This window comes from Protopterus annectens, chromosome 11.part0 (genome assembly GCF_019279795.1).
Source record: "Protopterus annectens isolate FY-2018-M chromosome 11.part0, PAN1.0, whole genome shotgun sequence".
NCBI lineage: Eukaryota > Metazoa > Chordata > Ceratodontiformes > Protopteridae > Protopterus > Protopterus annectens.
Genome location: NC_056745.1, coordinates 1,288,229,507 through 1,288,301,595, shown reverse-complemented (window position 1 = coordinate 1,288,301,595; position 72,089 = coordinate 1,288,229,507).

The window sequence follows — 72,089 nt, the reverse complement described above, 5'->3', positions numbered from 1 at the left end:
ATCAGGACTAATTCAGGAATACTCAGTGATGATCAGGGATGCATTTCGATGTTACTACTATTAATGTTCATAGGTTCATAGGCGGTTACTAGGTCTCAGTGACCTCACAGATGTCAGCATCTTCCAAGGTGAGTAGTGCTTCCAGGGAATTCAGTTTTCTGTTGAGGCTCCTAGCATTAAGTAGCATAACCATGAGTTTGTCTTGAATGGATTTCTTTATATCAGGATTTTTTTTCTTTTGACATTGCCTAAGAAAGGCACTATAGGCCAGACAAGCATCTTTGCCAGTATCTGAAAGCCTAGAGGAAATAGGTGAAGACTGGCAAAGCAACATGGTCTGTCAACCATGTTTTTCCAGGCTGACTAATACAGCATCCCCTTGGATTGATACCAGAAGCTAAGCCAATTGTAGAAGTAAATCATTTTTTCTCTGAATTGTGGTGTCATCCTGGGTGAAGGTAAAATGCTACTTAGTGCTAGGGACATACTTGCCTGGGACACATAATCTGAGAGTTCAGCCATGTCTGTATTCATATAATTCAGAGAAGTATGTCTCAAGCCTTTCACTCCAACATGTATTATGACAGAGTCATAATGGTAATTGTTGTTGAGTGACTTGATTGCATGTGTGATTTGATGGATCCTTGCACCTGATAGGCAGCTAACTGTGACTTTCTCCTTGTCCATCCTGGTGAGTGGGACATCTGTGTGTCTCTCTGTGGAATCACCTGTGACCAGTACATTAGGTTTTGAGGCGCTTTGCCTTAGGGCCTTATTTGCTGAGAAACCTGTATGTGTGTTGCTGTGTGAAGTGGGGTCTGTTCATATTCCAGTATGTGTGATCTGCTTGTGCCTGGGAAGTTTCTGGTATTGTTGGAAGGCTCTTAGTGAGTACCTCCACATAGGTGGGTCTGTGTGACTAAACCTTGTCTTGTGTGAGAGGAAAAAAATGTGTGCTGACAATCTGTTTGATGTCTTGTTTATTGTTACATGAAAGGATTGATTCCAGCTTCATGGTATAGTTACATCTCTCACAAACTGTATTTGTTTACTTTAGCAGCAAGTGATTGTCAGTATACATGAGGCAATTACTACATTGCCTTAGGATGCCCATGTCAATCAGGCTAGCTGGTGAAATGTTGAGAAACTGACTGTCCATTGTAATAGGTTACACCATAATTGCTAGTTGGGAAGTTGTCAAGTTGGATTCACTCATAGGCTCATAGGTGTGTACTAGACTATCGGCCCTGGAGCCTATGTTAGACTAGCCCAAAAAGATTTCCTGGCATCTTGCTGCCAGACATTAGTTCCCAGTGCCCCTATCAAGCAAGGCCACTGAAGTGATCCCCGGGGTGAATTTTCTATTGCCCATCCACTCATCAAGATTTCTCTTGAAGAGGGCTAATGAGGTGCTCTGTTTGATGTGAATGAGAAGTCTGTTCCAGAGCATGGGTAGTCTCTGGGTTAGGAACCTGTCCCTCCAGCATGTTCTGTTTATTGTGGTAATGAGGTTGAGGTCCCTGGAGCATGTGGCACAGAGGGATTGGGATTTCTTCAGATGTAGCATATCTAACAGCTCTGGGTCAGACATGGCTTTGTAGGTCAAGCAGAGATCGCCTCTAAGTAGGTGATATGAGACAGAGTATAGCTGGAGCATTTTGAGTCTGTCCATGCAGGTCATGTGTTTAAGGCCCAGGATCCTCTTAGCAAGGTATTTTTGTGGCCTTTCCAGTTTTTGTAGGTGTCTAATGAGGTACATGACAAATGGGGTGTTGTATTCTACAACAGGTCTGATGAGGGACAAGTAGAGAGGGACTATGACCTCTTTCTTCCTGGATGAAACACCCTTTGTAATGAGATGTGCCACATAGAATGACTTTCTGACCACACTAGAAATGTGGTTGTCAAAGGAGAGGTTGCTGTCAACCTGTGTCCCCAGATCTTTTATCACAACTTCAGTGTTTAGTGGACTACCGTCAATGTGGTAGTTCATGAGCATCGAGTTTTTCCCAAAGGGAATGATGATGCATTTCTTGGCATTGAGCTTAAGGCCATGGTTCTGGGACCAGTCATTGGTCACAGTGAGGCCTTTTTGAAGAATGTCTACCTCAGTTGGAGAGACAATAATGGTTTCCAGTTTGCAGTCATCTGTGAACTTGGTCAATCTAAGTCCCTTTATATTGGCTTGAACTTCAGAGAAATAGATGCCAAATAGAAGAGGACCCAGGACTGATCCTTGTGGGACTCCACTTGTAACTAGTCGGTAATAAGATTTGGAATCCGCTACTTTCACAGTGTGGGTTCCATCAGTGAACCTGTTTGCAACCCACCTTGTGACACAGGAGTTTATGCCTAGTTTAGTGAGTCTATTTATGACTCCTGAGTGAGGGGTGGCGTCAAAGGCCTTGGCAAGATCAAGGTAGGCTGTGTGAACTTCCTTGCCTTCATCCACAGCTCTGGTGACAGACTCGAAGTCTATCAGGTTGAGCAGGCATGATCTACCTTCACAAAACCAAACTGAGTGGGGTCCAGAGTTTGGAAATTCCCTATGTCCCTATTTATAAGGTCCATGATGATGCGCTCCATAGCCTTACATATCAGACTAGTCAGGCTAATGCAGAAGTAGTTCCCAGGGTCTGTAGTCGCTCCCCCTTTGTGGAGTGGGATGACCGTAGTGGTGCGCCATTCAGTAGGAACAAAGCCTGAAGTGAGGCTATGATTGAACAGAGCAGTCAGATGTGATGCCAGTTCACTTTGTAATTCATGTAGAACTCAGCCAGGGATATTATCATGTCCCATGGAAGATGTATTCTTGGCTTTCGACAGTGCAGTTTTAACCTGTGCATCAGTGATATTAGGAACTTGGCATTCCTCTGGTATTGTGATAGGCCCTTTAGGGCATGAAATGGGGGTAATGTCTGCAATGAACCTATCAGTAAGTATATTGGCAATATCAGCTGGCTCTGTATATGTGTTGCCATTGTGCTGTAGCTCAGAGCAGATCTGAGTACTGCCATGTAGGTTCTTGACATAACTATAAAATGCCTTATGGTTGTCTTTAGTATCAGCTACAATTTTGTTTTCATAGCCAGCTTTAGAGGATTTGATGAGATATCTAAGTTTTTTTGCTGAGGCTAACAAGGGAGTTTTTCCAGTCTTAGGACTTCACCTTTCTCTGCAGCAGTTTCTTCCTTTTGTTGTAGAGTTTGTTTATGGTAGGGGACCACCAGATTGGCTTCTAGCTTAGCTTTTGTTCTAGGTCTAATTTGACTAACTAAACAAGGTGGCTTATTCTGTTGAGGATTAGGGGTGAAGGAGTGGTGATGCTGCTCAGTGCTCGGCTGAGATGCCTGCAGTGCAGCAGTGTGCAGCTGAGTTGCCTGAAGTACAGCAGGGAAGTTTGGGAGTGTTCAACTGAAAAATGTCAAGGGAAACATAGTTTCTAGGAGTTTGCTGCTGTAAAGGGCACTGCTAACCCATGTTGTGCTATGAGCAGCTACACACAAACATGAGGCTTATATACAAGTGAAATTAAACAGTTTTAAATTAGTCTACCAATAGGAAATCACACAATGATCCTTCCTACAGCAATCCCAAGCTCAGAGAGGGCTTTATCCACAGTCCTCTGCCACAAGCATGCAGGGGACCCCGTACTTAATGTAAACTGGCTGGATCTGAGTTCAAGTATATAAAAACAGGCTTTATTAAAAATGTCAAGATCTAGTCTATGCTATCTAAGCAATATTACAATGCAAATAAGTGCAGATAATGAAGTAGGCACAGACAGAAAAAACAGTCAAAAAGGCACTAATTAATGTGGTAAAACAGTTAAATGAAGTAGATCAGCATATTTCTGCCACAAGGGTGCAGAAAAACACTTTCTTAATGTACAGTAGCTGGTTCGGAGCCCAAGTGTAACAAGACCACACAAACTACCTACAGCAGTCCTACAACTAGCAGATACAATGTAATACAATGCAATTAACTACATGAAGTAGCAGCAGACAGTACATTTTTTTTGAAATTGCTGAAGTACAGTCACAGTGTATAAGAAAAGTGCAAAAAAAAAAATACACAGTGCCCTTTTGTTTGTTTCCCTGTCTCAGACAGACTAGGCAAACAAGTCCCACGTCCAGATGAACAATCCTAGTCCTTCCAGTGCAAAAGTACCATAAAGGAATGTGCTGAGTGAAATGTTACCACAAACAAATTTAGGAGATATGAAATGCTACCACAAACAGACTTAAAGACACATATACAGCAGTGTACTTTAAACAGCTTATAAAAGTATGAATATTCAATAAAAGTGCTTTGTTTTGTATAAATAAGCTAAGAGCCACAGAATTTATAAAGGCACTAAAAACAAGAAAAGCTGATTAATAAGCCCTTCTGGCAATAAAACTACATGCAGAAATATCAAGTGTTTCCCCAACCTAAACAGACAAGACTATCTCCTAGTGCACTAGATGGAACATCCACTGACCTTTTGTTGTAAAAAAAAAAGTGCTTGCTAGAGTCTAAAAATGCACTATTTTATCTAACAGCTGCACATATAATGAATTCAGATCAAGTAAATCAGTAGAACAGACGATGAGAGGCAAAATGCACTTTTTCAATACAAACAAAAGGAAATACAAATAAATAATTCAATACATCAACAGCAGTGTAGAAAGGGAGGAGCTTATTAAGTACAGTATAGGTGGGCAGCTTAAATATTTCCAGGTTTATAAAGCACATCAACAAAGGGGATGGTGGGTGGAAACAAGCAGAGAATCCCCAGCAGCACTTCAGTTTCTGCAACCTTGAAATCTTTTCAGCAAAAGGCAAAGGGCCAGAAATTGTGTATTTAAGTATCACTCAAGAGACAAAAAACAATGAAAAATCATGTGAAATGTGCAGCCTAGATAATTTAAGTCTATCTCCCACTTAGAACAAAAACACCAGGCCAAACAGATTTCTTAAAATAGAAAATAAAATGGAGACGGTAAAACAAAAAGCAGCTCTCGCACAGACAAAAAAATATAGGTTTAATTCCTCAGGCAGCAGGGATTCTGCATGTGATACCATGACAGACTACAGGAAAATGAAATAGTGTATTTTTGCTGAAGTTAAGGTGGTCTGTACCTCGACTTATTGTCACCATTTATGGAGTGCAATTCATCACCTTTCTCCAAGTACTATTAGGAGTGCGAGAGACAGAGCTACACTTTGTGTCACAATCAGGGACATCCCCGAATATTAGGGGCATTTGGGAGGTTTGATTTGGAATGTCACAATACATTCTAGTTAGACATTACCTGCTTCTGACCTAACCTACATTTCAATGTATGACATACCGGTGATGAATATGAAGTCCTGTGTATTTGTGTAAGTGCAGCCACGTATTCTATTGTAATGTCTGAGACTCTGAGCTATAAAATATTACTGCTGAGTTGTATTGCTGTGACAAGTGTGCTGACATGCAGTCAGGCTTGCATGTTTTTGTTTACAAATGTATAGCACATAGTGCACATTAGACTGCAGTTTACCCGTCTTATAAACTGGGAACCCCGATCCTTGCCTTTACTCTTTCTCTGCACAGGCATACCTTTGAGTTGTTTAACTGCAGTTACTCCAGGAAATTAGAGCCAAGATAGATTAGCTAGGTAGGTAGGTGTCAGGGTCCTAGTGTGTACATAGTTGTGAGTCACAGGTTTGAATTTCTTGTCTTCCAATTTGTGTTCAGTACTCTTACACAGTGTAAATTACTGAGTGCACCACAGCAATAAATGAATAGGTAGAATCTGAAATAGTATTCCATGTCAAGGCTAGAGAACATGTGTTGCTCACTGATATGTTATACATACCTATCATCATATATTGACCTTAAACAATCAGTCTGTAGCATTCATATGTTCTTTGTACCTTTTGCAGGGGAGGATCAGGACGGAAATTGGGTCCTGTGGAAGAACAGTGGAGGGAGAGAGGAATGTGTTAGATATTTTCATCTTATCTTACGTATAATAGATCACATCATTGTTAGAGGAGTGGTTTGACTTCTAAGTTCAATGCATGCTAATATTAGAGAAAGACTACCCATCATGCATCTGCAAGATAGCTGCAATAGTCATACATTTCCTGTTCTTCTCAGTATATATTTAATTAAAAAATGTACATCTGAGTTAGGAGCACAGTGTTTTTGCTGAGGATAACAACATAGATAACAGACAGTTCCGTGTAACTGTTACAGTGCTGTTGATCATAACATTTCATATATACATTATTTGTTCTGTTGCTGCTATTTGCATCGTAGGCAGTGCTCACTGACTTTCTGTTGTGTATAGTCTGTCCTGTCACATACTGAATGGGTGTCTGTTGTCTCAGCATTTGGACTGAAGTTGGCAGACTTTGTCTGGCATGTACTTCTGTTTAACATTGCTAGCACTTCCGTCTACAAGACTGGTAAAGCTGTCGAAGTTATGCATTTATGCCTGCCTAATCAGCATTACAGTATTTGCATTTTTCAGGCATAGTTTTAAGGATCTCTACAAATGGATGTAGTGCAGTGATACATCAGCTGAAGAACAGTCATGTATGTATGACACCACTAAGGGTTTATATGCCAAATGCTATCACTGTGATTATGACTGTCCAGTTGTTCTAAGGTGTTGTATTGCATTCCAACTATCTGATGTTGAGTCAGACAGTGGCCACGTTACATTGATAATCGAATTTGCATATATATTTTATGTTTCCTATTGATCACACAGATTGTTCTTCTTACTATATTTTCATAATACACATATGTTATTTAAGGGCATGACTTATTGCTTGCACAGACACCTGGGTTACAGTTGTGAGTGATTCACATATTGACACTTTGGCATAAATGTGCAAGGCACACATTCAATATTGGGTACACGGAAGTAGTGATATCTTTTCAGATAGTCTGCTTGACAGTATAGTGCGGCATACATCAAGTGTTATTTGTTACCAGCCATAGCTGTTATGTTGTCAATCTCACTGTGGTCTTACAGTGTAACATTTGTTTTGGAATGTAAACATGTCACTATTATATTCCACAGTTTCAATGCATGCTTGTCTTGATATGTTAAGATATATATTTGTGCTGGCTGTACATGTTTGTTTGTTTGTCTTGTGTAATGATGGCTGATTCCTAATTGGTCAGGTACTGGCAGGATTTTCTCAGATAAACTGTGTATGGCATAAGTAACCTACTGACATTCTGTGATGGCTATAGTGCCCCAGACATGGGCATCTATTGATATATGTATATGTTGATAATAGGACATTGGGAATGTGTCATGTGTATGACTGCCCACCTGCTAGCCTCACTTATTTTTATTATACACATTATGCATACTCCATATAGGCCATATCATCTGAGAAAAAGGCTGCAATGACACCTGTAATACATTGTGATATACCTCTTGTCTCACATGTACGGATAATGATAATGCCATACTAAATACAGTCTGTAAAGTTATTAATATTCACATCAGTTTTTGTTTGAATGCCACGGTTTGCACAGGAAAGTGCAGACTATTGTATGAGTTGTTCTCCTTGTTATGCTCTTAAGTTTGTGACTTACATCCATGCGGTGGTAGAGCTGCATATGCACATACCTTACTATATTGTGTCATACTGAAGATTTTCCACTTATGGATTGTGTCACACAAGGTATGTCATATACTATTAAAGTTGCTGGAATACATATTATGTAATTTCTGTCTTTGTATGTATGGGCCTATTCTCACTCCCCCAAAAAAAAGAACAAAAAGAAAAAAAAACACACCCACAATTACCTCCATACCATCATGCACCCACTTCAAAACTTTACTAAAAGTGCACGTAAAAACATGCTGGCTATGCCCTTGCAACACCCACTCTAATATCATCCACCCCATCCAACCACTACCTTTCTTTCCACTCCACTAACTACCTTGATTATAGCAAGCTCAGATGCTCATAAGTCTAGTACTTATACAGCAGGAACTTCTTATTGTAACATTTGTTAATGTCTGTTATGTACTTCACAGATAAAGATTCTAGTTGTCTACTGATGTACTATGTTCTTCATCTGTAAATATGTTGTAAGTAATTGCTATGTTAAATTGTTAATCGCTATGTAATCCAATGTAACTACTGTCTGTTTATTTTAACTGTGGAGCTTTTCTCCCCTGGCCTCTGCTGAAAATGGACCTATGTCCATTTGGACACTCCTGGTTAACAAATGTAAATAAAGAAATAAAGAAATAAAATAAATAAAAATACCCATGCCCCTCTGACTGTCTCTGAGATTCTCCTATTTCAACAGATCTCTTGTGTGTCCAATTTATTGAGCCGTACCCCACGTCTACTTTTCTATCACCCTATTTCCTCGAGTGTGTGTGTTACTTATGTTCCCTACACATGTCTCACATTCATTGTTAGCTATATAAGCCCTGGTGAAGTCACTGTGATTGCCTTTTACATTTATTATTTTTTTTTTATTAGGGATTTTATAGACGCCATCAGATTCTGTATTTTCTGGTAAATATATTTTATTAGAGACATCCATAGTTGTTTGTGGTCCTAATGGACAGATTGCTGTATATATGAATGTATTTAAATGCTCTGCAGCTTAACTGGGCTTGTATAATTTCTATAGAAGTACTTTGCTACTGCACATCATGATTTATGATACACTTTTCATGAATTACATATTTGCTGTAACTGCTATACAGTGTGACTGTAGTGTTGGGCAATTCTGTTTTGTACCAAGATACACTAGGTTAACTGAGGCATATTTGCATATTAAAGACTTATCTGCAACTTTTCCTCAGTTATCATTGAAATGTGCCAGATGTCACAAACATTATTGAATCTGGCCCAATATGTCTGTATAAAGTGAGGAACTGAATGCAGAATTAATTTTCATTTGAAAACAACTGGAAATTGGAAATACACCAAAAAGAGCACAGTATTAAATTTACAACAAGTAGTCTAAATGTACTTCAGAATTTTTTTGAAGCAGGATACTTTATATTAAGGAAATCTTTGAATTGCACCTTCATTCTTGGTAACATTTTTATACTTTTTTCCTAATGCCAACTACATAAAAATGATCTGTAGCTGATTTCAAGGAATGCTGTGCCTGAAACTATTACTGTGTGATAAAATGTCAGTGCATGTAGGCAGACAAGTCATCTATAGCTGTAGAATTCAATCAAAATGGGTATTATGTGTGCAGCAATTACACCATCAGTTTCCAGGCGGAATAATTTCAAATGCTGTAACTGCTGACATTTAGTGACAGTTGGTACTGTGTGCAGGGCACCTGAGAGTTAAGGATCTAGCTTGCTAGAATGATGGGCAAATTTGCAAAGATAAATGACAGTTGTAGCTGACATCAGTGCTTCTACTCGCTCTAAATGATTTCATTTTGGTTTCATGGAGAAAAAGTGAAGAAATACCTCAGTTCATAACACAGAAATAGTAAATGTGAACATGAGTTACATGAAAAAGTGCTGCTGATAACCACATGATTTTATGCAGTGCTTCATATAGCTACTTCAGTGTTCTGCATATAGCAAAATCAGCTAGGGAGAAGCTTTAAACGCTTTGTGAATGAAGAAATGCCACCATTCAGATCAAATTATTTTATATATGGCATCTAATGATGCTTCAAAAAACAATAGAGAGTTTTTCTTGTTGGAAGAGACATGTCAGAGAAAATTACTGATACTACAAAGCTAAAACTATTTAAAAAGTAGTAAAAGCACATTTAGTGAAAGACAGTAACTGCATCTACTTTGATCACCCTGACTAAAATGAGTACAACAATCTAACCTTTCCCATTCCTCTCCCTGATACACAATTAGCTTGTGAGTAATTTTAAAACACTGCAGATAGGTATATGCCTCCGATCTCTTCCTTTCCAGTTCGTGCGTGTTCATCATGATGCTTTCATTGCTGTTACGCATTTTAGTTTTAATAGAAGCGATGAGTTGCAACTTGTGTAAGACATAACTGCTTACAGAGATGTTATCTCTCATAGTACCCTTTAGGGTGCTATCCATCTGTCTACTTAGCTATGTAGGTCCCAACAAATATGTAATATTGCTTACATATGGTCAAAGGCCATAAACTTCCAGCGGAGTGCACCAAGTTCCATGGAAAAATTATGGTTAACCAAATAATATGCCAACATGCCACAGTGTATGGAGAATAACTCAGCACAACGCAGACATAACCAGCAGTGTCAGCGCAACCTCAAGCAGTCACTTCAAACCTGTATGCCAAGAAAAGTTGTTCATAAACTAATATATATATATATGTGTGTGTGTGTGTGTGTGTGTGTGTGTGTGTGTGTGTGTGTGCATTACCATTTCACATTTACAAAAACTATACTAACTGAAAGGAACTTAAGGTAATAAGTAAAATGTACTAAAAGAATGGAAATGAGTGTTAATCTGTCTAAAAAGTGACAAATATCTGCAAACAATTACAGATATTGTCATAATTCATAGAAAAACATTCATAAGTACACCCAGCACAATTTGCAGAATTCAACATAATCAACAAAATTTCTAATAAAAATTTAATTAAGTGAGGTGAAGAACAATGACAGCTACTTTGCTGTAGGTAACAGTAGCTAACAATGGGTGTGCGGCACATGTGGGGAAAACAAGTGATGCCTACACCCAAGGAAGTAGGGTGCTAGAAAAGAAGATGTGACGGAAGGGTGAAGAAGAATAGGAAGGTCAGAGTGTGAGGCAGGGGGCATGGGAATTTTTTTTTTTTTTGAGAATACAATGAATGGAAAAAAAAACAAAAAGAGGAACAGGGCAAACACACAGTATAAATATATAACAAACATGATAAGACATGACAGACAGAGGTTGGAAATACACATAAAGAAGAGGGAAGATGCAGAGACTGCACAAATACAGACTATACAATACATGTGATGGAAATTGACAAAAATGGTTGGTAAGCATTCAACATGGTGCAAAACAAAAATAAATACTAATGCCCAAATTATTGCTGAGTTAGAGAACACTTTAGTTATTGCAATACACAGTGGATATCAAATACAATCATCCAGTAGGCTTTCAGCAGTGTAAGCATAAACCAAGCAACAGCAGGGATGAGCAAGTACAGGCAAGTAAATGCAGAAGAAAACAAGGGGAGGGCAGAGCAGAGTCTCCAACACTGCATGTAAAAGGTAAACAACCAAGCACAGTGCTACAGCAAAGAATGACCATGGCTGTGTAATACTCAAATAAGGGTTCACAACACGAATGCAGGTGATATGGGATCCATATGTCAAAGACATATGCCATGTCAGAGGTAACACAGACATTTTGTTAGATATACAATGTATATTTGTGATGGAATAACATGATCTAATCAGAAAGAAGTTTCATCACACATATTCACAACAATGGCATGGAATATAATGTAAATGGTGATATATATATATGACTTCCTCCCAGCTGAAATAATCATCCTTAACTGCCATCTGAATCCCCACAAAAAACTTGCAATTGCCTCTATCTACCTTCCTCCTGGTAACAATCTGCCCATTCTTGAAAACATCCTATCCTGGTTCTCCCACAACATACCATATGAGATACTTATCCTTGGTGATGTCAACATTGATTGGTCCAAACTCACAACTGACTCCCCCCAACTCAGTATCCACCTACACGGCTTCCACCAACTTATTACATTTCCCAATTGCTTCCATAAAAATTCCTCTTCCAGCTCCATCATAGACTGGATCCTTACCAATTCCCCCCATCAATACCACAATCCCACCACTTTACCTGACTCCCTCAGTGATCATCTCCCTACCACCATCTGAAGACACTACTCCCATATTCCTTAACCCCACCTTATCGAAGACTGTAGAAAACTATCGACTTTCAATTCATCCCAATTTAACTCCATTCTCCACAACATAGATTGGTCCATTCTAAAACACCTCCCCCTAAACGATGCTGTAAGCACTTTCAATAGCATCTTCATGAATACTCTAATCTCCTTAGCTCCCTCTAGGAAGATCAGAGTAAAATCAAACCATGCTACCTGGCTCTCCAAAGAGACTAGGTCCCTTATGAAACAAAGAGATAGTGCTTGGAAAACCTGGACTAAAACTAAACAACCACCTTTTCTTCAAAAATACAGACAACTGAGGAACACTGCATAAAAACATACAACTAATGACAAAAAGTTATACTATAGCTCTGCTCAGCTTAACAACAAATCCAGTCCTCAAAAATTTTGGTCAGCTCTCAACAACATCCTCTATCCTGGAAAGCCCTCTAATCCCTCCCCATACCCTAACTTTTCCTCTCAGGAAACAGCTACCCTCCTGAATAAACACTTTACCTCTTCCATCCAAAATCTGGTAACCTCTAAGCCAAACTCTACTTCGACACCCACCTCTCCAAGTCCCACTAACACAACTTTGTTTTCTTTTGAGCCAGTTCCCATTACTTACATTAAATCTCTACTACGGAAGCTAAAACCTTGCTGTCCTTCCACTGACAATCTATCTCCTACATTCCACAAACTTGCTGCTGACTCAATTGCCTATCCTGTATCTATACTAATTAATCAATCTATTCTGGAATCAACTGTTCCCACCCTTTGGAAAGCTTTCTTCACTATCCCTTTTCATAAAGGTGGAAACTCCACTGATCCATCAAACTACCGACCCATTACCATTCTGTCCCCCTTCTCCAAGATATTAGAAAAATGTATTCACTAACAGCTTCTCAATCACCTCCTCACACACCACTTACTTACCCCTACCCAACATGGATTTCTTCCTCACCACAGCACCACCACTGCCCTCCTCTCCTTCACTCATATCATTGCAGAGGCCCTAGACAACAATAAACTCACTTCCTGTCTCTTCCTAGATCTCTCCAAAGCCTTCGATACTGTCTCTCATCCTCTACTACTATCCAAACTCACAAATTTCCACCTATCCACCTTCGCACTTGCCTGGTTTAATAGTTACCTATCTGGCAGGGAACAATCTGTCAAATGGCTCTCATCCTCCTCACCTTTCCTTCCCATCTCCACTGGTGTTCCCCAAGGCTCCATCTTGGTACCCCTTTTGTTTAACATCTTCACCAATGATCTTTACACCTCATGCAAAGAATCCTCCCTTATTCAGTATGCCGACAACTCCACACTTATATCTATCTCAAATAACATTCCTGAACTACATTCCCTGACCTAACAGGCCCTACTATCCACTGAACAATGGCTCTCTCACAACCTATTAATCCTAAATCCCAAAAAGACCAAACTCCTACTTTTCCTTCCCCGTTCTCTTTCTCATCACAAAACCTCCATTTTTATTACATCTTCTAACAATACAAATATCCAACCTGACACCCACACAAAACTCCTAGGGGTCATTATCGATGACGAACTCAAGTTCAACCTACACATACTCCAATGTATAAAAAAAAACAAACCAGAAACTAGGTCTGCTATATCGGAACAAAAATTCCTATCCCCTGAATCTAGACTTACCCTGGGCCAGGCACTCCTCCTCCCCACCCTCTTATATGCCGCCACAGTTCTTATCAATATCCAGGCCTCCACTCTAAGCAAACTGCAACAGACTTACCATAAAATAGCCAGATACAGATACAACTCACACCACTGCATTTCTTTAAACTCTCTTCAATGGCTTGATCTTCCCCAGTTTCTGCTATCTTATCAATTTCATATGCTACACTCTATTCTTTATAAACCCTCCTTCTGTCCATCTCTATGTTCCTTAGTCTCCATCTACATCCCATCCCGGACCCTCCGTACTTCTAACCAACAATTACTTGATATCTACCACCCCAAAAGGTCAGTAGGCAAACTACTCTACAAACACTCTCTTGCCCATGCTTGGAACAAACTTCCCCTTGACTTACGTTCAATCTCCCACACCTCACACCTTAAAAATGAACTAAAAGCTTATTTTCTCAATTCCAGAACTTGCCCTTGCCATGACCCTACCTAGTCTTCCTTCCCTTTATGTACCCTCAAAAGGACCATACTTAGTACCTCATTACACCTCTCTGTCCAATGTGTCTACTATGCATTTGCACAATTTTATACAAACAAAAAATGTTCATTGTTGACCTATTGAACTATATCAATGTAAAATTGTTACTTAGCTTCTTTTTAATGTAACTTTAACGTTATGCATGTATCCCAACATATGTGAATCGTTTTGCTATAACTGCTATTATATCAATATTGTTTAAAATTGTACTTGTTTTAAAATGTATTACTGGAGCTTTTCTCCTCGTGTCTCCACTGAAAATGGGCCACAAGCCCACTTGGACAAACCCAGTTAACAAATGTCAATAAATAAATAAAATAAATAAGTAATGACAGTTAAGGAATGCCGGTTTGTGCATAGGCAGGAAGCATACAAATCTCTGGGTAATGCTCAACACAAAAGTACAACGTGAACAATGATAGAGTCAAATCATTTGTCACCACCTTGTGTGCATGTGCCTTGCATGTATATAATACCTAACATGGTGACACAAGGCAATATTGTACCAGTGCACCTACATGACAGTGATAATAACATAGAAGAAGGTAAACATACACATAACATATGACATGTATATGTGCAACATGTATGCCAAAGCTATAAGTGGGATCTGAGATGGACAACACAGGCCCTTAGCAATGAGAAAAGAATACCAGCAAGAGAAGGTAGGTACAGAATAAAGCAGGACAACCCATTCTAAAGAGAAACATTGCACCTGAATGTGTCCACAATGCAGGGTGGACTGCATGTCTTTGTAAGGTACATATCATTAAATGGTGAACATATGTCACACAGGCATAGAGGATTGATGATGGCTATGAATGTGTCTGTGTACAAATGACCCAAGCATAGTAATGTGAAACATTTAAACAGCAAGACACATAGGTACATAACATAAGTACGTCTGAGCATCACACACATATATGTACTGCCACACAAACAAAATACAACAGGTGCCACAATCTCAGATCTTCATATAAATAGCACCATACATGTGTAGGACTAAGCAAAGGACAGTCCTGTGAACAAAAGTGCAGTACAGAAAAATGGAATAAGTTTGTGCAACCAATCACATATTATAACAATGGTTGTGTGTCTATCATAATATTGATTGTTATACACATGTACAGCCATGTAAATCAGTGAATATGTACTACAAATGCATGCACACTGACTTGAATGCAAATCTGTGCATACATGTCATAATATAACCTAATAAGACCAGCTATTTACAAATGCAAGATATGGACATAGAAGGGAGTCATGAAGTATGCTAAGGAAAGTTACTTTGTATATTCACTAATGGACCATTGAATGTCAATGCAGTATGTGAAGGATGCATGCTCATATTTACCAGTAATGTCATAAAACATGACACAATATTTCCCAGTACATGCCACACACAAGGTCATTGTTCCAGTGTGACAGCATGATACAACAATGTTATATAAGTCACATAAATAAGGATCTGTTATGCTGTTGAACAGACATAAAACAGCAACAAACAATGCAGAAATGGGTTCAATGCATACACATGGATAACATGCAAATAAACACACTGCACTCACCTCACTGTGTTATGTGAGAACAATTGGAACTATGTAGTGTGTGAGTTGCTGTGATCTCACTGAATATATACCAAAACAACACAAGCAGAGTAATTGTGCTTCACATGCATTATGCTAACTGCATACAGGACCATAGTATACTGGACATAAAAATATGATGCTGTACTTCATGCAAAGGAGTACACACTCTCACACACACACACACACACACACACACACACACACACACACACACACACACACACACACACACACACACACACTCACACACACACACACTTAAGGAGTAGCACCCTTACCCATAGGGACCAATGTATTCAGTAACCACAGCATGATCATGTAAATAATAATGGTTACCACCTGTGTAATTAGGCAATGTATGTCATACTGCAACAGAAACATAACACTACATATGACATGATATGTGCAGTGTACATAATGAAGTTCAGAAAAGCATGACAGCAATATGCAATGTCTTACATCTGTATTATGCTTATATATGTACTTGCACAGTTAAAATGTTTCACTGTTACTACCTATGTTTGTAATTATGATTATATTTGTGATAGCCATCCTATGTATCTGCAGAGTTAAATCAATATAATGATGACCATATTTACACTACGTTAGACTTCAGACACAACAGAAAAGCATGAGTGGGAGTGCCACAAGATTGACAATAAATGGCATGTCATTTTGCATGTAACAAACCATCACAGTGCATTCATACAGCCTTGCAAGAAATGGGGACTTCAAGTATATGTAGTAAATGTCTACCAACATCATTAATAAAACAGGTTAGGCACACCATAATATTCACTAGGAACCATTACCTGATACACAAATTTGTTGTCAAACAGTAATAACAATACAAGTAGCTTAGATATAAAACATTCAAGACAGCATTAAAAGAACAGTTAAACACAGATGTCTGTCATTTAGGTTTTAAGAACAAAAATAGCATAAATGGAAGTTATCGAAAAATCCTGTTAACTCCTAAGACAACATTTTAAGTCCCTGGAACAGGTAGCCTTATTAAATAGGTTCATAGATCAGTTCTAAGTTAATTGCCCTTTTTGAGCCATTTTAAGCCTAGCCAATTCCCCCATGTGTGAATCAAACCTTGCAACTTGTATGTGTAAGGTAAAACCTTTAGCCAGTATGCCAACCTCCCACCATATTGAGCTTGAATTTATGTATTGTCATTCACAATAATTCAAAAAATGTTACACATACCTTGAAAGTGCATCATGGGTAGTCTGACATAAACATCAGCATGCCTAAAGGTCAAAAGAATATGCATTTAAACCTATGTTTAAAATATGTTAGGAGTATTTATGGACAAATAAAGGTGGACAGCAATAACACATACCCCCCTCTCTCCACTACTTCTAAAGCCTGTGCATATGCTCAATGTGCAACTTACAATTTTGAGAATGGTCTTCATCACCTAAAACAGGAAAACAGGATGTAGTACAGCAGCAGAAGGATTGTTTAAGGTCATATACAGTAAACTCTTAGTTAACTGGAACTCAAGTAACTAGAACTCTCAAGCAAACAGCAAAAAAAAAAAAAAAAAAAAATCGAAGAAATACAGTACAATTTTCATGTGTTGCACTTTCTGCTTTCTCCCACAGAAACATACCTTATGTTTTTAGAGTTTTAGAATTTTAAAAAGGAAGATAGGAATAAATCCCCTCTCTCCCCAACCTAAGAACAAGTCAAACCAAACAAATAATATAGGGTACAGTATTAGTCAGGCCTATTTTTAATAGTAACTCTCAAGCAACCAGAAACTACAGTTACCTGGCATGTACCAGTCCCCATGGGTGTCGGTTAACCGAGAGTTTACCGTATAATGATTGCCATGTACAGTAAACTCTCCGTTAACCAGAACTCAAGCAACCAGAACTCTCAAGCACCCAGAAAAAAATATCGAAGAAAAGAAGTATAATTTTCATGTGTTGCACTCCCACCCCCACCCCACAGAAACATACCTTATGTTTTTAGAGTTTTAGAGTTTTAAAAAGGAAGATAGAAATAAATTCCCTTTCTCCCTAACCTAAGAACAAGTCAAACCAAATAAATGGCATAGTGTAAAGTATTAGTCAAGCCTATTTTTAATAGTAACTCTCAAGCAACCAGAAACTACAGTTATCTGGCATCCACCAATCTCCATGGGTGTCATTTAACTGAGAGTTTACTGTGCAACAATGAAACAGTAAAAAAAGTGAATATTACATGTCATATAGTCTTGACAGAGAACACAGTTTTATACTATATACATTCAGACATTGCTGTGTCATTCCCTGTACTGCATATATATCAGAATTACTGCAAATAAATGGAAGAACCAAGGTTCAAACCTATACCTATCAGCAATGTTTACATTATAAAAATGAAACTTGTTTACATAGCTAATCCATCCAAGCTACACTTGTGTGCACTGGTAAAAGTTAAAAAATTCACCTATATGAATATGCATAGCAGAATTACACACAATAAAATGTAAAGTTTTCTTTGTATATTACATGACAAGTAAAAGGAAAGTTCAAGTGCTGTTGTGTGCTGTGAATTTGAACAACAAAAGAATGCGATCGTGACTGCATGTCTGTGCATTGTTCACAGAAATAACACATAACTATAACACTGCACAGAACCAGCTATCATAGTCTCCAATAAAACATTTGACGCACGTGTAACACATAAGTACACATTAAAGGAATTATTGCTCATCTGTGGAATTTTATACATGCACATGTAATTTAGGGAAGGCAGTTGATGAAAACATAATGGATTATAATGTAGTGTTGTATAATTCAAGCTGCATAGGTAACATATGTATGTATTATCCAACTTTGATACATATATAGTTATTAACGGAAATATAAAGGCTCTACAAACTTTGTTGACAACAGTGATATCTGTATGCATCCATGGAATAAGCACTATAGGCATTAATACATCATGGCCATGCTAGATGTCTATGTAAAAAAATCCGTACATAACTTACCAACCAAGTATAGATTGCCCATATCTATTGTTAAACAGGAAATGCCAAACTGCAAAGATATCATCCAAAATAGGCCATACTGAGATATGAACCCGCACATATTCTTGAAACATTTGCATTACTATATTACATACCTATTTGAGCAATTACACATCATATTTCTTTTTGCGTTGTAAAGTTCTGCGGTATAATAACAGAATACATATGTATCTACCTTATAACATTAGCATTTGTCAGCACACTGAGTTTTATAGTAACAGCTTGCAAAAATAAACATTGGGGAGTAATTTTGAAAAAGAATAAGCCATTAATGGCATTATTGCACAACCATGATGCTCAGTACCAGACATATTCACATATATTGTTAAACATACAGCCATAAGAGAGAGTAAGGATTACAGATGCACGTTTTGTACCTGCATTGTGTTTAGAAGACTCAAACATATTTCAGCCCTGCTGACCTGCATTAGTCTAACCTTCATAAAAGTGATTAGAGTAAACAATGATATTAAAATAATGTTGGATTTTCTATAATGTGGAGCTTACTAAGATACCAGTTGGCATAATGGTTAAGGTTTTTGCCTCCCATGCACAAGGTACAAAGTTTGATCCTGACCTCTGACCAATACCTGTTTGCAATTTGCATATTCTCCCTGTGTCTCCATGGGGTTTCTCCCATGTCCGAAAACATACTGAGTGTTTCCATCTCAAACTCACCAATAAATGTAGCTGTGGGCAGCAGCACAGACTCTACTTGGTGCTCTATAGAGGGAAGAGTTGTACAGACCAACCACCTTGGGCATCTACTGTGGAGTGCAGTAAACATGGATCACAGACTGCATACCATGGTAGAGCTACTCAACAGTGTAAAATATGGGTCTAGGTGAGTCGGTCATGTGGACTAATGTTGCCAAAACTGAGGATGCTGCAGTGAGAGAGAGAGAGGCTTCAGAAGGTAGTGAGGGATATCATCAGAATTAATGCCAGATTCCAGATTAATGATAGGGCAATTCATAATCTCAGCCTGTGATTCAGACAGCAGTTGCAGGACCTACTCGATAAAGGAATTGGGTGGCATGCACATATTGGGACAGAAAGAACAGGATATGAGGACTGCCTGGGTCCACATGGGTGGGGCAACAAGAATAAAGAAGGAGAAGCCATTCTTGACTTCTATTTAGTACATGGTTCAGTCACAAGATCACATAGCAACATGCAACTCAAGTAGACTTCCTCCTAGTAAAGAAAAGGCAATAGATTCCATGATTGCAAAGTCATCTTTGCCACAATCAGCTGCAAGCAGTCAGCGAAGGCTCTAAGGTCAACAGAGACCAGACCGAAAAACTGGAAGTTGACCGGTGTGAAAGCACAACAGTTCAAGGAATTACTCAGGGTTCCTCAGGATGAAGGAGGAAATAGGTGGAGTTGAATAAGAATGGCAGAGCCTAAAAATAGCATGTGTTAGGACTACAGAAAAGATATGTGGCTGAGCCAGGTATGGAAATAAGGACCATAAGGAAAGCTGGTGGTGGAATGCAGTGTGAAATCATGATACAGCAATGTTATATAAGTCACATAAACAAGGATCTGTTATGCTGTTGAACAGACATAAAACAGCAACAAACAATGCAGAAATGGGTTCAATGTATGCACATGGATAACATGCAAATAAACACACTGCACTCACCTCACTGTGTTATGTGAGAACAATAGGAACTATGTAGTGTGTGAGCTGCTGTGATCTCACTGAATATATACCAAAACAACACAAGCAGAGTAATTGTGCTTCACATGCATTATGCTAACTGCATACAGGACCATAGTATACTGGGCATAAAAATATGATGCTGTACTTCATGCAAAGGAGTACACACACTCACACACACACACACACACACACACACACACACACACACACACACACACACACACACACTTAAGGAGTAGCACCCTTACCCATAGGGACCAATGTATTCAGTAACCACAGCATGATCATGTAAATAATAATGGTTACCACCTGTGTAATTAGGCAATGTATGTCATACTGCAACATAACACCACATATGACATGATATGTGCAGTGTACATAATGAAGTTCAGAAAAGCATGACAGCAATATGCAATGTCTTACATCTGTATTATGCTTATATATGTACTTGCACAGTTAAAATGTTTCACTGTTACTACCTATGTTTGTAATTATGATTATATTTGTGATAGCCATCCTATGTATCTGAACAGTTAAATCAATATAATGATGACCATGTTTACACTACGTTAGACTTCAGACACAACAGAAAAGCATGAGTGGGAGTGCCACAAGATCGACAATAAATGGCATGTCATTTTGCATGTAACAAACCATCACAGTGCATTCATACAGCCTTGCAAGAAATGGGGACTTTAAGTATATGTAGTAAATGTCTGCCATATAAAACATTCAAGACAGCATTAAAAGAACAGTTAACCACAGATGTCTGTCATTTAGGTTTTAAGAACAAAAATAGCATAAATGGAAGTTATCCAAAAATCCTGTTAACTCCCAAGACAATATTTTAAGTCCCTGAAACAGGTAGCCTTATTAAATAGGTTCATAGATCAGTTCTAAGTTAATTGCCCTTTTTGAGCCATTTTAAGCCTAGCCAATTCCCCCATGTGTGACTCAAACCCTGCAACTTGTATGTGTAAGGTAAAACCTTTAGCCAGTATGCCAACCTCCCACCATATTGAGCTTGAATTTATGTATTGTCATTCACAATAATTCAAAAAATGTTACACATACCTTGAAAGTGCATCATGGGTAGTCTGACATAAACATCAGCATGCCTAAAGGTCAAAAGAATATGCATTTAAACCTATGTTTAAACTATGTTAGGAGTATTTATGGACAAATAAAGGTGGACAGCAATAACACATACCCCACTCTCTCCACTACTTCTAAAGCCTGTGCATATGCTCAATGTGCAACTTACAATTTTGAGAATGGTCTTCATCACCTAAAACAGGAAAACAGGATGTAGTACAGCAGCAGAAGGATTGTTTAAGGTCATATACAGTAAACTCTTAGTTAACTGGAACTCAAGTAACTAGAACTCTCAAGCAAACAGCAAAAAAAAAAAAAAACAAAATCGAAGAAATACAGTACAATGTTCATGTGTTGCACTTTCTGCTTTCCCCCACAGAAACATACCTTATGTTTTTAGAGTTTTAGAATTTTAAAAAGGAAGATAGGAATAAATCCTCTCTCTCCCCAACCTAAGAACAAGTCAAACCAAACAAATAATATAGGGTACAGTATTAGTCAGGCCTATTTTTAATAGTAACTGTTAAGCAACCAGAAACTACAGTTACCTGGCATATACCAGTCCCCATGGGTGTCGGTTAACCGAGAGTTTACCGTATAATGATTGCCATGTAAACTCTCCGTTAACCAGAACTCAAGCAACCAGAACTCTCAAGCACCCAGAAAAAAATATCGAAGAAAAGAAGTATAATTTTCATGTGTTGCACTCCCACCCCCACCCCACAGAAACATACCTTATGTTTTTAGAGTTTTAGAGTTTTAAAAAGGAAGATAGAAATAAATTCCCTTTCTCCCTAACCTAAGAACAAATCAAACCAAATAAATGGTATAGTGTAAAGTATTAGTCAAGCCTATTTTTAATAGTAACTCTCAAGCAACCAGAAACTACAGTTATCTGGCATCCACCAATCTCCATGGGTGCCATTTAACTGAGAGTTTACTGTGCAACAATGAAACAGTAAAAAAAGTGAATATTACATGTCATATAGTCTTGACAGAGAACACAGTTTTATACTATATACATTCAGACATTGCTGTGTCATTCCCTGTACTGCATATATATCAGGATTACTGCAAATAAATGGAAAAACCAAGGTTCAAACCTATAAGCAATGTTTACATTATAAACATGAAACTTGTTTACATAGCTAATCCATCCAAGCTACACTTGAGTGCACTGGTAGAAGTTAAAAAATTCACCTATATGAATATGCATAGCAGAATTACACACAATAAAATGTAAAGTTTTCTTTGTATATTACATGACAAGTAAAAGGAAAGTTCAAGTGCTGTTGTGTGCTGTGAATTTGAACAACAAAAGTATGCGATAGTGACTGCATGTCTGTGCATTGTTCACAGAAATAACACATAACTATAACACTGCACAGAACCAGCTATCATAGTCTCCAATAAAACATTTGACGCACGTGTAACACATAAGTACACATTAAACGAATTATTGCTCATCTGTGGAATTTTATACATGCACATGTAATTTAGGGAAGGCAGTTGATGAAAACATAATGGATTATAATGTAGTGTTGTATAATTCAAGCTGCATAGGTAACATATGTATGTATGTATTATCTAACATTGATACATATATAATTATTAACGGAAATATAAAGGCTCTACAAACTTTGTTGACAACAGTGATATCTGTATTCATCCATGGAATAAACACTATAGGCATTAATACATCATGGCCATGCTAGATGTCTATGTAAAAAAATCCGTACATAACTTACCAACCAAGTATAGATTGCCCATATCTATTGTTAAACAGGAAATGCCAAACTGCAAAGATATCATCCAAAATAGGCCATACTGAGATATGAACCCGCACATATTCTTGAAACATTTGCATTACTATATTACATACCTATTTGAGCAATTACACATCATATTTCCTTTTGTGTTGTAATGATCTGCGGTATAATAACAGAATACATATGTATCTACCTTATAACATTAGCATTTGTCAGCACACTGAGTTTTATAGTCACAGCTTGCAAAAATAAACATTGGGGAGTAATTTTGAAAAAGAATAAGCCATTAATGGCATTATTGCACAACCATGATGCTCAGTACCAGACATATTCACATATATTGTTAAACCTACAGCCATAAGAGAGAGTAAGGATTACAGATGCACGTTTTGTACCTGCATTGTGTTTAGAAGACTCAAACATATTTCAGCCCTGCTGACCTGCATTAGTCTAACCTTCATAAAAGTGATTAGAGTAAACAATGATATTAAAATAATGTTGGGTTTTCTATAATGTGGAGCTTACTAAGATACCAGTTGGCATAATGGTTAAGGTTTTTGCCTCCCATGCACAAGGTACAAAGTTTGATCCTGACCTCTGACCAATACCTTTTTGCAATTTGCATATTCTCCCTGTGTCTCCGTGGAGTTTCTCCCATGTCCGAAAACATACTGAGTGTTTCCATCTCAAACTCACCAATAAATGTAGCTGTGGGCAGCAGCACAGACTCTACTTGGTGCTCTATAGAGGGAAGAGTTGTACAGACCAACCACCTTGGACATCTACTGTGGAGTGCAGTAAACATGGATCACAGACTGCATACCATGGTAGAGCTACTCAACAGTGTAAAATATGGGTCTAGGTGAGTCGGTCATGTGGACTAATGTTGCCAAAACTGAGGATGCAGCAGTGAGAGAGAGGCTTCAGAAGGTAGTGAGGGATATCATCAGAATTAATGCCAGATTCCAGATTAATGATAGGGCAATTCATAATCTCAGCCTGTGATTCAGACAGCAGTTGCAGAACCTACTAGATAAAGGAATTGGGTGGCATGCACATATTGGGACAGAAAGAACAGGATATGAGGACTGCCTGGGTCCACATGGGTGGGGCAACAAGAATAAAGAAGGAGAAGCCATTCTTGACTTCTATTTAGTACATGGTTCAGTCACAAGATCACATAGCAACATGCAACTCAAGTAGACTTCCTCCTAGTAAGGAAAAGGCAATAGATTCCATGATTGCAAAGTCATCTTTGCCACAATCAGCTGCAAGCAGTCAGCGAAGGCTCTAAGGTCAACAGAGACCAGACCGAAAAACTGGAAGTTGACCAGTGTGAAAGCACAACAGTTCAAGGAATTACTCAGGGTTCCTCAGGATGGAGGAGGAAATAGGTGGAGTTGAATAAGAATGGCAGAGCCTAAAAATAGCATGTGTTAGGACTACAGAAAAGATATGTGGCTGAGCCAGGTATGGAAATAAGGACCATAAGGAAAGCTGGTGGTGGAATGCAGAAGTCCAGGAAGCCATCAAAAGAAAGGAGGAATGCAGGAAGAAGTGGGAGATAGAAAAGACTGACCGGGCTAGGAAGGACTGCTGGTTGGCTAACAAAGAAGCTAAGAAAGAAGTTGCAATAGCAAACAGAGGCACTCTGCCAAGTCACTCAGTAAGTGGCACAAAGAAACTGTATCAGGTTGCAAGGCAAAGACAGAAAGATAACGAAGACAGTCAGACACCCTTCACAAGGGATAGAAGATAGTCAGACACTCTTCACAAGGGATACCAGCAACAACCTGCTCACCAGTCCACAGGACATCAACGGCAGATGGAAGCCAGCTTCTGAAGAAAACCCCACAGAAAATGTACTGCCCCAGAAACAGCCTACAATGAATGAAGAGGAGGAGCCCACCCTAGAAGAAGTAAGAACAGCACTAAGGAAAATGAAGTGACAGAAAGCAGCAGGATCAGATGAGGTTACAGCAGATATGATAAAGATGCTGGGTGAGAAATAGCTCCTGAGGGTACTAATAGCAATGTAGAGAGAAAGGCATATCCCAGTTGACTGGAAAATAAGTATGCCAATGTACAAGAACAAAGGGACATTCACAAATGTGGGCAGTACAGAGGCATCAAACTCGTATCACATTGCATGAAAGTTCTGGAGAGGGTGAATGATAAATGGAGACGCAGAGTAGTAGAATGTAAGATGGGAGATGAGTAGGTCAGATTCAGATCAGGATGCAGCAGAACTGACCCGATATTTGCAGTGAGACAGGTACTTGAGAAGAAGCTTGAGATGAGATGAGAATCCAACTGGCATTCTGAGACCTGGAGAAAGCATATGACAAGGTCCCAAGAAAGTTGAATGGGGCAGTACTGGGTTGAAGCCCCAGAAACTTTAGCAGAATTAGTGCAGGCTATGTACAAGGACCCAATGACTCAAGTATGAACAGTGTTCGGCCTCAAAGAGGGGTTCCCACTAAGAGTGGGTGTACACCAGGGTTCAGCTCTAAGCCCACTGCTGTTCATACTGGTGATGGAAACAGGTTGGAGGGGACAGATCAACAAAGTTGCTGTATGCAGACAATGTGGCATTACAGGCAGACTGAGCTAGAACTTCAGCAAAGGATAGGAAAATGGAATGCAAAACTGAAGGCACATGTGATGAAACTAAGTACAGATAAGACAGTGGAGATGGCAGCAAATTGGGGAAATCAGAAGACACTGAGAATAGAGATAGAAGGGAAGAGAGTGGAACAGATAAACAGCTTCAAGTATCTGGGAGGGGTGGTTGAGGAGAAGAAAAGTCTGAAAGAAGAGGTCAAAGCTAGAATCAGATGGGCTTAAGTCAACTGGCATAGAGTATCAGGTGTAGTCTATGACAGAAGAATGCCAAAGAAGCTGAAAAGTAAGATGTACAAAACAGTGGTGTGACCAGTACTACTGTATGGTACTGAAACCAGGGCATTAAATGCAGAACAATTGAAGAAGCTAGAGGTGATGGAAATGAAATGCCTGAGGAGGGTGGTAGGATGCATACGGTGGGACAGACAAAGAAATGAGGACATAAGAGCAAAAGCCAAAGTAGCTCCAGTTGCAGAAAAGATAAAAAAGAACAGATTACTGTAGTTTGGATACATGCAGAAAAACAGAAGAGAATCTGGTGAGGAAGATTTGGGACAGACAGGAAGAAGGTAAGAGGAAGTGAGGACATCCAGCAAAGAGGTGGATGGATTGTGTGAAAGAAGATCTGCAAAAGTCAGGCATGAGTGTTGAAGAAGGCAGGAGTGTGGCACTGAATCGAGAGATGGCAATAGTTAACATGCTACCTGACCCCATGTAGAAAAAATGGGAAAAAGGGGGCTGCTGATGATGATGATGATGAGAGCTTACTAATGTATGTATTACTCAGCATTCACAGCTAGAGAAGCATACTGTATGATGTTTCTACAGTCATTGCAAATAACTCAGAAATGAGTAGTCTTCTTTCATCTAAATGCTACAGGTGTCAATGAACCATGGCTATGCTAAATACATAAAACCTTGTACTGTATAAGTTATTGAACAACCAAAGTTCTTCCATATGTGATGTGCAATATTGCATAAATAACCACCAATATCTTCAAAAGTGGGCTACACTGGGATTTGAACCTACTCATGGGAAAATAACAGATCATCCATGAAAATTAATATTATTTATGCAGATCCCCATGGAATACACTTGAAAAAGTCACAGAAAAATATATGCTTACTAAATATGAATAGGATAATGTAGGTGTTAAGGTGTGGCTTATGTAACTTATTGTAGTCATCAGGTGGTTGGTGGTGGACCTCTGCGGCCCTCCAGTGAAGATCCTATGTGTCCCTCCGATGTAGGTCATCATAACGATGATGAACATACATGCCAGTCTGGTAGATACCAGTCAGTCTGCAGTGTTCCATCACAATCTGGTTCCATATATCGATCTTCACAATGTTCCTTGGGAGCGCTCACAATACTTCTCAACTGTCCAGATTTTGCAGAATGTCCACATTTCTGCCATAAAATATCACTATTCCCCATAAAATTTGTGGTTTTCTGGCAAATCACTGGGATGTCATGAGGAATAAAATCACTAAATAATGACATACTGTACATTTGAGTTTCAGATTTCATATATTTTAGAAAATGCCTTTTAACATATATATGGGTATTCTAGCTACTTATTTATTTTACATTTGTTTAGCGGGATAGTCCGACTGGATACATGTCCATTTTCAACGAAGGCATGGGGAGAAAAGCCCCACATAGACAAACTTACATAGATTACACAGAAGTTAGCAAACAGTTATAAAAACAAAGTGATTATATATGATGGCTTAGTAGTGTTCCCTAGTAGGGACTCACAATTCTCATGGACAGACACAATTAAAAGTAAGAGACATCATACTGGAAGCAGAGCTTGGTGACGTAGTTACAAGTTATGATAATTACAGACTATGCTTTCAGTTTATAACTTAATCAGGGTTGCTACATGGGCATAGCCAATTCACTTTGATATACTGTTTGAGGTGTTTTTTTGAAGAGACATTTGGAGGATTGTAGGGTTATATAGTTTGGCAATGAATTCCCGGTTTTGCCAACAAAGTTGGCAAACAGGGATTCACCAGCAGAGTTATTAGCTTTGTGGGTTTGGACCAGTAGTTTATCAGTTGACGTAGGGATCTCAGGTTACTATATGGCTTAATAATATTTTTAAGTGAGGGGGTATCCTCAGGGTGGCACAAAATTTTGTGCGCTATTAAGAGTTGATTGAATTGAATTAAGCTGGGCAGTTCTAGCCACTCTAGTTGTTTAAGGTTCTGGCAGTGGTGGGTTCTATTGGTGGAGCCGGTGGCAAATCTGGCAATATGATTGTAGCTTTGGGACAGCTTATCTAGTTCGGATTTGTTGAGGTTTGAGAGTACAGGCGAGGCATATAAAAGAGTAGAGAGTAGGTGTGATCGGGTGATTGCAGTCCTAGCCACTGGGGTTAAAAATTTCTTGTTTCTATACAGTGATCCAAGCTTCTTATTGATGGTCTGTATGGTCTTGTTGTCCTGTAGATCAAATTTGAGATTATTGTCTATGATAACCCTTAGCAGTTTGGTGTGATGATCTGGGGAAATAGTGGTACCATTGTTAGATGTGACAGATAATGAAAGTATGGAAGATCTACTAGTGGGGGAGAAGAGTAGAAGTTTAGTTTTATTGGGTTTCAAAAGTTGGCATTGGTTGGTGAGCCAGTTGTTGATAGTGTTAAATGTATTTTAGGTTAAGGTTTGCAGTTCGGATGGGTAGGTGGCTGAGCAGATCACAGTTGAATCATCTGCATATTGAATGCAGGTAGCTTTAGGGATAGCAGTGTGAAGGTTGTTGATAAAAATAGATTAGAGTAGTGGACCTAGTATGGACCCTTAAGGGACACAAAGTGTGAGATGTAGCTGGCTGGAGAGTTTGCCCTGCCATAGTGCCGCCTGTTGTCTACCAGTCAGGTAGGATTGGAACCACTGGATAGCAGGCTTATTGAGGGAAATAGATTTTAGTGAAAGAATGAGAAGTTCATGGTTGACTGTGTCAAAGGCTTTTGATAGGTCAAGAAAAAGGGTGGAGGTTAGCCTATTGTCATTCCTGTTTTGTTTTATGGTTTACTTACTAAGTTATAAGAACAATATTTAAAATATTTCCCTATTTTTGGGGCTTTGTCTCCCAATTAGATCAGGTCTTGTGCAGATTTCTTGGGAAAGAGGTTGAGAGGTGTGGGGCTGCTTGTGTCCAGCATAGACCGTGAGCTTCTAGGTGGTATCTTCCTTGGTCCAGTTTGGCACTATACACACTGAAGCATCTTCTCAGTCAACATCCACACTGTTGTAGTTGAAAGTTGTTGAAAAAAACCCTTACAAAAATTTTAATTGAGGTCCCACTCAGTTAGCAGGTAGCAGTGATATGAACAGTAACAGTATTAATATTACATTTTAAATTTGGCACATATAGGATGGTAGCAGACTATTGAAGGGCATCACGTATGTGTTACAAATATTCCTGATGAACTGTACATAACAGGTAGTTGCAGTGAGCAGCTTACACTTACACTGAGTGTTTGGTTAGTGAGCCATGTTTCAAAAAATTACATGGACAGTCACAAATGTGAGTACAAAACATTGAATGTTATTAAAACTCATTAATTGTGCATGGCACAAATAGTACTTAAAAGATGTGTGTGCATAGCTAAACTCACTTTAAGCTATAGCTGAGTTACAGCTAGCTCGGAAAGGTAAACTGTCACATGCTAGCTTTGTTGTGGTGGGATAGATTTGCTATTATCACATACCTATTTTATCATTATTCTGCATAAATCAACTGAAAGATGTTTTGATTAATTTTTGTTATTGTCAGCATTAGAGTCTGTCTTTTATGTAAGGGGGGAGTGGGATAGAATTAAACAATATGCATACAGATGGGTACATCTCCATCAGTGACAAGGAGATTTTCTGCATATGCAGTTCTATGAATAAAAAAGGTAACTGCTCAGTTGAACTGCAGATATGGATGTCATTAAAATATACCCGTAGTTATTTCTGACTAACCTGGAATGTCTGTGATATGGTTATGGAAAATTATGACTACAAGGATTTCGATAAGTTGTATGTGCCATGATTAATTTACATATACTCTCTGATGCTTAGTAATATACTAGTAGCTGCTAATACATTCAATATTATGGGAGCAACATGAGGAGGTTTAGACTATTTGTTTCTCATGTTGATATGCAGCCATGACTGCATAATAACTCATTTTCATATGCTGACTTTGTTCTTCACTGTTTCTGGTTAAATTATATTATGTGTTTTATGTACCATATGATGGCAGTAACAGTTTTATGACGTGTGCCACTGACTGTGGTAGTATATGAGATGCATCCTACATTCTTGATGTGGCACACACATTTTTTCCCTTCTGGATGTGCAAGTAACTGTAGCAACACAATATCTGTGGCAACACAATTGCTATCCTACATTTTTTTGTAACGCACTGTTTATATGTTTCTCTCTTTCTTTTTGAAATATGCACTGAAATCCCACCTCTGCACATATAACTAATACAAATTTATTAAATATAACTAATACAACTTTATTAAATAGATTGGTAGATGTGAAAATGCTGTTAGCCCATATGGATTACATATTAAGACATGTTTTTCATTTTCATGCAGATTATCTTTCCATAACAGTGTTATGCATGACATGAATTGTTTTGCAAAGAAATGCATTGTAAATGAGAGGCAAGCAATTCAATTGCCATATCCTTTGAACATTATTATTATGCAAATATGTGAAACCCTGTATAAAGTCTCACATGTCCATATCACCCTGTCTTACAGAGGTACATCAGAAATAGAGGAGACAATTTTTCACACAGAGAAAATGAAATAATATTCAATTCTCTCTGCAAGCATGGCTGAAACCTTTCTGGATGGATAGGCAAGACTGTCAGGAGGAATCAAGTGTGGACAAGCCTTACAAATATGATTAGTGCTGTATGTGGTTCCAGTAGATCCAGGAAGACCTGTCAGCATCATTATTCTGACAAGACTCTCCATGCAGCCAATAGACTTTATGACTATGAGAGGCGGGAATGCCACTGGAGGTGGGCAATCCTTGCCAACCTGTATGAAATAATGATGCTCCTGGCTTCACATCATACCAGCTGATGACATCATTGGATATCCTGGGTGGTAGTGAAGCAGGTGTTCCAGGATGTGCATGTGTGTCCTACCTTCATAAACGCTGCAGCATACACCATTTCTCATTAAAGAACATTAATCGACAATTAGTACTGTATTGTCATATTTGTGCTCTAGAAGCAGAAGTATGTCATGAACATGAAAAACCCAATGTCCATGTACAAGGTAAATGTTACAGCCTGTTGTCTTATCAACACATTACATATGTAACAAACTCTGCAATATATGTGATACTGTTTTTTTCAGTTGCATAGATCCATCAACATCAGCAACACGTCATGTAACTGTCTCCATATCCTGTTAGTGTGATCAATAGCTATGTGTCTCTATCTCCTGTCCTGACTGTGGATTATACTCACATGATAATGTTTATGTGCCTTTTTATGCTGCAGGACCCACATTACAAGATATTCTGCGCTCACCAAACAGGGAGGACATATCTGGTAAAGTAGTGTATCTGTTTGCAACATTTCACTATGGATAATCACACCTGTGCCCTTCATGACTAATGTGGACCTGTTCACCTGCCAGAACACTTGCATCTGCACATCATCCTCACCCATCTGGTATGTGCATATATTATTTGCTGTGTGTTATATCTCAGGAGGAATGCTGCATGATGCCTGGTATGTGCTTAATAATGATGCATGCATGCATGTCTATGTTTTCACATGACAGTGACATTTCAACCCTTTTCTCCAGTGGTGCAGTCACAGGAGCTTATGTCAGGTAGGTTTTAGTATTTGTATTAACCTCATCTGTCATATCTGTTTGACATATAACTCATATGTCATTTCTCTCTTGTATAGGGTCCCTGAACCATACACAGTCACAATGTCCTGGTAAGTCTATATCACTAGCATTCTACTCATATAGTTGTCCCATATGTCATTACTATGCTGCATCATTTGATTTCTGTCACGGTATGTGACATGTGTCATCTGTCTCTCTTAGTAGCCCATCCAATGCCTGCCACCTTCAGTAGCCCATCCAGTGATCCTGAGGTGGGATGTGATGTGTCTAACTAGGATATTATGGCCTATGTCACACAGACCACTGCAATGGGTTAATTTTCTGGTGTGAAAGGGGATAACCATGTAGATTATAGTATATCCTCCAATATGGAGGATAATGTTGTCAGACATTCTTATGATGTGGGGACACTAGATGACAAATATGATGATGACCCTGACCCACTGTCCCAGGTACAGTCTGGTAATGATTGTTACCCCTCTCCACAAATCACAGATACTACATATCAGACTACACATGAGAGAGTAGCTGATATTTATTGACTCATGTTAGAGAGTGACTGCCTACAATGACAGGCACATGAATGTTTATGTTGACATCATGGCTGTGATCTGCATGCACTTGCCCATACCAAAGATTGTGCAGTACACCAGCTGTTTGTGGTACATGAAGGTCAGGAGCACAGGTATGGAGAGGTCATGGCAGCATTGGCACACACATCTGCTGTTGGTCACTCAAATGTGAGCCTGCAATCATGTCCAGATGGTCGCATCACAGTACTGCTCCTACTCACACCCTGTCTCAAAATGCTAGTATCACCTCATCCAGTTCCTTGGTATAGTACTGTGTACTGAATGTTTTCTGGATATGCCAGGGGCAGCCAAGGCCACACTGTGAGCCACCAACAGTCCTGGCAGATGGCTAACACTGCTATGTGAGCCATCAGTATGGGTGCCTTATTCTGTCTTAGAGTAACACTGACAGCTGATCCAATGTGTGTCCTGTTGTGTTTCTCTGACCCTGTGGCAATTATAACCACTGTGCTGACCACTGACTAATTTGTAGGTGTTTTTTTTTCAAATTTGTAATGCCACAGAATTTTCCTGATCATTTATTTGACCAATTTGACTAACTTCAAGTTGTGATATGTAAGACGTCTTTGTCATTGGTATATGTTAATACAGATATTAACAACAGAAATGCTATATGTGATGTCATGCTACCATTTTTGCATCACTTGCTAGATAACATATACCAGATATTTACATGATTAATAGAATGTCATTGTTGCCATCCAATAGTGACTGCTACATTAAACATTCCCTTGTTGTCTGCCATTCCCACATGCACAAGTATACCTCTGTATGCATACCAGTGTCACTTAAGGCATTTTACTATGGCACAGCACATGCCTCACCCTCAGTACTCACTGCATTTCTGAGTAACTGTCAATTTTCAATCCCCATGCTGACATGTAGTTCCCATGTATGCCTTCCCATATCTCAAGGATTACACACACACACACACACACACACACACACACACACACACACACACACGCACGCACATATATAACATCAAACAACCAAAATAGTGAAGACACGGAACAGCAATTTTTTTTTCCCAGGGAAGAAAACACTGTTCCACAAAAATAAATAATAAAACACAACACAGCCCTCCTACTTAAATATACCAGCTCTGAGATCACACCACCATGGAGGAAATGACAAACTCCCGACAATGGCCCAGTGATTTTTTTTTCCCTGGGAAAAAAATCGCTCTTCCTTGTCTTTGCTATTTTGGTTGTTTGACCTTTAGAGGTCGATCAACTAGCATTTGATATTATCAGCTTTTGATAAACTGATATAGACCCTACATATATATATATATATATATATATATATATATATATATATATATATATATATGTTGCTGTATCCCCACCATTGATGCATGTTCCATGTATGGTGTGTAGTGACCGTCATTGATGCTGTACATGTTTACACATATTGCATGAAATTGAGTCATGTTGCAGCAATAACCATTGCATTGTAGTGTTGCCTTCTGTGTGACATTCCAGATCAGGCTTGGTATGTGACGTTGGTTTGTCTTCATTCATTTATTTATTTTTTTTTTTGGATGATCCTTGGGATGTTTGTAACTACTCATGCCACTGCTAGAGTTTTACTGTGTTGAAACTGTTGCACATCATACAATGCTATATGCTGTCTTTCAGTTTTAGTGTACGCATACATACGTATACATAGAGATATTTCAAGAATGAGCATTAATGACCTTCTACCCTGCCAATATACAAACACAGCTGTTCACATAAGTGTCCAGGCTCTTCTTAAAAACATCTAAAGTAGTGCTTGCTTTAATGTAGGTTGGCAGTCTGTCCCATGCAAGAGCTGCTCTCTCAGATAAACAATTAATGCAGCTCTCGTTCAACAGAATCTTCTACATAGGTAGCCTGATGATTATTACTTTTTGATAACACCAAACATTCACAGATAGTTGTCTCTAAATGTCCTGTATACTTGAATAAGGTTTCCTCTTAAATATCTATAAGAGACACTGTACAAGTTCAGATATTTTAGTCTTTCATAATAACTTAAATTTTCACATTCATTGATGCTCTTGGTATATTTCCACTGTACTCTTTCCAGTTTACTCATGCTTGTTTTCTTATAAATTTTCATATTGTTATTCCATACACAAGTTTGGGTCTAATATGATTCACAAGTTATGGCTTCATCATTTCTGATTTCCTAGACTTTATAAATCTTGTTGCTGCTGCTAAATAATACTAGTGTCTTATATGTTAGATATTACGAAATTGTTGTACACAGTGTATGACCCAGTTTGTTGTATAAGGAACATTGTTGATGTTCATTTAATGCTTAATTTGAGTTTATTGCTTTTTGAGAAACTACAAAAAAGAGAGAGCAAACACGGACAAGGACTGATAAAACTAGTTAATAAAGTTAGCGCTTTCACATCTTAACAGATGCTTCCTCAGACTTTAAATTTAGATTTTAAAGTCTGAGGAAGCGTCTGTTAAGATGTGAAAGTGGTAACTTTATTAAATAGTTTTATCATCCCTTGGCTATGTTTGCCCTCTCTTTTTTGGGGTTTCTCATTTGGATTTTATTTAGAGGAGCTTAATTCACCAGTCCTCCGTTTGTTTCTTTATTGCTTTTTGAAACCAGCTTACTGTATGCCTTCCCCCTTTTATACATTTCCTTTATTCTTATCTTTTTTTACCTTCCAGCCCATTAATCTGTTCCTCCAGCCTTTGACCCTGAATGTTAATCTTGGGAATTCCCAGAGCACCTACTGAACCAAGCAGAACCTGCCACTTTCTGCCTTCTACCACCAGCTAAAGCCTCTCTAACAGTACATGCATGTGTATACTGTATGGTTACTAGACAAATAGCTGTGTATACTAGGCATAGTAAGCTCAACCTGGTGGTGTATAACTTTAAGGTAGGGGACCCCAGCAGCCAAACCTAGCCTGCCTTTTTATACCTGCCCTGCTTTTTTTTCTTTCACTACACCCCTCCATCCACCCCTGTTCAAAGCCTGCTGTTGTTGAATCCACTAACACCTGTGCTTGGCCATTGTATCACTATCTGTCTTTACCCTCTTCCTACGGCCCCCACCATACTTTTTCTGTGTCCCTTTCCTTTTGCCTCCCTCCCTCTCTCATGTCTGTTGCTCTTTTTCTCTGGTCTTTTGCTCCCTTCTCCAGCCCTCCCTACCCTGCTCTAGTGCTGTCTTGCTTATTCTTCCACACCTGACATCCCTAACTTAGAAATATCAGTAGCATGTCTAGTCTTAAACAACCGTAAGTCAATTATCCTCATAGCAATCTACCCCCCCCCTGCAAAAAAACACCAGTATATTGAAAACATACTTTAATGGACCTCTACAAACTTTAACCACAAAACTATAATACTTGGAGATTTTAACCTCAACTGGTACACCTGCTCTGCCAACACCACCAACTAATTTTGTTAACCTATTTAATTTCAATCAAATAATTAACCAGCCCACATGCATCGCCAAGCACACCAAAAGACAATCCATTCTTGACTGGATTTTGACTGATTTTTTATCCATCTACTTTTATCTTTATTCTTATTTTTATTATTATTTTTATTTCCATTTTTATATTAAATTATAAATTATATATTATATATTATATACCACATAATATACTATATATACTTTTAGACATATTTATACTTATAATATATTACACATATATTGTCTTATTCTGAATTAACATAGTGTTTACTATAAGGGTACATATATTGGTACTTGTGTGTTTGAAGTAACAATTTATTGAAATTTTTTAACTATTTAATAGTATTTAAATATATTTATAAATATATTTACAAGTATTTATGTATTTATCTATTTATCCATCTATAGACTACACTGGATTAAGTTTCTAGGTGTAAGCATCAGTTTACACATTTTTTAGTCATCAGTACTATTTAAAGTTGTTTTATATATGTTTTATCATATCTGTTTTACACAATATATACAGTAATTGTTTACAGACAAATTATAGTGACTTGTTTCTTTAAAACATTGTTCTCTGACTACATGGGTTTAATTGAATGTAATTAACACAAAGGTATAAAATGTTCGACAGAACAATAGCACTTATTCTGATGAAGTTTCCAGCACTGGGAATGAAAGCGCTTAATTTTTAACTTACATTGCTCTGTTTGTATTGCCGAAATAAATCATGTATGTGTTTTAAACCATTCGTGGACTGCAGAGTCTTTGAAATAACTATTCCAACTAGCAACGTTTGTGGGACAGCCTTCATTGGTTCCTGTACAACGGGGGAATTTTTGACTAACAAATCCCATACTAAATACATGCTGGGTGTCTCCCAGACAAACTAAGCAATCATTTCCCTACCTACCTGATTCAGAAACATGTACAAAAATCCTCTAACATTTCATTTTGTTACATTTCGATAAAAAAACAATTCTCACCAACAATATTTAACTCAAGGCTCAGAGAATATGTTTGGACACCTCTGAAATATCTTCCACTTGATAGTGCACTTCAGTACTTCAATAGCTCTTTCCTACAAATACTTAATGAATTAGCCTTAACTAGAAAAATTCACCCCAAAGCCAAGCGACTTCCCTGCCTATCAAAAGACACACTTCACCTACGAAAAAAGAGAGACAGAGCTTGGTCTATCTATAAAAATAGTTAAAATAAGGAGGATCTCTGTACCTACCAACAGCTATAAAACCAAGCTAAAAAACAAATTAAACAAGAAAAAAAAAACTACTTCCAAACCAATCAGCTAAAATACCAGAACAACCCTAAAAGTTATCGCATATAATTCCTTTACATAAAGACAGTCCCCTCTACATAGACCCATATCCATTCTGTCTGCACTTGCCAAAATCTTAGAAAAATGTATACACAAACAACTCTTAGACCATTTTCTGTCCAATAATCTATTATCCAATACACAACATGGCTTTCAGCCTAGGCATAGCACTAGCACAGCCCTAATCAGCTTTACTGATACTATAAATCAACTTAAAAACAAAAAGCATCTAGTCTCTGCTACCTTCCTAGACATGTCAAAAGCTTTTGACACTTTATCACATCAATTACTTCTTAACAAACTAGCTTCTTATCATTCCAGCCCAGTAGCCCTAAAGTGGTTCCATAGTTACCTGTCTGGTAGGAAGCAAGCCACTTTATGGAACAGCAAACTCTCCCACCAACTCCCTATAACTGTTGGAGTCCCACAAGGTTCAATCCTAGGATCACATCTATTCACAATTTTTACTAATGATCTTAATACTGCAGCAAACCCAGTAATAATTGTACAATATGGTGATGATGCTTCCTTAATCTGCTCAGCCCCCATAATCACAGAGATCCAAGAAAAAAACTCAAGCAGCCCTCCAAAACGTTGAAAGTTACCTAACAGCCCAACAGCTTATTCTAAACCCCAAAAAACAAGCTCATGATTTTTCAGCACACTCTGATAGCCAGCAATCTAGCCCCTATCTGTATTTCCTCTTCTAATGGCACTAAAATATACCTCATTGAATTTACAAAATGTCTTGCCATTACAATTGATAGTGGATTTAAGTGTGACAAACACCTTGCAATAACTATTAAAAAGGTGCATGCCAAACTGAGCTCACTTTACAGGGCCAAAGCATATCTCACTGACCATGTTAGACTCGCAACAGCTAGAACCTATCTATTATCATCCCTTCTATACTATACTGCTCTCAAATATTTACCAGTCTTCGCAAATCTGACCTAAATAGACTTGAATCTTGCTACAACAAAATTGCAAAATTTGCTACCAATCAGACTCAAAGATCTCATCACTGTACTGCCCCTCTCCAGCTAAATTGGTTAGACCTCCCTCATCTTCTTACCCTGAATCACTTACTAGCTTCACACACAATCTTATACAAACCTGACAACTGCCCAATACTATTGAATCTTGTTCAACCCTACTGCAACCTAACTTCCCTTAGGTCTGCTGATAAAATACTTGTAAAGGTTAGCAAAGCACAAAACTTGTATGGCATCTCCTTGTACTCTCATATTATCGCCAAACAATGGAACTCTCTTCCACAGCATATTCTGTCCATCAATGATACACGTACATTTAAGCATACCCTTAAGGAATATTTCTCAAAACACAGACTTTGCACCCGTTTCCACCCAGGCTAAACATTTCAACCTACCAATATTCCAATTCCTTTGTTCCTTTTTCTCTATACCTCGTGGCTATATAAACCTTCTCACACTCAGAACATAACTTGATATAAAAAAATGATATATGCTAAAACTGTTTGTTTAATTCTTCCTTAATTTATAGATACCATGTATTATAACTTTATAATTTTTAATGTGTAATGTATGGTAAAACTGTCTGTTTAATTTTGCTTACTTTATAGACACCATGTTAAGAACCTTGCAATTTGAAGTTCTATTTGCATAATTATTTAAGTTCTATTTCTTCTTTCTAAAATTTGCTTATCTCAAATGTAAAATATCTGTGTAAGCTTTCTTGGACCTTTTCTCCTCGGGTCTCCGCTGAAAATGGGCTTCTATCTCAATTGGACAATATCTGGTTAACAAATAAAATAAATAAATAAATAAAAATAAAATTCTCATACAACCTATAGTTATATAACTAGCATTAACCACCTGTTTGATATGGTTATAAAAACTCAGAGCTGAAGCTACCCATGTACCCAGGTCCTTAAATAAGTCCACAGTTTCAATCACTGCATGCTGTATAAAATATCACCTTTTAATTTATGTCTCCCAAATCTCATATGCTCATTTTTTTATGTATTTATCATCATATTATTTTCCTGTGCCCAAATGATCGAGTTATTCAAGTTCTTTTCCCGAAATGCCCTATCTGCACCACATGTAACCAGTTTACCCAATTTTAGGTCATCTGCACACAGATTGTAGAACACCTCGGATGGAAAAGATAGGTCGGAAACATACAATCTAAACAGGTAAGGGCTTAGGACAGAGTCCTGTGGGACACCCTGACTGTAACCAAGAATTTCACCTGTCAATTACTGTATGATACTTGCCATGTCCTGTTTGTAAGACATGCAGAATAAATCAATACCTAGTGATTCTAATTTATTGATCAGTGTTTAGTGCATGACCCTGTCAAATGCTGAAGGTAAATCTATATAAGTTACATCACAGCAAAATTTTTCATTCATAGCTATTATTACACTGTTATAGAACATCATGTTGCTGGTGATAATAGAGCTTTTTTCAACATGTGCATGCTGACATATGGTTTCAAGTCCCAACCCTTCCAGTTCCGACAATAACTTATCCAATATTACCTTCTCCATTATTTTTCCACAACATGAGAGTAGATTTAAGGGTCTATATCACTCTGGGTTTGTTCTACTTTCCTTTCCCTTAAAGACAGATTTAATAAGCACATGTCCCCAGTCTTGAAGAATCTTTCCATACTTATATGACCTGGTAAATAATAGATATAATGGTACTAAAAGTTCTTGCTGAAGTGTTCTCAGGTCAATTATTCCTTTTCCTACCTGTGCTTTGTTTGGATCCAGTTTGCATAGCTCTTTTTCAATTTAGTCTATTTTGATTCCAATATCTGAGGCTACCTAGATATCACCAGAACAAATTATAACCCACTTTTGTGGAACCAGACTGTTTTATGTGCAGCAGGTAAAGGTGATAAAGGATAATGAGGGAAACATACAAGTGAGGAGAGTGTGTTGAGGAGATGGAAAGAGTACTTTGAGGGGTTGATGAATGAAGAGAATGAGAGGGAGAGAAGGTTGGATGATGTAGGGATAGTGAATCATGAAGTACAATGGATTAGCAAGGAGGAAGTAAGGATAGCTATGAAGAGAATGAAGAATGGAAAGGCTGTTGGCCCAGATGACATACCTGTGGAAGTATGGAGGTGTTTAGGTGAAATGGCAGTGGAGTTTTTAACCAGATTGTTTAATGAAATCTTGGAAAGTGAGAGGATGCCTGAGGAATGGAGAAAAAGTGTTTTGGTACCTATCTTTAAGAATAAGGGTGATGTGCAGAGCTGCAGTAACTACAGAGGGATAAAACTGATCAGTCACAGCATGAAGTTATGGGAAAGAGTAGTGGAAGCTAGGTTAAGAAGGGATGTGATGATTAGTGAACAGCAGTATGGTTTCATGCTGGGAAAGAGCACTACAGATGAGATGTTTGCTCTGAGAGTGTTGATGGAGAAGTACAGAGAATGTCAGAAGGAGTTGCATTGTGTTTTTGTAGACTTGGAGAAAGCATATGACAGGATGCCTAGAGAGGAGTTGTGGTATTGCATGAGGAAGTCAGGAGTGTCAGAAAAGTATGTAAGAGTGGTACAGGATATGTACGAGAGTAGTGTGACAGCGCTGAGGTCTGCGGTGGGAGTGACGGATGTGTTTAAGGTGGAGGTGGGGTTACATCAAGGATCAGCTCTGAGCCCTTTCTTATTTGCAATGGTGATGGACAGGTTGACAGCCGAGATCAGACAGGAGACCCCATGGACTATGATGTTTGCAGATGACATTGTGATCTGTAGTGAGAGTAGGGAACAGGTGCTGGAGACCTTGGAGAGATGGAGATATGCTCTAGAGAGAAGAGGAATGAAGGTCAGCAGGACTAAGACAGAATATATGTGTGTGTGAATGAGAGGGAGGATAGAGGAATGGTGAGGATGCAAGGAGTAGAGGTGGCGAAGGTGGATGAGTTTAAATACTTGGGGTCAATAGTTCAGAGTAACGGTGAGTGTGGAAGAGAGGTGAAGAAGAGAGTACAGGCAGGATGGAGTGGGTAGAGAAGAGTGTCAGGAGTGATTTGTGACAGACGAGTACCTGTAAGAGTGAAAGGGAAGGTCTACAAGAGGGTAGTGAGACCAGCTATGTAATATGGGTTGGAGACAGTGGCATTGACAAAAAGGCAGGAGTTTGAGCTGGATGTGGCAGAGTTAAAGATGTTGAGATTTGCACTGGGTGTGACGAGAGTGGACAGGATTAGGAATAAGTATATTAGAGGGACAGCCCAGGTTGGAAGGTTTGGAGACAAAGCCAGAGAGGCAAGATTACGTTGGTTTGGACATGTGCTGAGAAGGGATGCGGAGTATATTGGGAAAAAGATGCTAGGAATGAAGCTACCAGGTAACAGGAAAAGAGGGAGGCCTAAGATAAGGTTTATGGATGTAGTGAGAGAGGACATGCAGGTGGTTGGTATGACAGAGCAAGATGCAGAGGACAGGAAGAAATGGAAACAGTTGATCCGCTGTGGTGACCCCTAATGGGAACAGCTGAAAGAAGATGATGATGATCTATAATCTGTTTTGCCTGAGAATAAATTTCAGAATATACACACAATTTATCATACGTCTTTGATCCTTTCATGTTATGTATCTTTTTTCTATTGTGCTCAATATCTTTATATAAATTTTCTTCAATTGTTTTTCTTGATCTTGTCTCACACTATGCTTAATTTGTTTGTCCAAGTGTTTATTTCAGTTTTCAAAGTTGTTGTTCAGCCTCTTTTCCATTTATTTTATTTTTTATCTCTCACCTTAATCACGTATCTCATTCTTATGGCAACATATCCCCCTAATGTTGTATGCCTAGATCATGATGTTAACCATTTTGTTTTTATTTTTTGCACTCAATTTCTCTTTCAAATATTTTCATATTCCTTCTGCCTTTGTTTCCACTGAAAGCATCACTCTGATTAGTTTTAAATAGTGACTGTTTTGCTTGCATATAATCTGTAATTAATCTTCTTTGCATTGGTTTAGATTTCAGTTTGGCAGAATTATCTGGCAGCAAATTAACTTTTATAACCCCGTGATCACTGCACATCAACAGTGGTAAAACTTGACATGAAGTAACAGTAATTTCTTCAGGAACACAAACAATGTCTAGTATGTTCTTTTCTCAGCTACTTTTTTTTTTTTACAGTCTTAAGCTGTTGCTGTTCAGGAACATATGTTGTGAATAATTCCTTACTAATGTTGTTGAATCAATATTATTCAAGTCAGTTTCTGGCAAATGTAAGCCCCCCAGCCACTATTATTCTTCTCTCCTGCAAGAAATGTACGCATTCCTCTAAGCCATCAGCACTTGACTGTGGTGGTCTATACACTTCAACAATTGTTATAATGTTCCAGGGTTGTCTTTATTGTTACAGTTACACAATCTATAGTATTGGTGTTATCACTGAACATGTAATAATCACAGGTCTCATAACTATCCTTAGTCCCTATCATTACACTTCCATCTTATTTTTTGTTTGAATGTCTGCTACAGTAAAAACATTTATACCTTTGCAGAACCAGTTTGCAGTCATTGTTCTTTAACCATGTTTCACAAACAATAATAAAATCATTCTTGTTGGAGCATACAATTTTCAATAATAAAACTTTATTATTAATGCTACTAGCATTAACAGCCACCAGAGAAGCATCAAATGTTGCTCTCTGTGAACTGTCAAGTTTTCATTCTGGAAAATCATCTTCCTTTTATTCATCAAATATTGCAAAATATCTGCTGCAAAAATTATCTTCCAGATCTTGGCAGATGCATGCAACCCTGTCTGAACACATGTGCCAAAAATTATGCTCGGATGCTGTACACGTTTTCCTTTTTTTTTAAATGGAAAATTTTTTTCATGTACCGTAGGTATTTACCCCAAAAATCTTTTCATTCATGGTGACCTGACTCTCCTTTCCATATGTGATTTGTGAAAAATATGTTCTAAAACAAATATAAGCTAAACTATCTAAAAGGGATGCAAATTCCCTACTAACAGTCGGCGAGTCCTTGTGGATGAGATCACTACCAGCCTCCATTACCTCCAGCTCCTCCACAGCACAGTTTAAAAAGCATCTTACAACACACTTGGCCAACTCCTGGCTTTGTACCTGTAATTCTCCAGGCTAAAGCTACATTTGTATAGGTAGCCAGCCACTGCTTACTGACTGCCATCCTACTCTTACCCTTGACGCAACTTGTATTGTAATTCATTCAAAACAAGTTTTTGTGTAATAGCATTGCCATGATATAGTTTTCACTTGAGGTCTTTATATAACAGAATTGTGTAAATACTATCTGTGTGCTCATGTTATGACCATTTAACTTTTAACTTTTATTATGTATAATTTATATATATTTTTTTGTAATGGAGCTTTTCTCCCCGGGCCTCCGCTGAAAAAGGACATGCGTCCAGTCGGACTTTCCCAGTAAACAAATATAAAATAAAATAAATAAATAAATTTGCACTGACATGGATTAAAACTGATCAATACTTCCTTACATTAAGACATTCTAAGACTTGGCTAACATCTTCTATTTTTGTTCCTGGGAAGTATGACACAATTCGATGTTTGTTATCTTCTTTGCAAATGTAAGTATCAGTTCCTCTAATAACTGAATCTCCAATTACAAGAATATCTTTCCTGACTAGATCTGAAGAATCTTCCACTTCTAATTCAATAATATCTGCTCAGTCTGTTGTTACAAAGGAATGGTCTTCATCACCATTAGTCTTGTTAATCCCACTGTTTTCATTGCGTAGTACATTTGCAAGCATACAATTCTCATCCAGCTGGATTTATACATCCACAGCTTGAGCCATGTTGTCAATGTCTATCTTTTTTCTCTTTTTCTTACAGTAATATTCTTCAATCCTTCCACATTCAATTTTGTTTTCTTCCTTTTCATCTGCCCCTTGCCTCTTTTTTGCCTTCTCTTTTGGACCCATGCTGCCATTTTCTGTAGACTGAAGGTTTTCTGATAGAAAAATGTTATCACTTCCTGTAATATGTGTGTTACGTAACAAAGCAGTGCCCTTTTTAGTGTGTATTCTCTTTAGTTTACTAATTATCAGTTTATTTTTCTTCCTTGTTATTTGTTATGAACTTCCTCTGTTCTTTCTTTTTTAATTTCCTTCAAAACATTCTGAATCCTCAGTATGGTCCCTGTTTTAGGATATCTTTGTGATGATGCATTCCCATTCACATTATGGGCCTAGATTTCTTGTGTTAGTGGCTATTTCACCGGCAATGTTCCATGCTGTTTATATGCATAATGATATCTTACCTGTCTAATGATACTTTCTGTTGTGCACACCTACTGCATCCCACACATTTACATGTCTGGTTCTTTTTGGTGATTTACCTTGAAAATAGACTTCCTGCACTGATGTTTCCTCTGAATATTGTGTATATGTCCTTAATGGTATACATTATACTTCTGTTATGCATAATGTTCAACGTTGACAAGAAATGTTTTATTTCCATTAGTTGTGCTCTGTGCTGCTATGGTGGGGCTACATGTGGCCATCACTGATTAGTCTGGATACATTTGTACATGTGGCTTGTCGTGACTCAAAGGTTTGCATTAGACACTGTTGTTTTACCTGAGCTATGTCAAATGGCTGCATCCTCTGTCAACCATGCCTATGGGCGATCCTATGTAATATACACTTCATCATTCTCTATAAAGCTTTATGGCTCGTGTTTCCAATGCTTCTCAGCTACTTCATCATTTTAATGTTCACACAATCCCCAAAGTCACATTCTTGAAACACTGTTATGCCTTTCATTATAGAGGCCCTTTGCCATTAGTGTATCACACCTAGCAATAAGATGTGCGACTGTTTCAAGTTCTGTTTTACAAATCCTACATTTGTTTGTTTCTCCCACATGTTCAGTGGGCTGTGTAAACCTGAGTGTATGTAGCCCATTATCCTGGGTCACCAATATCATCCTTTCATCTTTTGATTTCAGTTCACCTTTTCTTAACCATTCCAGCATTAGATCCTGATCAACATGAGGATGCAACTGTAGTCATACCATTTCCATATTTCTTGCCATCTTATCTGATCCTTCTCCTTATATTCTTTCTTTTGTTTTTTGGCACATTCAGTTGCTACTTGATTTTTGTCTACTTCTGGAATGATTTCCCTTCCCACTTGACACTGATATTCTTCTGCTAAACTAAACAGGGAAGTCACCTTAGACTTGCTCTCCTCATATTTTTACAGTTTTTACTATGGATCTGGTGGTCAGTCTTATGAGTATAGATCTATACATATAATCGGTTTTGAGGAGGTCCATACCTCCTTCATAATAAGGTATATATAATTTTGGTATACACTGATTTTTATACACCATTTAAATGTGAATCATTTTTTTTGTTTTTCTGTCCAGCTGATCCAGTACCTTTTTCAGGGCAGTCAGTCAATCAAAAACTAAGTTAGAACAGGAATATCAAATTAGTTTATAATTTGGACATTGTTCCTAGATGTCAGGGCTGTTTTCAGTATTAATTTTAGTCATATAAAATATTAATTACTCAGTTTTATTCATATTTGTTTGTGTTTCGTTTTCAATACTTCATCAATTCCCAAATGCTTATACATTCCCTCTTGCTTGAGTTCCTTTATACCACATTTCTGTTCCAAACTGATATTCTATTGGTGCTGCAGCTTCCCTGCTTTGAATGTTGCTTTTACACATTTACAAGACCAAATCACATTCTTATATAGTCTGAGAAAGTTTTGTCCACTTGCACTTGTGCTTTCAGCTCTTCAGCTGATGAACTATTCAGTTTAAATCATCCACAAAAAGGAGATAAGAAATTACCTTTGTTCTATATGATTTTCTTTTGAAACCTTTTTGCTCTATTGCCATGATTGAGTTTTCTTCTAAATTATTATAAACTCTCCCTGGGATTCAGGGACACTCCATGCAAGAATAAGGCTATTCTTGCATGGAGTGCTCCATGTCCATGTAGAACAGCAGTGCGCCTTGCATATTCATAAAGGCATACTGCCATATTCTCTACATGGACATGATCCGTATACAAGCTCATGGGCTGTGTCCAAGCATTGCACGGACACTAAACATGCCCCCTGTGCTCAGATAGTTCTGTACGACACTTTCTAGGCCGTGCTGGCATAATATTAGAGCTTTTCTCTAATATTATGCCAGTATTTCAGTGTCTGCGGACACAGAAATGTAAAATTGATCATTTCAATGTCCGCAGACACTGAAATTAAAATGACATGAGCAAAGCAATACAGGGGGTGTGCCGTAGCTTCTGTGACATACCTCCTGTATTGCTAAAGTGCTGTACTGCACTTCTGCATCCTGCAAAAGTAGGAAATGTGTGCAAATGCATGCAAAACAGGGGATAAATTCCCCAAAAGTTTAAAAGCACAAGCACAGCCCCACAAACATACAAAGTTGATAGAGAACATGTCATGCATCAGCATGAAACACACATAAAAGCCTGAAAGCCCAATCAATGCCAGTATTTCATGAATACAGTCCCAAGTAGTTGTCAGAACACCACAATACACACCCATATAACCAAAAAATATAATAATAATATATACTTATTTTTAATACCCTAAGGAATGTTTAAGTGTAGCTAAGTGGGTGTGTACATTATGGCTGTCCCCCAGCACAGCTTGAACATTCCATAGGAGATAAATTAAAATAGACAAGTGAAATTTCCAAACTAAACCAAGATAGTTTAGTGGTTAGAGTTGCAGTTTTATATGCATGCATTTACGGTTTGAGTCCCAAAACAACCAACTTATTTTCCCATGTGAAAGTAGTGTTAAAATTATTTTAGTAAACTTAAATTATGTAGCAACTATTTTTTGTCAACTGGGGTAGTATAGCAGTTCCAAAAGTGAGATGTCAGTGTAGAAAATTTGTGAATCCCTCATATAAGCACACATGCCCCATACAGTATAGTCACATACGAATATAATGGAATGAAAGCACATAGGGGGATGTCATGGAAGGTAAACGTAAAATTATAATGTGTATCTAAATATTATTTTATATTATACAATGACTGGCCATTAACATACAAAAATGCGTACGCTAATTGGCTAGCCCAACCAGAGTGCCAGTTGTAAATCTGAGAGTATACTAACAGAAAAAGGTCTGGTTGCTCGGACTTTTTCCATTTGTATATCTTCTGCTCTTTGTTTATTTATTTATTTATTTATTTTCTGCAGAGATAGCAACAGAGAAATGAAGATCTCCGTTGCTTTTTTTAACATATCTCGCTATGTTTTACAAGTTGAAGAACTCGTATAACATAGAAAGATATCATAAAAAAATGCAACAGAGATCTTACATTCAACAGAGAAAGGAAGATCTCCATTGCTTTTTTAATATATCTCACTATGTTATACGAGTTCTTCAACTCGTATAACATACCGAGATATGTTAAAAAAACAATGGAGATCTTCCTATCTCCGTTGCTACCTCTGCACAGCACTGATGTACTGCGTTAGCATGGGAACACATCCCTTACGCATGTGCAGTACATCAAATGGCCCAGGATACTGGAAAACCATGGAAGGGCAGCATGGAGGCATTATACAATGGCATTATTTAAGAAAGGTAAATATTGTTTTTCTTAAATAAAATGTCATTGTATAATAGCAATAACCCATGGCTGGATGTGGGCAATACTGGATTTACCCACGGTTGGCTTTGTTTGCCCTCGTGACCAAACCACACCAAACCGTGGGTAAATCCAGCATTACCCATACACAGCTATGGGTTATTGCTTAAATATAACATTATAAGTATAATATGCTTAAACGTGCCTTAATCAGTCTGTATCCATCATACCTTGTTCTGCGCAGCAACAAAATAGTCAGCCCTGCCAAATCTCGAACGCGGGATGCTGTCCTCTACAATCACAGCAAAATACCACTATACCATGTGAGCTGTGAAGACTTGCAATGCTTTAAAAAACATATCCTGCATTCGGGTAATTTAACATTAATAAAAAAAGCAGTCCTAAATTTTGAAACCATGACCCTAACCACTACAATCAAAGGAATGTACCACTACACCACCTGAACTATAGGAACTAATGTTGCTTTTTCAAACATGCAATAGAAGCATACAACATTAGGGAGAAAGCTTTGTGGAACCTTTTGTGTGTTGTATATAGACACATACACACACACACACACACACACACACACACACATACACACACACACACATATATATATATATATATATATATATATATATATATATATATATATATGAAAAAGTAGAGTCATAATATAGATATACATATATAAAAATATAAACAAAGGAATATATATATATATATATATATATATATATATATATATATATATGTGTGTGTGTGTGTGTGTGTGTGTGTGTGTGTATAACATGCAGTGCAGTTATACCTCAGGACCATCCCTCTCAACCTTTTAGAAGGAACCTGTACAAAGGTTGCAAAGGGGTTGGTTGGCCACATATATTGACATATTTCAAAAATCGCTGTTACAAATGAAGATGTGTGTTACATCAACAGTGTGTGTTTCAGTGGGTCTACTACCGTAGATCAAATTTACACTATTTCGAAATACGATAGTAGTGTCCCACTAACGCGAAAGAGCAATTCAACGAAAGTGCACTTTCACGAAAGTCACTAGAACAAAGTGTTAGGGCTTGGGTAATAGATAGTGGATAGCTATTAGGGTTATCCACTATCCTTAACCCAAGCTCTAACCCTAAGGTCCGTGACTACCACACCACAGTGCAGGAAATTGTATTTCCTCCACTGAGCAGTAGTTACGGACCTATTTCCTGTACTGTGGTGCAGTAGTCACGGACCTTAGGGTTAGGGCTTGGCTTAAGGATAGTGGATAACCCTACTAGCTATCCACTAGCCTTAACCCAAGCCCTAGCCCTAAGGTCCATCACTACCTCACCACAGTGCAGGAAATGTCCTGTTTGACTTAGTGACTTTTGCGAAAGTGCACTTACATTGAAGTGCACTTTTGTGTTAGTGGGACACTACTATCATATTTTGAAATAGTGTAATTTCGATCTTTAGTAGTAGACCCGTTTCAGCAGACAATTACTGAAGGATATGGGGATGGAAACTGAAATGTCATGTCATTTACTGACATAAATCCTTGAATCATCTCTGTGATTTACCAGTCAAATAGAAATACTTTGTGGAACTGAACAAAAGTATGGTCCAAACATCTGGACATTCTGTGAATAATCTGGCAGTGGAGAGGTATGCTCAGAACCGCTTAGTGGAATGAATCTGGACCAAGCCTGACAAAGTGGGGGGACAAAGGCCTGAAAATAGGGACATGTCCAAAATACATCAGTAGATAAGCTGAGAAAGTTCATGTAGTAACAGTGTATGTCCTAACATATATCAACTGAAATATCACAATTTGTGGACTCAGTTGCTTCTCATTAGTTACTGACCTCAATCCCCACATCATCTCATTGATGTGTCATGCATACATAACAGTCATGGGGACCAGACCAAAAATATCGGCCAGATAACTGGATATCCTACAAATAAGCGGACATAACACGACATTAGGGAAACTACACTGAGCTACTGAGCAATGTCCAAACTACAAACAGACTGACATAACACTACCCATGTCCAGCTCTGGGGCTGTACACATGAATTAGCAAATATAATAGGCACTGCAGGGTTGTGACACTAGTGGAAAACAGACACTGGTGTGCAAGTGTATACCCCCAAACAAGTGCACCTCAGTCACAAAGACATACCAGTAAGCAAATTGAACACAACAGAATAATACTGTGTGAGCAGCCACATACTGTTTGCCACTCACACATTACCCCTACATATACTGCCCAATTCACAGTGTACTGGGAATCCTGAGGTGTTACAGGACATGTCACAGTCAGTCCCTACAAACATACAGACCTGATAGACCGCCAGCAGCAGTAGCAGCATGGAGAGTCAGATAGGCAAAGAATGTATGGCACTCACATCTGCTACTCTCCCTACCCATCCCAACAAATATATACACACAACACTGGTACACAATCTTGGCAGTCTGTTCACAATGGCCAGACATACATAACTGTCATATGTGCAGATTTCCACAGAATTACCAGGATGTAGACCCATAACCCTGGCCACCACTGCATACCATGGCCAGGAGTCTTCCAAACCACATCCACGAACAGGAACAGAGACTGGAACACCACTGACAGGACACAAAACTTCTTTAATAGTTACACATTCTGGTACCTTGGCTTCTTGCCTTCTTTTGGAACATTTTTACATTGCAAGTATGTCCCTATATATACTGTTCATCTCTTTAATTATTTAATTAATTTCACACAATTACATTTAATAATTGAACATTTAGTTATGAGTGATAGTGAACAGGTAGATGAAAATGAATATGTAGATAGCTATGGGTTAACATATTGTTGGTTATGAAGGAAAATACATACAATGGAGAAAGAAAAACAATACAGCACTCAACCAACAAACTGAGCAGCATACATGAGCTGAGAGCGAGTGAAGAAATTATAGTGCTTTTTGTTTTTGTCTTTATAAATGCCCCCATTGAATGTCTTGGTTCACTAAAGCACATTTGACTTTAAAATTTTGTCGTACAGAGAATCATATTGATAAAGTTGATATATATATATATATATATATATATATATATATATATATATATATATATATAAAAAATGTTGATTATAAGTAAAACATATTTAATCAATTTTGTACTACAGATGTATTTAAATAGATTCAAAAATGATAAGAAATGTAAAGTTTATTTATGCATGTCTATTTGTTACTAAAGGAAGGAATATCAGTATAATATTTGGGCGTAATGAACATGCCTTTAAATTACACTATAACAGTCTGTTTGAAAAAAATGTAATGCATTTTAAAAGCTGGCTTAGTAGTAACATAATTGTTCAATCATTTAATGTAATTGTGTGAAATTAATTGAATAATTAAAGAGATGAACAGTATATATAGGGACATACTTGCAATGTAAAAATGTTCCAAAAGAAGGCAAGAAGCCGAGGTACCAGAACGTGTAACTATTAAAGATGTTTTTTGTCCTGTCAGTGGTGCTCCAGTGTCTGTTCCTGTTCATGGATGTGGTTTGTAAGTTTGCTGAAATTTATGTTTGTATGCATGGCCAAGAGTCTGCCAGGTCATTGACATTATAACTGGAGCGCATTTGGTAATTAATCATATACCATACCTCTGCACCTCGTAGTGCAGGAAATCAGGACAGCGCATGGCATACTTGTGGGACAGGGGGCTAGAAAAGGACATATCACACATAATGGTGTTACAAACTGAAACAGTACCTGCTGTTACATGTGTTGTTGTAACATAACATCCCTGAAGGATATGATGCCTGGAACACCAATGGATGTCAACAATTACTGACTACAATCCTCACATTATCCTACCAACCCCACAAAAACAGTTATTGTTTGAGGAACAGACTAAGCATAATAGGCAAACATCCAACCAGTCTGTGGACAACATGCCAGTTGAGAGGTATGTCACAGGCATATCACTGCCAGATGTCAAGTCACCCAGTAAATGCATGTCCAGACAAACCCTGTCAATGTAGCAGTCCTCCATTTGTATAACAGCACTAATGTCATACAATCTGTACCAAAATCTGGAGCTTTGTCCTCATGTTGTTGGGCTGTCTCCACATGTTCTATCATGTGAGGTATTTCCACCTACTGTCTGTGAAGCTGTAGACCTCACACCTCTGTAATGTCCCCTGCACAAGCAAGGGAAGTGGGCAAGGCCCACATGAAGGCATCCCATATGTTGAAACTAGCAGCTGTGTCCAGGCCCACAACACAGTACTATGTGGCCACCTACATAGCTTTATGGCCTCAGCAATACTCAACAGGACATCAACCCCTTCAAGGTAGGCTGAACGCCTGTGGTGGACAGCAGCAAAACACAAACCACAGACCTGGTCCCTATATTGGCTGTACAGGGCAAATCAGGAGCATGCACCAACTTGGCATCAAGTCAGCCTTTGTTTGATCAAGCATATAAAGTCACAGGTGGAGTACTGTAAGGCAAACTTGTTTGTTTGTGTCTTTCGGCTTTTCCCAGTTAGGGGTCGCCACAGCAGAACTCCGGTCCACTAATGATTGGCAGTTGATTTTTACGTACCGGCTTGCCAGGCCTGATGCACAACCTTTCAACGAAGGTACGCCCATTCATGCATGTCTCCACGCAGAAGACGCTGTAGCTGAGAATTGAACTGGACAGCGTCTTACTGTGAGGCAACAACGCTACTGCAGCACCACCACCGTGACTGTAAACTATGAGTACAAATTGGACACATCCACCAAGGCCAATCACAAGGCCATCTTCACATATGTCTGCGATCTCTGAGGCAACAAACCAACCCACCCTGTAATGGTGGCCAGTCAGACCACATACACACACAACATAGCTATATCCAACCTGCTGCAGATAAGTTTAGGGCAAGCATCACCCCCCTGGCTCAGGATCACTATAGGTGTATACGCACAGCACCCACACCCCTCATCACCAGTGAGCAAGTACATATTGCTTACTGAAAGGCAAAAAACGTAAGTATCCATGGGACTTGATAACATCCCTGTCTGCATCCTACATAAACTCAGGCATGCTCTCCCAGCTCTATTACACAATGTAGTCACACCAAGCCTTGGCATCATCCATACCCCATCTGCATGGAAGATGGCCAATGTCATCCCTCTACGGAGACATGAATGAGGAGTACAGGATTATAAAGTTAACTAGCCCTCATTGCAGGGAATATGACACTTCAGGACCAGCAGTGCAATGCAAGCAGATACAGTGTTGATATGTTACAGGGGTATGGTGTGGTTGTGAGTGGTGGCTACTGGTTTTCAATGTAGCTGTGCAGGCCCTGTACATACTGTTGCCAAATGTATGCGGTCCTGTGATGTGCCTCCCTTTTTATGTCTTCTGGGTGCAATGTTGCATCAGCAAAGATCAACTTTCTCAGCAGCTGAGACAAATATAACCATAGAAGCCATACTACAGAACCATGCGATAATGTTTGGCTGGAGCCAGCAACATCTGCAGGAGAGGACCAGCCTGTGGTACAACCTTGTCCACAGTGAAAATGATATTGGCCTCACGCATGTACATATGAGCAGGTCTGGCATTGTGAAAGTGACCTCATACTCCATGCCTGGCAAAGGGCTGCTGCAGTGGCCAGGGACCGCAGAGACACAGGTGTGAGTCTGGCCATGTAGCCCCACTGACACCCACTGGGGAACTCCTTGGGTACCTTGGGGCACCCATCACAGTACAACATCAGAGTACAGACCCACCACATAATGGCGGTGGGTGGCACCCAATGGACAAGGAGTGTGCAAGTAAGGCCCCGGTGTAGATTACTAGACTAGTGTTGCAGACATACTTGTAATTGTAAAGTATCTAAGTGCATGTGTCAGGTCAGCTTGCAGTTGTGGATGGTGTTTTCTGATGCACAGACTTGCATATCTATGGTGAAGGACAGCAAATTGTGTAGTATTGGGGGTTGTACTGTAATTGTGCAAACTTGCTGCATCCATCTTGCACCAATGCCACATATGGGCCTGCTGACAATACCTCCCTCCTCCAATTACCTAGGTCTCTCCAGTCTGCATGTGGGACAGCAGCCTGCAGCTGGTGAGTATGCAGTTGTTCTGTTGTGGTTTGCCAGTACCCCAGGCATGTGAAGGCCATGCAATGTACCATGTACACAACTGTCACTCATAGCCATATTGCTTTATGTACATGTTCACTTATGTTGGGGTTAACTGCATTGCATCACAGTGGTCACCACAGGGGCCTATCTGATAAGAATGTAACATCCCTGTAGCATACCTCATGACCTGTCTTTGCAAGGCTTCTGGACAGAGACCAACAAAATGGGGGGACAAACAGTCTATGGTAGGGACATGTGTGAAACATTACTGTCATATAGTGGATATAAACAGTGTGCACACCCCTGTTAAGATGCTAGGTATTGAGACCACAATATGTCAGCCCACACCTTTTCCAAACTGTAATGTGACCTAGGACATGCACAATTCACCTGTAAAACCAGTCAATCTGATGGGCACCAAATATGGAGTATACAAATCTGACAATAAGCTGGATGCATATGTGTGCACACCCTTCAAACAATATGTTATGCCAGCAGCTTGTGATTTACTGACAGCATACAGCCTGCTTGGGTACACACCTGCCATCTAGTAAAGGCACTCTGAGTAACACCAAATAACAGTCTGCTGTCCAGTGGGATAATCATGACATTTGCTCAGTTGCCTGCAGCAGCAACAGCCATGGCTTGCAGACAGCTTACAAAGCAGCAAAGGGATCTCATATTTGAAAGGTATCAATCAAGAGTAGGGTACAACAACATTACCACAACATTGCATACACTATGGAACACAGTGGAGACAGTTGTCAAAAGGTGGATTGAATATGGGACAACAGTAATGTTGAAAGGAACATCACTTCGCTCCAAAAATGATGTAAATACATGTCAAGACCTGGTCAGGAAGGCTGCCAGGGGACAGTCAGCAACACTGAGGGAGTTGTAGGAATGTTTTGCTAGTACTGGTGTTGTGTACTACCTGTGGGAACACTCTCCCGTATTCTGGATACGTCTGGTCTATGGGGTAGGGTCAGAAGATGGAAGCATTTCCCCACACTAGAAAACATTCAGGGGTGGATACAAATTGCAACACAGCACATCATGTCTCCCAAAGACATGTGTAAAAATGTGTTATGGCATAATGAGACTATGGATCAATTTCACAGCCACAATACCAAAAGGTATGTGTGGTGCACAAGCAACACCTCTCATAACCTGAAGACCAACATCCCCATGGTAAATCACACTGGCGGCAGTGGCCCACTGTGAGGATGCTGTTCCAAAGTCAATACAGGGCTTGTAGGCATGGTGGTGGGAATTCTTAACATTTCCAAATAACACCCACATCTGCCCAAAATCAATCAGGCATCTGCAAGAACGCTGAAGATGGGGAGGTGTGTCAGCCTTCAACATGACAAAGACCCGAAGCATACATCCAAAGCTACCTAAGAATGGCTCCACCTGAAGACACTCATGGTTATGGATTGGCCCAGCCAGAGCCTAGACCTACACCAGATAGAAAAAAACCTGTGTGACCTGATAAGGGCTGTGCACATGAGCTGCTCTTGCAATCTGACAGAGTTGGGTGATCTTTTCTAGGAAGAGTGGCAAATAATGCCAAGTCAAGATGTGCCATGCTGATAGATGCCTTTACAAGAAGAGTGAATGCTGTAGGTTACTTACAATGTGCTTCAACAAAGTATCATTTTAGGGGTGTGCACAATTATGCAATCACCATATTGTACATATTGCAGTCATTATATTTTACATGTAACACATGCTTGTTTATCAATTGGATTGCACAGTTTATATGTCACATGAACGGTGGGTAACATATTTGAATGCATTATTGCAGTCTCATCTTGTATATTACAAGAACGTGGCATGTTAACAGCGTTGTGTACACTTATCATATTCACTGTAAGCTTAGAAGGTTGGTGGTGTAACAGAAATTGTGTCCCCATACATTCACTGCTGGTTTGGAAGTCTGACACTCAAATGTATGCCATTAATCAGTGATGTCACTCCTCAGATCATCCCACTTATGTATCAGAGAAACAAAGGGGTTATTAGAAATAGAGCAAACATATGAGCCAGACTTGTACACATCCTGCAAGGATCTGTACAGTTGTGAGGTATGTTCTGTAGTACTTGCCACTGTGCTATACAGGTGAACAGCAATGATGTGTACATGGGTGCAGTCTGTGCTGGGGAATGGCCATTACATACTAACACTAATCACATATCCCAGAGCTCTATATTGGTAGTTACATCTAGTAAAACTGGCTGCAATGAATGATGTTGAAAGCCATGTGTCATTTATGTCACCATTTGGGTAATGTGTGGTCTGTGTAACAGATTTGTGCCACATCACCTGTAAGTGTGTGTGTGTGTGTGTGTGTGTGTGTGTGTCTGTGTGTGTGTGTGTGTGTGTGTGTGTATATATACCAACCAACATCATAGTGCAGGTATTAATGTACATATGTTGTCTTACCCTCACAGGTGACAATGGGATTTGGGGTCCCCCTTTTGGAAACTGATGTCATTATCTCTGCAGACTCTGACAATGATGATAAGAATAGTGAGGTATAGGTGGGGTTGTCAGCGGTTGAATCTGTGCCTTTGGTTAGCATCCCGCTCTTGTCCACACCATCCCCGTACACAGTGACAATGCTCACTCATACCTCATCACCAGTGGCCACAGATGATGGACAGTTGGCAGATGGTGACATTGAACAGGCTAGTGTGGTAACTATGGCAGATGTGAGTGTAGACTCTGGCCTTAGCCAGAGTGCAGGCGAGGTCCCACAGAGGCAGATAGACAGGGGTGCTTGCAGGAGGAATGCTGCTCTTCGGGCCACTGTCGTAAGTGCCACAGAAGGAGTAATCAGACACATGTTTTGGGCTGTCATGGATGCACAGGCAGATAGTGAATGCCACAACACACAAATACTTAGGGTGGTGGATGCAACTTTTCCTGATTTACGTGGTGACATACATGACCTTGTTGAGGCTACATGTCAAAATAATGAGGTCATGAATAGACAGTGGGGTGAGACTTTGGCAATCTTCGACCGTGCCATGTCTGTGCTAGAGCATGTGGTGGGAGATGGGCATTGGCCACATGGACGTAAGTCATCACCAACAGCTGAGAGTCTATGGGGCCATTGACCTTCACACTCCCTTAGTGGCAGTCACACCAGCACTACAGAAGGGGGGGTTGCTGTCCACATCACACTGGAGCAGGCCATGGCCATGTGGTCCTGTCCAGTCCTGTCAGGGGCACAGATCCAGGAAACAGCAGTCACCATCAGGAAGGAGTACTGCATCTAGCCTTGGGTCTGGTGGTGCCAGTGATACCATGTGTGTGGCCGGAGACAATGACCTGGACACCCTGCCATGTATGATGCCCAGTTGTCCAATGTACCTTTGTGCAGGGCAGCCACATGGTGTGACTGTGTGCATACATACACATACACATCAGTATCACAGACAGGTCACCTCCATACATACACAGCACCTCTGCACAGCCCATCTGCTGGATACCCCTCCAAACACACACACATGATGTTAACCATATGGCCCAGCCTAGGCCTCTGGCAAACCCACACCACACCCTGTGCATATGATAATGCCTGTGCCACATCCTTGTCATCCATATCATTGATGCGGACACATGCTAATATGCCTCTGATGCACAGGGTAACAATAGTACAGTGTAGCTATGTAATACTATGTAAGGTGCTGTCTGCTTGCATTTGTAATGGGTACACATACAGTTGTATATACCTTATTAGCCAGGATGCATTATTCCTGTTAGTACCACTGACTGAATGTAGTCTGACATGCTGTATTCTGTTTGTGTTCCAGGTGTCTGTGTGTCTGAAGGCTGTGGCCCTGCAGACATTCCCAAGAGGGAGTATGGCAGACTGGGAATACACCGACCATGTCATTGGCTAGGTACAGATTTATATGTACATGTACCAGGTGTGTATGCATGCAACAGTGTGTGACAGACACTGTTGTCAGTGGGACCTTTCATACATACCCCTTGTCTCAGACAGGTAGCCTTCAAACATGTCAGCTCAGTGTTGTGTACTACCACAGGCTCATACTTACAGAACAGTTTACTGCAGTACTGTCAAGAGGTCCCTCACAAGCGTAGCCATTACGTTAACTGCAACAGATTCACCTGTCAACACCTGTTGGCCCTGCCATTTCTTTACCATGCACTCAACCCTGATGCAGTTTATGAGGGCATGCACAATACTGTGTATGACAGGTCTGTGGTATTTATTCCTGAGTCCACTGGGTGGAACAGGGAGATAAAATGGTATATCCTTTACATACACACAGTAAGGAATGACACATGGGATGTGCACACAGTAACATAAACACAGTTGGCAATACACAGATTAGTAAAGCTACACTTACACCATTATGTACTGTACTACTACATACACATGACATGCCCCACATAGATTATGTGCATTAGACATAACACACTACCTCTTACAACACGTAATGCTATGAATGCCTCCATGGATGGTGATATAACCAACCAGACATAGGATGTGGAATCATGTATTGCTCCTACAAGCCTGGACAAGTGATAGTGTTGCAGACATTGTATCAGCATGGTGTTTTAGTCAGGTATGATGCATGATGCTGACATGTGTGTCACTACCCTCACTGTGGCCAATTTGACAACAATATAACATACATGGGCATTGATAAGGGACACAGACCACATATAGTGTGCCAAAAAAAAAACAGTCTAAGCTTGTTTCCTGCCTTTTCTGTAACTAGTCTAGTCCAGATACAGCTTTGATGTATCCAGGACACTTTGTAAGCTTCTGAGTGGTGCCAAAAAGTCTGATCTTCAATTGTTCCTTTAGATCTGTTAGTTCTCTCCTCTCCTGCACTTTTACTAGCTTATTAGTCTACCACTTTACCAGACTTCTTGTAACAATTATTGTAGCACACAAAAGTGCTACCAGCACTAAATATTCTACAAGGAAACATCTCCAGTACTTGTTATTAATGCCCACTCCTGCAGGCATGTCTAAAGGTCAGTTTCTTGTGGTTTCTCCTATTAACCTGGTGAACTTGGGCATCCTGAGGCAACGTAGCAACTGCCTCATGTACACTGACAACCCTCTCGTCTTTCCTTCCAACACTCATACTTGCGAGATATGGGCTTATATATCCAAATTGTAAGCCACAGACTCTCCAGCCAAGGCTGGAATAGTTGAAGAGGAGAAGGTCATCCCTTGCACCACACCACATGGAACACATAAGCCCTCCAAAACACACACCAGCACTGCCTTCACATAAAAACACAAACCACACACCTCTAAGGCAGACATGCACTCAACCACCACAACACAACACCAATCATGAGATGCATAACTATCCTAAACAGTTTGCCACTCAACTAAAGCCCCTATGGCAAAACAGCATGCCCAACACACTAGTCATAGGTGTCTCAATAATGAGGCACACTGATGTCCCACTCACTAGGCTGAATAAGGAGAAAGTAACAATCAGCTGCCTGTCAGGTGCCAGGATCCACCACATAATGCACACACTCAGGTCCCTCAACAAGAGGTACAAATATGACTCTGTCATTCTACATGTGGGTGTGAATGACCTGAGACGTATCTTCCTGGACTACACAAAAAGAGACATGGAGTAGCTCTCAGATTATGTAGCCCTGGTGGGTATGACCCTAGCCCTGAGCAACATCCTACCATCACCCAGAATTATACCACAGTACAAGCAGAAAATTATTAATTTCAACAATTGGCTAAGTTTCTGGTGCCATTCTAAGGGGAACCAGTGTCTGTCTGCCTGGGATGACATGATTGACAGACCTCGATGCTTTGCCAGAGATGGCCTGGATCTGTCACCCCTGGGCTTCTGGATACTGGCCAAGGCTCTTGCCACCCCTATAGTGCCTTTTTTAGGCTGTGTTCCAAAGACCAAATTACTGCCATAACAGCTACAAACAAATGCAGTCTGAGGGTCATGCTGCTCAATGCTAGAAGTGTAAATCTCAAAATGCACTCATTCAAAGCACCTCTTAAAATTGAAAACATCAACATTTGTGCTGTAACAGCGACTTGGTTCAAAGCAGCAGAATGCACCCCTGCACTACCTGGCTATAACTCATTCCAAACCTTTCGGCCCAAGAACTTGGACCGAAGCTTCAAAGGCAGTGGTGTTCCCATATTCATAAAGGATGTGCACACCTCCAGACTGGTAACCCAACATAACACATCAGAGATACCTCAGGTGCAGCTAACACTGGGTAAGACAGCGATTCAGGTCATAGCCTGCTATAGGTCCCCAACCACATTCCTAAGCACCCTGGAGAATATTAGGGTCCAACCTAACAGTCTCATACTGGATGATGTCAACTACCCCTTTATTAACTGGGAAAACTACTCATGTAGCAATACACTTGCCCAGTGTTTCCTAGAATTCATAAATTCCAGTGCCCTGGACCAGCTCGTCCGTACCCCAACTAGAGGTAGCAACATGCTTGACCTGGTCATTTCTAACATGGGCAACTGTTGATCTACACCATTAGTCAACTCCTCCCTGATTAGATCCGACTACAAACTACTCACCTTGGAAATCCACATCCCTCCCACCCCCTGCAAAGATAACCACTATGAAAAACTTCTCCAAAGCTAACCTTGGGCTCCTAAAAATAGAGATGGCTAACTTCACGGCACACATGCAAATGGAGAATAGTTGCATGACCGCTGAATCATACACCAATGCACTGTACGCACACGTACACAAATGCGTGGATCTCACCATACCCAATAGAATCAAGATGCTCTCCTCCAAAAAAAGGAAGCCAATCTGGTGGTCCCCTGCCATAAACAAACTCTACAACAGAAAAAAGAAACTGATGCAGAATAAGGTGAAGTCCCAAGACTGGAAAAACTCCCTTATCGGCCTCAACAAAAGGTTGAGATCCCTCATCATATCCTCTAAAGCTAGCTATGAAAACAGAATTGCAGCAGATAGTAAAGACAACCACAAGGCCTTCTATAGTTATGTAAAGAATCTCCACGGCAATACCCAGATTTGTTTTGAGCTACTGCACAATGGTACCTCCTATACCGAGCTAACAGATATTGACAATATACTGGCCGACAGAGTCAGTGCCAACTTTACCCCCCCCAAGGATCAATCACAATACCAGTACATTGCCAGCCACCCAGTATTACTGCTGAACAGCTTAAAACAGCACTGTCCAAGGCCAAGAATACAGCTTCTATGGAACCTGACAATATCCCTGACTGTGCTCTACATGAACTACATAGTGAATTGGCACGCACCTGTGTGCCCTGTTCAATCACAGCCTCACCTCAGGCTTTGCCCCTACTGAATGGTGCACTGCTACAGTCATCCCTCTCCACAATGGAGGAGAGACTACAGGCCCTGGGAAATATCACCCCATTAGCCTGACAAGTCTGATATGCAAAGCTATGGAATGCATCATCATGGTCCTAATAGACAAGGATACAAGGAATCTCCAAACTCTGTGTCCCACACAGTTTGGTTTTGTGAAGGGTAGATAATACCTGCTCAACCTGGTCAACTCCTTTGAGTCAGTCACTAGAGCTGTGAATGAAGGCAAGGTGGTTCATACAGTCTACCTTGATCTGGCCAAGGCCTTTGATACCATTCCCCATGCAGGAATCATAGAAAAACTCACTAAGGTAGGCATCAACCCCTATATCACTAGGTGGGTTGCAAACTGGCTCACAGATGGAACCCACAGTGTAGAAATAGCTGAATCCAAGTCAGACAGCCAACCAGTCATGAGTGGAGTCCCACAGGGTTCAGTCCTGAGTCCTCTCCTGTTTGGTATCTACTTCAATGAAGTCCAAGCCAACACGAAGGGACTCTGTTTGACAAGTTTCAGAGACAATTGCAAGTTGGGAGCTATTATTAACTCCCCAAGTGATGTTGACATCCTGCAGAAAGGCCTCACTGAGACCAACGACTGGTGTCAGAACCATGGCCTTAAGCTAAATGACAAAGAATGTGTCGACATCCCCTTTGGGAAAAACTTGGTTACCATAAATTAACACATCGAAGGTAGTCCACTAAACACAGAAGGCATTATAAGAGATCTGGGAACACAGGTTGACAGCAACCTCTCTTTTGACCACCACATTGCAACTGTGGTCAGAAAGTCCTTCTATGTGGCACATCTCATTATTAAGGGTTTTGCATCCAGGAAGAAAGGGGTCATTGTCTCCCTCTACTCTTCCCTCATTAGGCCAATCATCGGGTACAATGCCCCATTGGCATGTACCTCACTAGACACCTGCAACAACTGGAGAGGCCACAAAAGTACCTCACAAAGATGATCCTAGGCCTTAAACAATTGTCCTATATGGATAGACTCAAAAAACTCTAACTATTCTCTGTATCATATCATCTACTTAGAGGCTATCTCTGCTTGACTTACAAAGCCATGTCTGACCCAGCTCTGTTATTAATGCTACATCCAAAGAAATCCCAATCCCTCCACACCACATGCTTCAGAGACCTCAACCTCATTACCACAATCAACAGAACATGCTGGAGGGAGAGGTTCATGACCCAGAGACTGCCCATGCTATGGAATAGATTTCCCATACATGTCAAACAGAGCACCTCACTTGCCCTCTTCAAGAGAAATCTTGATGAATGGATAGGAAATAGAAAATTCACCCCAGCGATCACTCCAGTTGCTCTACTCAACAGAGGCACTGGGAACTAATGTCAGGTGGCACAATGCCAGGGTAATTCTATTGTTTGGCTTGTAAAAGCCCCAGGGCCATTAACCTAGTACACACCTATGTACCTATGGACCTATGAGATATTCAGTCCTACTTTCATTATGTGCCTGTACTAATTGCTGTTTACTTGTTGCACATTACTCTGTTGTCAGTGTCATTCATACACAGACATGTTTATAGCCTAGCCATCACGAAAGCACACTGCACATTTGTTATATGTTGGCCATTTGTTTCATTGTACCTTGTAGAGGATTTGCAATCTATTGTATGTTAGGGCCATGTGTTTTAGCAATTTATTAACTTAGCTATGCTTGTCCTAATTTTTTCTATGACATCTTTCTTCATGCATGCATTTCATTACTACAGCCGACGCAGGTTTTACAACTCTGTTCTCCTTCATAGCTTTGGCCTATATGATTCACATATACATGGAATATGTATTTTTGTATGTACACATTTATGTAATGCATCATTATTGCAAAGTAGGTGTACTATGACAATATGACATTGTGCTACCATGTTAGAGTATCATACACATGCAAGGCATATACATACAAGGTGGTGGTAATTGAGTAGATTCCATCAATGTTCATGTTTTGCTTGTGTGCTGTGCATTAACCGTACACGTGTATGCTTCCTGCATATCTATGTTTACACAACTTACATTCCTTACTTTTTATTATTCATATGGCACTCCATAATGCATATGTATCATCATGTGCTTCATATTTAATGTCAATGGTGTGGGTAAGTGAGATGATCTTTCTTCATGTCTGGCTTGTGTTAAGTCAATGCATGTCACACATCTACGTTGCATACCTAAACACAATCTGTGTTGCCTCCTGCATGGAATATCTTCTTTAACATCTGGATGTCATTTTCCTGTCTTAGTAGCGTGTATACTTATTGATTTATTGCAAAGCCACATTACTGTTTTTTGCAGTACTACTGTTTGGCACTGTGTGTAGTTGTAGACCTATAGCATGCAGGATTGGAAGTTCTTATGTTCCCTCTGCTTTTCTGCTACTGCATTTCCTTGCCTGGATTTGATTATCTTTGTGGTTGCTTGACTTGCACTGCTGACAACATAGTAGCTAATGGTATTTTGATTTCTGTTCCGTACTGCAGTGACAGCACTCCCCATTTAGTGTTTTCTGACACACACCTGCTATCAGTCTTTCTCATTTCAGTGTTGCTGTCATACAGTTTGCAGTATTTCAGTACTATTTTGTGCATTGGTACATAATGTATTGTTAAGGATGTAAAACTATACTGTTATTATGTATAACTGACTAACTTTGAGTACCTGTTGAAATTTTGTGAACCTCAGAATAGCAGAACCGCTAGAGTGTTGCACAGCGTGTATATACTAACTCTGAGGTTGTGGTATGTTATTCTATGTCTCCTACTCTAAGGTACAGTAATGTTGGAACACATGGGAGGGAAGGGTGTGGCATGAGCAGGTTGGTGATGGAAGTAGAGTCATCCTAAGGCATAGGGTGGTAGCGTCCATTCATAGACCCTACTAGTGAAGAATGGGAAGATTTGCAGTTGTAGCAATTTAAAGACAAGTGATCCCAGGAGAGGAGATTTTTAGGTTTATACTATACTAAATTCCATAAAGATCGAACTTGTGGCTAATACTAAACTCTTGGGGGTTATAATAGACAACAATCTAAAATTTGACCTGCATATCCAATCCATTATCTCTAAAACCCACAAAAATCGTGTCCTCCTCTACAGGCACTATAAATTCCTCTCCTCTGCTACTAAACCAGCCCTTGTCTCTTACCTGCTTCCTTCTCCAACCTATGGTGCTCCTCTACTAATTAACCTGCAGTCCTCTTTAAAACTGAAATCAGAATCCTGTTATAACAAAATTGACAAATTTGCTTCTAACTGTCGTTATTCTACCCATCACTGTATAGACTTAAGGCACCTCCACTGGCTCGAATTCCCACATTTCCTGCTACACCTCCAACTAACTATCTCTCATAGACTAATATACAAACCACAAGATTGCCCTGCACTCAGCTCATTATTTACCCCTTACTCCCCCACTAGGTCATTGCGTTCAGAAAATCAAAACTTACTACAAGTCCATAAACCAAACTGTCCAGTTGGCAAACTTCTATACTCCTGGACTACGGCCAGACACTGGAATGATCTCCCTTCCTCTGTACATTCTGAACAACACCCCTTCAAATTCAAAACCACCCTCCAAATCATCTTCTTTCTAACTGGATTTGCAACTTCTGTATTTTCTCTAATCCTGTTACCTAACCCTCTCTCCCTTATTAGCACTCATTGTATTGCTCTCTTCTTAATTAACTTATGATCTTTGCTGCCTCTAAAAATCACATTTCTGTCATTTTGCTTAATTCTATTACTACACTTTGTAGCTGTAAGCTGTTCCACTTCACTGATATCATTGTATGGTAGAAACCATTGTAAATATTGTAACTACCTTGCGGTATCCACTTTTGTACTGTAATGTCGTTTTTCTATGTAAATTGTACCTCATCACTGGTATCATCCATTTTGTAGTAACTCTTGTAAGTATTGTGACTACCTTGTGGTAGCCACTTCTGGATTATTGAATTAATCTATTGGAGCTTTTCTCCCCAGGCCTCCACTGAAAATGGGCTCTCGTCAGCCCAGTGGACCTTCCCAGTAAACAAATGTCATAAATAATAAATAAATAAAAGTAGTATGTCAAGCATTGTAGGTGTAGTCAACAGTCTCACAGAAAAAGATCCAATGCATATGACCTAATGGTTCAGAAGATGACTGAAGTAGGTGGAGTTAATTTTAGAGATGCAGAACAGTATTGGTTAGATTTTCTACAGGCAAGACAAATAGGGAGAGACTGCAGAAAATGGAGGAAAAGAGAAGCAGAGAAGGAACACAGGAGGCAGAAATATAATGATGATGGTTAGTGTAGCAGAGTTAGAAGATGGTTCATAGTGAATCCTCAGACAACATTATTGTATCCTGTCAATTCATCTAACTGAACTTTAAAGCTTTCCTAGTCTATCAATCCCATCTAAACATCCAACTCATAGTGCAAGCTAAAGCACTGTCTCCTACTGCCTCCAACGGGATACATTTACAAAATACCTAACTACCTTCTTAATCTTCCTTGCACACCTAGCAGACTTCAAACATTAATTCAATAACTTACATTCCAGTTAGGAAACAAAAGCAACCACATTCTCATAGATGACATTATCTGAAATATGCTTTAGTTCATCCAGGATGACATTAACGAAATTTTGATTGACTTCAACATTAAACAAGTAGAGCAACAGCCCAAAGAACTTAACCTCATCACTAACAATCATTCCCTTCTAGATCTAATCATCCCTGACAACCCTAGTTTAATCTCAAACATTATCATCCACTCTCCTTCTATAAGTGGCCTTTGCATAATATGCTTCACAATACATACCCTTACAATATAAATACCTCCCAAAAGTTACTGTCATTCAGGCCAAAGACAGGCTCAAATATCAGAAATTTAAAGACGCTCTCTCCATCACAGACTAGTTTTTCACAATAAACTTAAGCAACCAAAGCCTTGCTACATCAACAGTGTGATCAGATCCCTCTTGGATGCATTCTTCCCTATAATTTATTGATTCTAAAAAAAAATTATCGGTTATCTCCTAAACTGATGACCCTTTGAAGACTTCTAGATATAAAATGTCAGCCATGGGAAAAGCATCCCGTCCCCTAACAATAGGCAACAATATATCCAACTTAGAAACCTTTTATAACAGATAATGTGACAACATAAAAGCCAGTGTATGAAAACTTTTCAAAATCACTTAGCTCAATCAACAAAACTGTTCCAGAACATAGTGAATAGACTCACAGCAAAGCATATTCAGTATAACAATGGTACCTTCAACATTCTTTCCATATGACTTCCTTTATGAATTCATCAACTTAGTCACCGTATCAGATGTTCGCACTGCTCCCCCCCAAATCACTTCTTTATAGTCCTTAATTTTGCCTTAAATAAGTCAACATATGGATTTTACAACTTTTTTCAACAAATAAGAGTTGCCGGACAACCAGGCATAGATGGTCTCTATCCCTGATTCATATACCTCTGCAGGGATGTCCTCACAACCCCTCTGCAACACATTTATATTGTGCTCAGTGCAAATTATCATGCCATTTATACAGGAAAAAGCCATTATCAGACGAATCTCAAGGCAGTCTAACACTATCAAAACTTCTCAATACAGGACAGTCTCTATTCTTCCCACTCTAGGGATACTGTTTGAAAATTATCTATGTTCAAATGACCTCTTAAGGACATCAAGAGCTTCCGCTATATGGCTTCTGAATAACCATAACTTTTTTTTTTACATTTTAAGACTTTATGATTACATTTAGATCAATAAAGTCAGCCCAAACTAGCTGGGCCTGTGCATGTTTTGGCCTTTCTGTTAACATCATCAAAACAGCATAAGTGAATAACTTACTTATGAAACACAGGGCTTTTCAACCCAGCTAATGCCCATAAAGATTAAGCAGCCTGCAGAATATCCCAATTAACATCCAAACCAAAGGGTAAAAAGGTCACACCAACAAGCCATGTAGTAAAAACTGCAAGAAAAAAAACACACCCAAAATACAGTTTTCATTGTGTGATATTTTAAGCCTCCTATAATTGAGGCCCATGGGATATAGGCAAATGTCCCACTTAAGGACATGAATTGTTTCAGCTACATGGCTTAAAACATAAAACTCCTTGGTTATGCCTATTGCATCAACATTCAGGCATTTAGTAAGACTACACCATTTATGGTTTCTTTGTCTTTTTTTTTCCAGAATGGTCAGCAAAATATAATAAGTTGGTTTTGCTGAAGTCCCTGAATGAAGATAGGTTATTAGAGAAATGGAGGTTGGTCTTGGCCAAATGGACTGCTTTACTAAATAAGGGAGTACATGAAGACATGAATAGTTCTGAAGTTTCAGTTGATGGGCAATTTGTAGAGAATCTAGACATCAACTCACTATCATTTAAGTACAGCATAGACTTAACATGAATAGAATTCTGGAAAGTGCCTTAATAACATGCCTGGATCTGATGTAGCCAAAATATAGTTGAAACAAGATGAGAATGGTAGCTTTCACTGATGTGGGGAAATTAGACAACACAGTTTTACTTGATGAAATTCTAACAATTCTGTAACATACGTGGCAAGTTCTGGCACACTGTAGTTTACATTTTCTTATTTAAAGGAGAAGTGTGTGTGACAAAAAGAGATGAGGTGTCACATAAATGTAGTGCAGAGGCATATGTAGGATAGGGCAAAGCAGGCAATTGCCTCAGGTATAAAGTGTTAGTGTGTATGAATATAGACTATATAGAATGGGTTCAAAGGATGTCTTCCTTAGGACTTGTAACAGATTCAAAATTGACCTTTTCAAGTGAAGAAAGTAAGCAGATGTATTGTCAGCCATCAATATTGAATTCAAGAAATGTTTTATTAATAATATCAGAAACCGTTGGGAAACCCTTGCTATTGTCTATAATGAAATATAGTTTGATAAATTATTCTCATTGTTTGCAAATAATAATAGATGGAGTTCTTATGATGCATCATAATGCATTGCAATATAAAACTGATTTAAATTATGACATACATTACTGTGTGCTGTACCAGTGAGCAGTTGAACCGTCTTTAAGTTTGCAACATGTTACACTTTAGGGTTATTTTGTTTCACTGTGAATTATAACATTATTCAGTATATCATAATGGAAGCTTTTAATGCAACAGTTTTAGGTGTATAAGAGCTAAGCTGAAACAAACATGGTTAATTGTGCTGTACTTTAAATTAGAAACAAAATCTGAAGATATACTGTGATATCAAAGAATACTTTACAATATATGTTTTTAAATCAAATAAGTTTATCTTGAAATTAAACTTTAGACCATCTATTGAACAAGTTTTGTTGTTGTCTCATGCTGCATAAGTTTATATGCTATTGTTAAAGTCTGTTGTTTGTGGAGCATGTATTCATCTTTTTACATAAAAAGCTTTTGTGTATTAGAAAAAGACTAATAATCTGTATGTACTACAGCTTCGGGGCTAGTTATAATGTTAGGAATGCTGTTTTCATTTGTTGTATAGGCCATGCATTATGGTAAAAACTTGTTAATTGCACCCAGAGACAATGCAGTATGATAGCTAAGCATGTAGTATTAGAGCCTAATATGAATCACTTGGTGAATGGGTATTAGGAGAATAACTTTGGTTTAATGGAGTAAATGAGATCCTTGCTGTGGATTTATTTATTTATTGAGTATAACAACCTTAACTGTGGTAAAATAACAGCAAACTAATTATTGATGTGTAAGGCAGCTTGTCCAGAGTTGCAGTAGATGAAAAATGTAAAAAAAAATGTTGGCATTTTATTGAGAACCTTTAAAGCTGAACAGACAAATACAAAAGTAAAACAGTATGTAAACAGACCCTGTGAGCCATAAGGTACTGATTTTTTTAATTTTAAAACTTGCATTAAGTTCATTTGAACCGAAAATAAACTGCACTTGAACTATTTGGTGGGTGCAATTCAGCCAAGATACACAAACGTCCATTGTTTTTCAATCCTGTATCACAGTTTGCAAGTACAAATATCATTATGAATTAAATAACCATACACACACACACACACACATGCACAAACACATGCACACACATACTCACACGCGCACATGCACAAACACATGCACACACACACACACACACACACACACACACACACACACACACACACACACACACACACACACACACACACACACACACACACACTCATAAACAGACAAACCTGCTCAAGCACTTGCACAAAAATACACATACTCTGAAAAGTGTCAGAAATAGAAAACTGTTTTATTTTGTAATGGAAATGTTATACTGTGCTAACATGAAGAAACATAAGACTCTCTGGTACAGACCGACACTAATGTGAGCCAGCGTATCACAGAACTTTGGGAGATGTATGAAGCCATTGCCATTTACTCAGTCTCTATGAGCAAATAAATATTATTGCCATGGTACGAACCACCTTGAAGACCATCCAAGACTTTAAAAAACTGAATAAAGATTACAACAGTTTAGCATATCTGCTGCTTTTGAGAGGTATGCCACCAAAGAGAATCAAGCTTTGTCTGACTGGACTAAAATGTTATTATTACAGCTCTCAAATTATCCAATCAGGCTTATATGAACATAGAAGCTGCTGATTATATGAGCCATCAAACACTAACCCCAGGATTCACTAATCTTCCGTGCAGTAATAAGTTACTCCTGCATGGAAATGACCGTTTAAGTGCAGCACGGCAGCGCGCCATGGTTATTTATGAAGGTGCGCTGCCTGTGCTCCTAAACTAACGTGGGGCCATGGACAAGTGCATGGGGTGTGTCTGAGAGCAGAGCTCTCATAATATACATGCCCCTGCACTCAAGAATTGTCATTTGGCAATTAAAATGAGCTAGAACGCTCATAACACCCAAAACACGTCAGGATAGCTGTAAAATGTACTGATGCACGCAAAAATCCACAGCAATACATTAAATCTGTCCATCCATTTGTTTCCCCATCATTTCAGGGTTTGTCTGGAGTTTGCACTCCAAGAGATTGAGAGGTATGCCCACTGTGAAGCAGAAAGCTGACAAATGAACAGGTGTAGCAGTAGCAGGGATATTTGTTATGGGTACAGATAAATGAACACTACAAGATTTTTTTTTATAAAAGCGATAAAGTTTAACTGTAGCTGCGCCGGTGTGCCCATTGCTAAGCTACGCATAGTCCAGCTTAAACAGCATAAGAAGTTAAATAGTAAGATTCATTCAATTGAAGCAGTACTGCTACAATATATTGGGTAGAGCATATGCTTTTTGAGCAGTCATTCCTGGTTCAATCCTCACTAAAGCAAATTTTCATTTTACATGTGAAAGCAATTCGTAAACAATTATTATGTGTATAACCTACTAAATAACACATATTTGTGAAATGGAGTACTGCATTAAGTCCAAATGTGAGATGTCATTGTAATAAAGAGATGAAATCCCCAGATAAACTCAAGTTCCCCATACAGTATACTTAGACATGAATCAGGGATACTAAACAAATTTATAATATGTAATGAATGCTAAATCAATGTCATACAGCAAATAGTGTGTAAAATTAAAAATAAGCAACATTAAGCAATGCACACATCTTTCCTATCACCCTTTTTTAATTTCTTTTAAATAAATTAGCATGGGGTAAGCGGGAGTAAGCACTTTTAGGCAATAGTAAGTGGCGGTAAGCCTGTTTGCGTGGGGGTTAGCAATGCCTACACAGAATAAGCAATTTTGAGGCTAACTCTCTGTAAGCATATTTAACCGGAAGTTAGCATTGCTTACCATCGCACAAACCTGCTTACAACTGCTTAAAAGTGCCTTAGTCACTCTGTATCCAACAGCCCTTGTTCTGCCCAGCAACAAAATAATCAGCCTTTGCCAAGCTCAAACCCAGGAGCCTACACACCATATCCACAGAGATTTACCACTGCACCATATGAGCTGTACATAAACTTGAGGTATTCTCAAACATATGCAACACAGTCATTCAACATTAGGGAAAATGTATTTATATATGTATGTGTATATATATATATATATATATATATATATATATATATATATATATATATATATATATACATATGTGTGTGTGTGTGTGTGTGTGTGTGTGTGTGTGTGTGTGTGTGTATATATATATATATATATATATATATATATATATATATATACATATGTATGTATATATAAATATATGTATATATAAATATATAATTAAACTGAATTTTATCTCATCCTGCTCGGATTTATTCCAGTTTATTTCTTGCCGGTTTTCATTTTAAAATGAATCACGGATACTAAACAAATTTATAACATGTAATGAATGATCAGTCAATGTCAAACAGCAAATAGTGTGTAAAATCAAAAATAAGCAATGCTAAGCATTGCATACCTTTGCTTACCAGGTGTAAGCAATGCGTAGCCCATCTAAATAGATTTGCCCATTGGTATGCCCCTTTAAGCGATCCCTACCTTAGGTAAGCAGGTTTGCCCATAGCTTAACATTTTCAAAACTGTCCAATCACAGCAAAGTGCAGTAAATAAGATGTATTTAAACCCCACAGGCAGGAATACATTTCATAACTAGTTGCAGCTTTTTCCTGTAGTCACAGTGGCTGTTGTTGGGGAAGGATCGTGCTTCTGAGTGCAGTTCTGGAGCATCCAGGAGTCTAAGGTCATGGAAGGACTCCTGGTAAAAGACCGTGAAGAGAGACTGCTGCAGGGCCAGTACCAGGGTTCCCAGTATAAAACAGAAGCCAGGGACCGTCTCACCCATAACCTCACCAGTGCCACTGGTATCCCCCGAAC